Below are 72,089 nucleotides of genomic sequence, written 5' to 3'. Positions count from 1 at the left end.
CAACTACCACCACATCATCAACCCTACTACCACTACTACAACCACCATCATATCATCATCCCTACCACCACTACTACTACAACCACCACCAAACCATCATCCCTACCACCACTACTACTACAACCACCACAACACCATCATCCCTACCACCACTACTACTACAACCACCACCAAACACCATCATCCCTACCACCACTACTACTACAACCACCACAACATCATCATCCCTACCACCACTACTACTACAACCACCACCACACACCATCATCCCTACCACCACAACTACTACAACCACCACAACATCATCCCTACCACCACTACTACTACAACCACCACCAAACCATCATCCCTACCACCACTACTATTACAACCACCACAACATCATCCCTACCACCACTACTACTACAACCACCACCAAACCATCATCCCTACTACCACTACTATTACAACCACCACAACATCATCCCTACCACCACCACTACTACAACCACCACCAAACCATCATCCCTACCACCACTACTATTACAACCACCACAACATCATCCCTACCACCACTACTACTACAACTACCACCACATCATCATTCCTACCACAGCTACTACAACCACCACCACACAATCATCCATACTACTACTAGAATCACTACCACATCATCCCTACCACTGCTATTACTACAACCACCACCACATCATCATCCCTTCCACTGTTATTACTACAACCACCATCATCCCTGCTACAACCACCAAATGTTGTAATTACACTTTCAACTTTTGAAATTCCACCGAGTCGTGTTAGAAATTGCCGCGAGACAAATTTTGGATCGCATCTCAGTAAATTTGAGTGAAATTCAAATTTATAGGTTATGGTCGCATGGATGGGTCATGATCTTCACGATGAAAAATTTCCTCCTTTTTTGTGACCAGTCATTCTCACTCCTGAATGATACAGTTGAAAACCTTTCCTGGGATAGAGAGAAGAGTGATTTCTCTATACTTATTACAATTACTGAGGTCCCCTTTATTTGGTAGCTTGACGAGATGTCCTTCTTTCCAATCCTTTAGGAATATCCTGTCATTCCCGATTCTCTCAAGCAGGGGGCGAAGGGTCTCAGCATCAACTTTTAGAGCCTCCATTGGAATCCGGTCTGGTCCAGCAGATTTCCCCCTTTTCATCTTGTTAATGGCACCCACAATCTCTGCTCTATCGATTGTGAATCACAGCTAATGGTAGCTTATTCCTTGCAGGCAAAATTTCAGGTGGGTTGTCTGGTGGTGGTCTGTTCAGAAGGCAGTTGAAATATTCGCTCCATCGCTTAGATTGAGCCTCTTTTTCAAAAATAGTTTTCCCATCTTTATCTTTGACTGGTACGTCTGGTTTCTCATGTTCTCAAGCAAGTGTCTTGGTAGTTTGATAAAGGATTCTCATGTGTCCTCCTGTCGCTGCTGCTTCTAATTTCTCTGCAAGTCTGTTCATGAATGCTTCCTTGTCTTTTTTCACAGATCTTTTGACTTCCTTGAATGACTCGATACTGCTTTTGTGCATCCAGTCTTGAACTTGAAGCCCTTGTTTGACTTGTTGTTCCTTCCTTGTTCTCCTCTTTTCAGTCAGCTTCAAGGTGTTTGGACTTATCCATTCTTGATGTTCCGATTTCTTTACACCCAATACCTCGTGACAAATTGTTATGTAGACTTCCTTGATCTTTGTCAAGTGTGACTCTACGTCTATGTCCTCCTCGAGATCAGCTAGAGGTTGGAAATTATTACTCAATTGCAGTTTGAACTCCTCATTCTTTTCCCCATCTCGTGCATTCACCTGGAATTTTCTTCTTGTGTGTGATCTAATCCCTTGCTTTCTGAGTCGGAGCTCAAGCTTGGCCAATAGCAGGTGGTGGTCTGATCCAACATCTGCCCCTCTCCGTACTGTCACATCCTCGAATGAACGTCTGAATCTTTGAGAGATACAAAAATTATCGATTTGATTCCCTGTCACACCATCTGGTGAGACCCAAGTTGCCTTGCTGGGTGAGGTTCCTTACCTCCCATAGTGGGCAGAGAGGCACTTATTGTGTCTTTCATCCCCTTATATGTTTTCCAACATGCTTTCTGTCTTTGTCTTGGAATGAGATTACATACTTGTATTTGTCCAGGCCCTGGCCGGATACCCTAGCTGGGAGGGAAACAGTCAAATGTATAGTTAGAGTTTTGGGAGATGATATTTTTTTCCTTGTAAATCATCTCTCTGTTATACCCTGTATTGTTTTTGTTTACATATTATATATGATTTGTAAAAATCTTAGTTGGGACCTGTGATTGTGTCTGGCTGAGACCTTTAGGTGATCTCAAACTAAGTACTTTGATAATGTGTTCTTGGAATCAACATGTTTCCTATTTGATCCAATTCCCCTTTGTCCTACCTTTTCTTGGGTGCTTTAATTGTAATTCTAAAACAAATGTGGAGTTTTTATATAGCGCAAAATCCACTAAATGTGCTCAAAGCACTTTACAGGGGATCCCTGGGCTAATAGCAACACTTAACATGTAAGATGTGTCATAACGCCTGTTAGGCGATATTGCAATTTTTTCGGACAGAGACAACGCTGTTAACGGTCAGGTACTCATTTTACACATGAGTACGGTAAGAGAATGTGAGTAAATAGTCTTTTCCAAGGACACAAATATGCGCCGAGCGAGGCTCGAACCCAGGACCTTCCGATCTGAAAGCGAGTGTCATACAAGACCGCATAGCCGCATCTAGAACTTTTTACTATCCCATTTTCTTCCTTTTTACTGGCGCTGATATGACCTTAATGTGTTGCAAGCGCCGTAAAACCCGTAAAAACAACAACAAAAAACCCCAAACAAAACAAGTTGCCTTGTGTATCCTCTTATGGGGAAACGCTGATCCTCCAATCACCAAACTATTGAATGCACAGAAATTCGCAAGTCATTCATCTCTCCTATGCCATGGTGGCCCATGATACCTTCATAACCTATGTACGTTATCCTGTCCCACTTAAGCACATAGCAGTAGTGCGGGGCGGTCCTTGGCAAGCTTAAGGACCACGGTCCTACGGTCCCTGGGAAATGAAAACCGCAAGGACCGGTCCTTTTCGACATTGAACATTCCTGAGAGACTGTCGGAAGTTCGAACCGTTTTGACCTTTGAGACCGTGGGATCGTTCATTCTTGAACCGTTAAAGACCGCTACACGATGAAAACCGTGGTCTACAGGAGTAAAACACACGGAGTAGTCACACTCATTTCAAATTGTAACCTAATTAGAGAAGAGGGGTGATGCCTTCTTTATTTGCTCACCGTACTTCATTGTTACTTTGATAATTTAATAAAATTTGAAATTTATCCCCATTAACGGAGATAATGGCATCGCCCAAGGCGTTGATCGAGTTGTTCGTGGCGTTGATACACACACGCAACTCCTACCCCCCCCCCCCCCCCCCCCCCCACACACCCCACATTAGAGGGCAGCGAGCATTGAAGAGTAAGAGAGAGACGTGAAGTTATAATAAGAGGGGGTGGATGCGGTAATAAGTTAATAAGTAATAAGTGGTGTCCATGGTGACTTTTCGCCAGATCTAACAAACCCAGCTACCCATTCACTGCTGAGTAGACAGGGACTCAGAAAAAACTCGACTGCACCCGGGATCGATCTCTGGCCCTTTGCGTACAAAGAGAGTGCTCTATCAACTGAGCTATCGGGGTGCCCAAATATTCTATTGGACTTTTTTAAAATACAGACGTTATAACTGGGTTTTTTGGAAGGAAGAAACTAATGAAACTCATATTATTTGATTAGTTAAAACACCAAACGAAATTTTAATATTATTGTATTATTTTAAATGACAACAATGCGATAGAAAGGAGTGGTGACAAGAGATGGACAAAAGAAAACAAAAAATCGGACTTGCTACTTGCTAGGTTCGACACACACACACACACACACACAAACACAAACATCTTTAGTAGTCACATGCATTTCAAACAATAACCCATTAGAGAAGAGGGGTCATGCCTTCATCATAGATCATTGTCATTGCGATCATTATGGTGTAGTAAATTTTGAAATTTACCCCGTATAATGGAATCGTCCAAGGCGTGTGCACACGAAAGGGCGGTTTGCGGAGTGGAGGGAGGTGGTCGTCTGCCTCTATGGTCGTCTGTGTCGTTTAGTGTATGGCAAAGGGGGGTGGGTGTGATTAATTAAGTGGGATGGGTGGTGATTGGTGGAAGATAGGCAACCGAGCCAACGAATCGCTGGGGAGGTAGTATGGCGCGAGACCGTTGAAAGGTGATAAGAAGTGAGGACCGCCGCCGGTCTTCCACTATCGGACCGATCCTCTGTTCACAGCTAAAAGACCGTGGGACCGGTCCTCAGCGCGGCACTAATTAGCAGTGACATCTCCCATCATTATGTTGATGTCCTTCCTTGACAACTTATCAATGACTTGTAGCAGACTATAAAATGTATCTTTGCTCTCATCTGTTGCTTCATTTGTTGGGGCATAGATCTGTACAATTTTAACAATGTTCATGTTGATATTCTTACTCCATGTTGTAAAGGACGCCATGGTGAATCTTTCGCCGCGTTCCCTTCCTGTCAGTGATTTTTGGACTAACTTGCTTAGAATTATTCCTACTCCCTGTGTATGAATTCCATCCCCTCTTCCTAAATATAAAATCTTCTCCCCAGACTTAAGGCGTTTCTGTCCGGATTGTATCCAGTGGGTGACGCGTACTCCAAGTATATGCATCTTGTAGCTTATCATCTGTCACAACTTGAGAGCTTTTTCCTGCTCCATACATGGTGCGAACGCTCCACACGTAATTCGAGGCTGCTTGTTTGGCGAAGACGTCATCCGGTCAGCAGAGTCCTTTCAACTTTGTCTGTTGTCCTTCATAAATTCTGTAATTGCGGAAACTCTTCGGTCGCCCAAGATTTTATTTTTTTAAAAAGGATTTGATTTGTCCGTCTGTCTCTGTAACAATTTGCGTTTTACGGAGGGGGTATTAACCCTTCGACAAACCCCAACATGGAGGACCAGGTGACTCAAAAAGGGGGAGTCACACACCATTGGTCGCCTTTTACGACATGCTGGTTTGTCAGCAGCAGCTTCAAGTGGTGCACACACTATTATGTTATGACGATCGACCCAATCAGCAAAGTCTTTAAAGCACTCGTGCACCGTCGCGAACCCACCCAGATGCTTCGTCACAACACACCGTTCAACTAGATGCTCTGCGGTTTCGGGTTCCATCCCACATCGGGTACATTACATGGTGGGCAGGTGGAAAGTCCCCACTGATGATGCGATTTTGCCGTGAGGCAGGTCCTCGACCGAAGCCGATTTGCTACCACCCAGTGTCTCCTCTGACTTGTGGCGAGGCCTGGTAACTTCTCACCAAGTATGTCCCCGCCACCCCGAGGGATTGAATTTGTCCAAACCGACTACCATCTCGCATATGCATCTCTGTTCGTAGTCAGGGAAGCTGCGTACAAGGGTTGCCGGGACTTATTTCAGATCGAAACGGGGGCGCCGTCCATTATGCGCTTCACAGGGGTATCCCCATTCCCTCTCTCTTTGATCTTTTGAGCCAGTTTTCCTGGCTCGGCGTTGAGCTATTCATACATCCTCTCTGTTGAACGACCCCGGGAGAGTCAGCGTGTGCAACTTTGAATATCCTCATGTGGCACATTCTGAGTACTGCTTATGCTGATCTGCTATTTACTTACCCCCCCCCCCCCCCCCTCCCTTTTTTTTTTTTCTTAAACACCTTTGACTTAAACCTAAATGTGGTATACACACTGATAAAGGAGCACTCAAATATTGTGTCTACAAAAAATGTTGATTTTTAACCCCCTCCTTGTCATCACCTGCGCTCCCTCAGTTGACGTAATCAAAACCTGTTTATTATGCATAACGAACAGAACATTAATCAAACGGCAAATAATTACACAATGCTATTCAAGCTCATTGACATTGATCAACAAGAGAAAGAAAAATTGAACCGAAAGAAAATTTTGAGGTTAATTTGTTGTTTTGTGGTCTACTGTATATAATGCTCGCCTTCAGATTCGGTCAAGAGTTCAAGCCCTGCTCTGAGTTGAGTCCTTTACTCTCATTTAATCACAGTACTCAGGTGTTCAATGAGTACCTGGCCGTCAACAGCGTTGTCTCTGTCGGGAAAAAAAATGTTATGTCGCTTAACAGGAGTCCTGTCTCATCCTACATGTGAAGTGTTGCTGTTGGCTATGGATCCCTTGTACAGAGCTTTGAGCACGTTTAGCGAATGTTGCACTATAATATATAAATGCTAAAAAAATCAAAGCTTTTTCTCGGATAAAACTGATGTCAAGGGATATGATGATATAATATTATTATGTCATCATTTGGCCTCCATGTCACCACTTGTCAATATTGACGAGACCCCCCTCTCTCTCTCCCCCTGACTGAAGACGTCATGTTTGAACACTTTCATATCTTGGCAACAAAACTCTCAAACTTCTTTGTCTACTACTACTACTACTACCACCACCAACATCACCACCACCACAACTACTTCTTCTTCTTCTCCTCCTCCTCCTCCTTCTTCTTCTTCTTCTTCTTCTTCTTCTTCTTCTTCTTCTTCTTCTTCTTCTTCTTCTTCTCCTTCTTCTTCTACTTCTACTACTACTACTACAACTACAGTGTACTACTACTACTACTACTACTACTACTGCTACTTTATACTTCTACAAATACTACTTCTTACCAACACCAACACCATTACAAGTACTACTACTTCTACCACTATAGTTGGCCAATTAACATGTAGGGTCGTTTCTGTCTCGGTGGACACGGGTAAAAGGAAAGACCGGACCGGATTTTCCCTACTGCACCTCCTCTAAGTTTGGTGAGAAGTTGCCAGGCTTTGATACCAGGGAGGAGACACTGTGTGACTGCGAATCGGCTTCGGTCGAGGAGCTGCCTCCCGGCCAGTGCGCTTCATCGGCGGGGTCTTACTACCTGTCCAACATGTACTCGCTGTGGGCAAGAACCTGAGACGGCAGAGCATCTAGTCGAACGGTGTGTTGTGACGATGCTACCCGGCGGGTTTGCGACGGTGCACGAATGCAGACCGGACTTTGCTGATTGGGTCGATCGTCATAACATAGTAGTGTGAAAACCATAAGAGGCTGCTGCCTACTGTACACAAAAAGAATTGGTCGTTTCTGTGGACACGCGGGCCATCCGATGCTGCTACCTGGGTACAAACATAGAGTCGTGCGTCACCACTACACAACAGCGATACCAGAAAGTTTGTGTGTGTGTGTGTGGGGGGGGGGGGGGGGGGGGGGGGGGTAATGGCAGAAAATAGCACCATAAATTTATTATGACCTGAACTGTCAAAACATGAGATTATAACTTTTATTTATCAAAGCAAATGGCAGCTATTTGGTTTTGACTTTGGGATTTATTTTATTTATTTTGTCCATATTGTCGGGAATATGTATGTATTTTGGTTTCATGGGCGTGCAGTTTATTGTTTATTTGATCTCTGCTCTTTGATTTTTATTCAAGTTCAAGAAACGAAAATAAAAATTGGCGCCTAGGTGGGGTTCCCACCTCTCATAGTGGACAGGGAGGTACTTGCTGTCTCTTCTATACTCTTGTATTTTTTCCAGTTGCTTTCTATCTTTGTCTAGGAATGAGATTACTTAGTTTTGTCCTGAACCTGGCCGGAGTCCTTGGCTGGGAGGGAAACAGTCTAATGTATAGTTATAGTTTTGGGAGATGATATTTTTTTCATTGTAAACAATCTCTCTGTTATGCACTGTATTATTTTTCCCTTTTACATATGTATGATTTGTAAACAATTGAGTGTGTTTCTCTATGCGGGGACCTGTGCTTGTGTCTGGATGAGACATTTAGTGATCTCAAACTAAGTATGTACACTGATAGTGTGCTCTTGGAATCTACATCTGTTCCTTATCTGAAAACAATTCCCCTTTGTCTCCCTTATTCTTGGATGCTTTAATTATAATTCAGGAACTTTTTACCATCTCATTTTCTTCCTTTTTACTGCAAGAGCCGTAAAATCCTTAAAAACAAACACAAAGTGGCGGGGGGTCGGGAACTGTATTCACCTAATCACCTTCTCAGATTGCTCGCAGTGGATCTTTATTGTTGTGACGTACTTTGTCTCACTTAGTTCATGTGCTACCTGGATGCGAGATGTTGAACATCAACATCTGAAATACATTCACTAATTTCTCACACAAAACCAGTCACAGAGATAGTAATAGAAAGTGTTAATAGCAAGATAGAGAAATATATGACAATATACCGTAATTACTTTCCTCTAAATGTACTTCCAAAACACCACATATTGGAAACCCATTGCATACCTTTTATGAAGAAATATACTTTTGGTCTAGGTCTTTTAGGAGAACAAGGAGGTGAATTGTTACATTCAACAATTTCAAAAATTGAAAAGAAACACAAACAATGAGAATAGAATCATCTCAATTAAAAACAATAATAAAAATTAACCTCCTGCAGGTTTCTCCTGATATCATGTCGCATGTGCCCCCCCCCCCCCCCCCCCCCCCCCCAAAAAAAAAAAAAAGAAAGTTAGAGAGAAATGAAAATTTGATGAATCAAACAAAATAATACTTAAACATCTTAAAACATTTGACATATTACGTGGTTAAACTTCCTCTAAAAATAGAGCTGTTATTTGTATATTTTGAGTTATATGTTGCTTTCTCAATCCCCTCCCCTTTTTTTCTCTTTTCTCTCTATCCCTTTCTCCCTCCAACTATCCTCCGTTCAATAGCTACATCCTCCACCACAAATCTTTTTGTTCTTTCTCATACCTAAACACAGATAAAGTGCTGGGTATCTGCTTTTTAAAGGAAGTGAATATATAATATTAAAGTATGTTTGATGGCATTCTAAATATATTCTGTAATCTGGAGTTGTAATACAAGAGAGATTGCATATTGAATCCTCAAGGACGTCGAATGTTGAATGGGAGGGTTCAAATATCAGACGGAATAGTAAAATAACCAAATTTCCGGCACATGTGAAATTTTGTGAGTAATTAGAAATAGTCTTTGACTTTTAATTAGTGAATTTTTTTTTTCACTTTGGTCGTTTACATTTTTAGATAATTAAGAGTTTATTATGCATGTTTGAGTGAATTGTTAATGCTTAGTGTGAAAATTATATACATCTTATTATTAATAAAATTATATCAGAATAAAGATCATCTCCTCCTTTTTCTAAGTAATCACTTTGTATTTATAAATAACATTTTTAAAATAGTTAAAAACAGGTTTAAAAACCATAACAAAGGTTGATAATTTCAATAGCCACAAAAGGCTCTGACTGAATAGCAGAAATCGGTGAAGCGTGACAGTATGCATTGTGAGTGTGAGAGCAGGGGTAAAGCGGGCTGAACTGAAAGATCGCTTTTGGAACACTGTGGAACATACACGCTTGCACATTGTTTCTACACATGTATACAAAAGAAATGAGTGTACATACATACATATAGATAGTTCGAAGATGACGTCACTCATGTCTTTGTTATTGTTTTTTTTTTTGTCATCCGCGTTTATGAGTAATGCTCACTGAACTGTATTAACCTGACTATAATCGTTCATGGATACACACAGTTTTGTGTGTTGGTCCGTTATACTTCCGGATGGCAATGTTATGAGCTTCTTAGCCAAGCGCATACTATCTATACATGCAGACATACATACAAACCAGCATACCATCGTATATGCATGCCTACATACATACAGAAGTTGGAATTTTTCGCTCAGCGGATGCCTCTTTTCGTTGATAATGTTAAAAGCTTTCTTCTCAACTGCATTAATATAAGTTGTGTCAAAGCTTCTAAGGTCGATGTTAATTATTTTTGAAGCCTCTCTGAGGGTTCTATGTAGTTTGGATTTTTCTTTTGTTCCACAGCTTCCATACCACGTTGTGATGCCAAACGAAACGATACTCAATATTAATGACTTGAAGATTTGTATCATGGTCTTTCTGTTCACATTGAAAGACCTTGATTTTTACATTTTTTGATGACATTGTTGGTGTGCGATTCAAATCTAGACTGTTATCTATAGTTACACCAAGGTATTTAAACGTTTCAACAATTTCAACCGCCTGGTTGTTAATTTTTGTTATTTGTCTTGCTCTTTTTCCTATTTTTCTCTGATCAAACAGTTGTTCCTTTGTTTTTGTTACATTGAGCTCAAGACAGTTATCGACACAGCATTTGCTGAATTTACTAACTTGCTCAGTGTATTTAAATTCGGAGACGGAATCATTGAGCAGGCCGAGTATAGCGGTGTCATCAGCATACTTGATGAGTTGGCAGTTATCAAAGCTAGCCACACAATCGTTTGTATAGAGGATGTAAGGTAGAGGTGAGCTTACACACCCTTGTGGGCATCCGTTTGAAAGAGTTTTTACTGATGATATATTTGAGCCTACTTTGACATGATAGGGGCGATGGATGAGAAAGTTGTTATACCAGTTGATGAGGTAATGGGGAAGGTTTAGAGCATGCAGTTTACTGATTAATATGTTGGTTTTCATGGCATTAAAGGCAGACGAAAAATAGACGTATAGGATTCGGCAGTAGTTGGCGGGTGAAACATCCAAGTGATTTGATATTGAATGCATCACTGTGAGGAGTGCGTCTTCCACACTAAGATTTTGTTGGTAGGCAAACTGATATGGATCAAGTATGTGTTGGTCATATATAAATTGCAACAGCTCTCTTTTCAGAATTTTTTCCAGACATTTCATAATAATTGATGTTAAAGCAACAGGTCTATAACTATAATCATTCAGCTGAGTTAGTTGATTCTTTTTGGGTACTGGAATCATAGTCGATGTTTTCCATATAATTGGGATTTTCTGTTCATTTATTGAACGTAGGAAAATAGGCAAGAAAGGGACAGCGAGTAGGTTGTTACAATTTGAAATGAGTTCCCCACTAAGTCCATCTGGACCTGGTGCTTTTTTCTTTTTACATAACTTTAGAACATTGATGACCGCCTCTTCTTCGATTTCTGGCGAAGGAGACGTATTTTTTGTTATGATATTAATTTTTGAAAGTACGTTGTCAATGGTGTCGAATCGACAGTAAAACTTATTTAATTCCTCGATACTCATATGTCCGTCATTGTTAAAATCTGTCTTTTTGTTGTTAACGCCACCCATTTCTTTAACCATCCTCCACGCCTGGGATGCATTTGAATTTTTAAGGTTTGTTTCCATTTTATCTTTATATTTACGTTTTTCTTCATAAATTACCCTCTTTAATTGTTTTTCTGCCTCGTGATGCTTGTGTTTGTCCCCTCTCATATGAGCGATTTTCTTCATATTTATAAATAACTTAACTTGTTTGTTCACCCAAGGTTTGTTGTTGTTAAATATTTTAATCCTTTTCGTGTCCACACACAAATCATAATAGACATGAATATAAGACGTGACAACATCAACCCACTCGTCCCGTGACATATTATCAGACATGAGTTCATCCCAAGATAGAATTCGCTTGGCCAAGGAGTTCACAACATTGCCATCCGGAAGTATAACGGACCAACACACAAACTCTGTGTAACCATGAACTCTTATAGTCTGGTTAATACAGTTTAGTGAGAACAACTCACAAACGCGGATGGCAAAAACAATAACAAAGGCCTGAGTGACGTCATCTTCGAACTATCTATTGTGCAGTCAAAACAACATTGGAGTATGTTTATATTTTCTGTTGACCAAAGACGAGTTTCTTTCACAATCGCTTTATGTTGTCTTAATTTTGTTTTGTAGGTTGGAATCAACAACACACTCTTGTGATCTGAATTTCCTATTTTCACTTTTTGAACGCTTCTGTATGCATTTTTAATATCTTTATAGATAGTATGCAGATGACGTCACTCAGGCCTTTGTTATTGTTTTTGCCATCCGCGTTTGTGAGTTGTTCTCACTAAACTGTTTTAACAAGACTATAAAAGTTCATGGTTACACAGAGTTTGTGTGTTGGTCCGTTATACTTCCGGATGGCAATGTTGTGAACTCCTAGGCCAAGCGCATTCTATCTATATAGATAGAATGCGCTTGGCCTAGGAGTTCACAACATTGCCATCCGGAAGTGTGTTTATAGCCTTGTTAATACAGTTCAGTGAGAACAACTCACAAACGCGGATGGCAAAAACAATAACAAAGGCCTGAGTGACGTCATCTGTATACTATCTATAGCACAGATCTAGGGTTTTATCTCGTCTGGTAGGAACAGAGACGTGTTGATAAAAAGAATTTATAGATAGTTCGATGATGACATCACTCAGGTTTTTGTTATTGTTTTTTTTTTGCCATCCGCGTTTATGAGTAATGCTCACTGAACTGTATTAACCTGACTATAAACGTTCATGGATACACACATTTTTGTGTATTGGTCCGTTATACTTCCGGATGGCAATGTTATGAGCTTTTTATCCAAGCGCATACTATCTATAAAAGGGCAGTGATTGAAATCACCAAGAATTATTACGGGGGCATCAGGATGTTTTCTTCAAAAATTAAATGATTCCTCCTCAATTACCTGTAAAGCTGTGTTAGCATTCGCATCAGGAGGGACGTACACAGCAACAAGTAGTAGTTGTCGTAGTAGTAGTAGTAGTAGTAGTAGTAGTAGTAGTAGTAGTAGTAGTAGTAGTAGTAGTAGTAGTAGTAGTAGGAGTAGTAGTAGTAGCATTAGTAGTAGTAGTAGTAGTAGTAGTAGTAGAAGTAGTTGTTGTTGTACCGATTGTTGTTGTTTTAGTAGTAGTAGTAGTAGTAGTAGTAGTAGTAGTAGTAGTAGTAGTAGTAGTAGTAGTAGTAGTAGTAGTAATAGTAGTAGTAGTGGTAGTGGTATTGTTTGTGTCGGTGGTAGTTGTAGAAACACTAGTAGTAACAGCAGTAATGATGATGATGATGACAGCATTTATCATTATATGATAAAGGAGGAAACAAATTAACATGCCAGATGTAATGGCTTCAAGTGAAAAAGAATGCAAAAGAAGAAAATGTTACTAGATATAGATAGTTCGAAGATGACGTCACTCAGGTCTTTGTTATTGTTTTTTTGCCATCCACGTTTATGAGTAATGCTCACTGAACTGTATTAACCTGACTATAAACGTTCATGGATACACACAGTTTTGTCTGTTGGTCCGTTATACTTCCGGATGGCAATGTTATGAGCTTCTTAGCCAAGCGCATACTATCTATACTAAGAAAAATCTTCCCTTATTTTAAAAAAAAATCAGACTTGTCCCTAGATAGTTCGAAGATGACGTCACTCAGGTCTTTGTTGATGTTTTTTGCCATCCGCGTGTATGAGTAATGCTCACTGAACTGTATTAACCCGACTATAGATAGAATGCGCTTGGCCAAGGAGTTCACAACATTGCCATCCGGAAGTATAACGGACCAACACACAAACTCTGTGTAACCATGAACTTTTGTAGTCTGGTTAATACAGTTTAGTGAGAATAACTCACAAACGCGGATGGCAAAAACAATAACAAAGGCCTGAGTGACGTCATCTGCATACTATCTATAAACGTTCATGGATACACACAGTTTTGTGTGTTGGTCCGTTATACTTCCGAATGGCAATGTTATGAGCTTCTTAGCCAACCGCATACTATCCAGAGAGATATAAGATCTAAACGTCTCGTGTGTGCATGACAAAATCGTATTTTGTTCACAATACATAATACCCAGCTTTCTTTAGCCGTGCTTGATAAAATATCACACAATCAACAAAACGTAGGTCTTCAAAGCCGGAGCTCATAGCGGTTTCTATAGTGTGAAACGGACAATAGCGAATGTTTGTTATCCTTTGGTTAGGACGTTAGTCTATCGCAAAGTACTTTCGCCAGATCTAACAAACCCAGCTACCCAATCAATGCTGGGTCGACAAAAGGGTCAGAAAAAATCTCGACTGCACCCGGGATCGATCTTGGTCCCTTTGTGTGTGTGTGTGAACCGAGTGCTCTACCAACTGAGTTATCCGGACCTCTTCAATCAACTAACCTTAGAACTTTTTGTAGGAATACATCTTTTAAAAACCTGACGTAGCAATGACTATCCCGCACAAATCTTTGGGCCTCTTTTTCGCTCACGAAGTGCCCGAATTCGCGTCAAAATATGGGACGAAGCCGTTTCGTATATGCTATTTTTAAAAATTAATTACGACGCTGTTTATCGATGAATATGACTGAAAGTTGGCACACAGTTTAAAAAAAAGGTCATTTTAGATTATGTCAAGCGACAAAACTCGTGCGATAACCAGAAAACCGTTAAAAATAGATTTTTACTCTTTGGAGTAAAATATTTCTAAAATTACCGGGCGTGGAGGTTTTGTCGCTGACAAGGTAATACATGAACATTTCTTCTTTTTGGTTGTAAAATTTCATATGAATATGACGAGTACTTTTCCCGTATTTTACAAAACACCATCTTAATTTGCTCTTCAAGTTTCAATCTTTTAATTCACTTATTACGCAAGATACAACCAAAGGTCGAAAAAAAAATGCCGAAAAAGCGTCCCATATTTTCGCGTTTTTTTCCTCTTTGCGGGTCATCCAAATAAATGACGCCTTTGAAACTGCATAACTTGTTTATTTATGAATGGATTTTCAAAATTCAAAAACATTTTTACTCAGTGGAGATAAGGCTTTGATTTTAGACCAAAAAATTTCCTCAAAAAGAGAAAAAAAACATTTTTCATAGTCATTGCTACCTGACGTCTGAAGAGATTCACCCATAATTTTCTAATTCATTGATCTCATGAAGTTTACGTGATACTGCTAAAGGTTAACATTAACAGCGTGCTTTGTAAAAATTGTATAATTTCAAAGCGCTTTATAAGGGGTCCCAAGCCAACAGCAATACATAACGTGCAGGACGAAACATGGCGTCTGTTAGGCGATATTTTTTTCGGACAGAGCAACGCTGTTGACGGCCTGGTACTCATTTTACACCTGAGTACGGTGAGAGAATGTCAGTAAAGAGCCTTTTCTAAGGACTCAACTATGCGCCGAGCGAGGATCGAATCCAGGACCTTCCGATCAGAAAGCGAATGTCATAACACAAGACCACATAACCGCACATTAGTGAAAATGATTTAAAACAACCCCCCCCCCCCCCAAAAAAAATACAAAAACAAAAACAAAAACAAAACAAAACAACAACAACAAAATCTGATCCCGTATCACAGAGACCACAAATTCATAGAAATAAGATAATGTATCCTAATGTACAACGTCTGTTCTTTGGGGAGATGTTCCAAGACAACAGGTAAAAGTAGCTGTCTTGAAAGATCCATCATGTTCTACGTCATATTTAGAAAACTCTACGTAGAGTTCTCGTTGGGAACGTAACTCTTGTTTTGGTGTCATAAAACAATCATTTGTGTTACACGTATCTCCATTTTCTTCGTTCAGGTCGGGTAATTGTGTGTGTTATCTTTCATTCGGAAAGGATTCAATTTGTTTCTTTCGAAAAACAAGGTAAGTAAAATGTATATTATTTCAAGTTAATACGTGCTTTCTACAAAATGCTTATTTGTATTAAATTCATAAGAACTGGAGATTAAGAACAATTATTAGAACCAAAGACAGCATACTGTCATGTATATTTCTTTATTATGGAATAGAGAGAGAGAGAGAGAGAGAGAGAGAGAGAGAGAGAGAGAGAAGAGAGAGAGAGAGAGAGAGAGAGAGAGAGAGAGAGAGAGAGAGAGAGAGTTCATTTTCGCAACAGCTATGATATTGCTACCACTTACATAATAATAAAAGAAAACAAAATCAAGTAATGATAATGAATGGGGTGTTAAAGTATGAAAAGGAGAAAATGTAAACCTGTGCTGCCTGTGATAGTGAGTGGCAATGTTAGATCTATTTACAACAAAATTGAAGAGTTGCAGGTCGCTACTAACTATTTGTGTGAATTTAGAAACTCGTCTGCAATATGTGTTACAGAGACGTGGCTACACAGTGACATTCCTGACAATAATAATGATAATAATAACAATGATGATGATGATGATGATGATGATGATGATGATGATGATGATGATGATGATGATGATTGTATTGTGGTATTAAAGGTCGAGGTTAACTTTTTTGTTTAAGAAATGTTTATGTTATAATTCTCCACACCACTCGAGCGTTTTACATAAGTCGTCAGTTCCTGCCCTTCGTAATGGGCATGATCTATATTCAATTTCCATGTGCTCGAGGTCATTGGTCACATTGCAAAGTGTGTTCAAAGTGACCCACATAGTGAAAAGTGTTCACAGTTTTTTTAATATCTAACATTGCGATTGGTTATTTTGTTCAGCTTGACATATTATGAGTATGTTTATAACTTTTGTAAACAAAGCAACGTGTTTAAGAAATATCCAATAGTTGGACAGCAACAAATCATGTGATTGATGACCTGGTTGGACGAAAACATGAATATAGATCGCTCCCATAAAATTAAATTATATAGAGGTTGGCAAATCCTTATGGTAACCCCGTTACACATTACATGAAAATATTAAACAGCAATGATTAGTGGCTCGTATAGATAGTATGCAGATGACGTCACTCAGGCCTTTGTTATTGATTTTGCCATCCGCGTTTGTGAGTTGTTCTCACTAAACTGTATTAACCAGACTATACAAGTGCATGGTTACACAGAGTTTGTGTGTTGGTCCGTATACTTCCGGATGGCAATGTTGTGAACTCCTTGGCCAAGCGCATTCTATCTATAGCTGTCTCAGGATATAACCTTCACAATACAATAAGTAATGAATAAAACAAGTTACAGTCCCATTTTCATTGACAATAAAAGTAAGTCGGATTTATTCTGTTTTAAATAGTACGGTATGTTTTTTTTCATGTCTATTTTACATCATGGGGCACTAACAAAAACCACAATATTTTATTATTTTTGCGAGTTTTAACTTGTGGCAGCCGAGGTCTTGGTTGTAGGGGTGCCGTTTTATGCAAAAATGTGAGGTTGGACCGCTTTTCCTTTGTCCATACTAGGATGGGATTGAAATCTGGTTTGATATAATGGTGCCGTTTGATAAAAAGATGTGAAGTTCGACTGCTCTTCCTATGCTCATACTAGAAAGGGATTGAAATCTGGTTTGATATAATAAATAATTACACCAGTGATAGACTTGTGTACGGCTTATAACATGCTCACCATATACACTCTGAAGTTCTTTATGAATTTCGGTAGGATTCAGACATTTGGCGTTCAAAAAACGTATGACAGCTCTGATTTCCTCCTTTGACCAAGTTTCAAGGTGGGCCGCCATCTTTAAAATCGTCTAGAAATTCATTGTGCAAAGTGATGCACTTCATATTTTCTGGGAATATCCGTAAGGAAATAAGGAATATCATGTCGTTTACAGAATTAAAAAATCTCCACTGGTTGCTGAGCAATGGGCATTTTTGTTGATAGCATAAAAAACGCGGATTTTACAGGCATTTTTCGGTTAATTGTGAAAGAGCCCTCGTATAAGCAGGTCGTCAGATTGCTCCGTGTTAAACTTCCTTGGCCTATCTGCGGGAATTGCGTGTCCTCAGACAATGGTAAATAGGGTCTAATGTCAGACATTTTCAAAATAGTACAGATGGCTAAGCCAGTCTAATAATATTTAATAAAATAGTCTAACACTTGAACGGTATAAGTATAGTCTCATGAATATTTTAAGTAACATAATTATAATGCTGTCGCCCTGATAGCATGACGTAAACAAATGATAGGTACTGCAGCTATATAAACAAAAATAGATAAACAATGGTATTTTTACGTATGATCAAATTACATGTAACCAAGTTATGATGATACCACACATATCAGCATCATAGGTATATAGAGGTAAAAGTATGAAGAAAAGTTGTTATACAGTATGTACGAGTAGATCAGAAAGAGATTTAAGAGAATTAAAACAATGTAATCCACTCACCCCTTATTAATGAAAATCACACCACTGAACAGAATAAAAACACATAATAAATAATAGCTGAAAACGTGTTAATTTTTTTAACATGTATTTTTTTGTTTGTAGCATTGACAGGAGCATTTATATATCGTAATATCCACGAAACGTGCTCAACGCGCTCTATCATGGGCTCCCTGCCAACAGCAACATCATTTAACAAGTAAGACGAGACATGACACCTGTGAGGTGATTTTTTTCTGATACAGACAACGCTGTTAACGGCCAGGTACTCATTTTACACCCGAGTACAATGTGAGAATATAAGTAAAGAGCCTTTTCCAGGGACTCAATTATGCGCCTCTCAGGGCGGGACTCGAACCCTGGACCTTCCAATCTGAAGGCCACTCGACCTCATAGCTGCACAATAATAATGTGTTATTAATTTTTCTGAGGTCACAGAGTTGATAGACCGAGACAGTTGAGAAGATGGATGGAAAATTGATGTTGCAGACAGTGGATTACATCGTGATCGTGGTCATGTTGCTCATTCCCCTTGGCATAGGAATCTTTTTTGCCATCAAGGATGCCAAAAGAAAAACGAGAGTCGAATACCTTTTGGGTGGTAGGCGCATGTCCTTGTGGCCTGTTGCCTTGTCTATATTTGTCACATACCAGGTAAGGTGATTCTGTTGTGTACCACAACAACAAAAATGTCAAAAAAAAAAATTTTTTTAAATGGGGGGAGGGGGGGGGGGGGGGGGAGAGAGAAAAAAATAAAATTAAAATGAAAGAAAGAAAATATTTTACAGATGATAATATAGAAAATAATTTGAATAGAATACTTTTTTAAAAATTCAAATATCGGTCGATCAAGAAAATCAACTTATCTACTTTTTGAGTCACCAGATATTGTCTCAATTCTAAAATTTGTTGACAGGTTTAGATTCTGCGGCGTTTATAATATATAAAGAAAAAAAAAAAAAGAAAAAGAAAACCACTTAAGGAAGCTGTAAAAAATAAAAGAGGACAGACGCAAAGTAAAGTTTGGAATTTAAAGATTTTAAATGTGACATTTCGGTATGTATGTCTGTTTTTCTTGCTTCCCAATTACCAGGCACTAAGATACCATCATTGTGTGACAAATGCTGGAGTCTTTAAAGTTTAACCCATTTAAGTTTATTTCAAAGCAGTACCTCCTTTGTAAAGTCAGTCTGCAATAGAAGTATGATAAGAGTAATAAAGAAAATCCGAGGTTACCCTTTTCATGTCACAAACGAAACTCGTATTTATTTAGCATTCCAGAAAACTGTTCCATCATATAACATCATATTCCGGGGTGGAGAAAACCATTTAACGATTATTGATTTACCTTTGACACCGTTTAGAACAGATCAGGTAGCAGCAATGCCAAAGACTAAATTATTGTCTCTGATGTACAATATAGAACCAACTTTCAGTCACTGTCTCTAACCCGGCACCCATTCATTGACACGGCTGACCAGAAAGAATGGCAATAAGCATTAGATACAGGCATCAATAAACGCTAACATTAAATCTTCTATCTGAAAAGCATGCCTCAAATTCGCATAGACTAAATGAGTGGGTATACTGACCTGCTTAAAACTCATTCAAATACATGTATATAATACTCGTAATTTCCCTTGAAAAGCTAAATTAAAGAAGTCGAGGAAAAATAAAATTGAAGGGTGAAGAGGAGGAGGGAGAGAAAGGGTAAGAGGAGAAGGAAGCAAACGAGCAGATCAAAATGTCATACCTGTACATAACGTTGGAATCAAGAAGAGAATAAGACATTAAAAGTAGGAAAAATACTTGAGCTCTGACAATGAGCGCGTTTCTTTCATGTTGTTAAAAAATATATTTATTAGAATGGGCGAGTGAAAAGTAAAGGCATTGAACAGTTACATAGCGGAATAAATGAATCACTGTCAGGTGTGCATCGAGTTTTGTGAAACTGTTGAAATCGTGGAAATGCGTACACTTACCTTTTAAAATGTTTTTCGGGTCAATTTTAATTTCCAGTCGGCCATATCTTTGATGGGATTCCCAAGCGAGGTTTACCAACATGGACCTATGATATTCGGCATGTACCCTGGGGTTGTCGCTATATACCTCCTGTCCTACTGTGTACTTGTGCCTTTGTTGTACCCCCTCCAGTTAACCAGCATTTATGAGTACATGGAACTGAGGTATAAATCAAAGGGAGTCCGATTGATGGCTACCGCAATGGGGATCGTTCAAACCTTTTTTTACATGACGGTTGCTCTCTTGGCACCTGGACTCGCTCTTGAGGTATTAATATGCATAACACTTTAGAGCGGGTATTGTAATAGAAAAAGAAATAATGGAGGTGAATTGTGTAGCTCACTTTATGTCACACCCCTAAATCTGTTAGATATGGAAAAATGTGTAAATATAATAATTATAGTGCGTATTCCTATTGTTGTTGCGGTTGTTACTCTCCTTCTCATTTTCCTAATCCTCTCCTTCCTCTTCCTCCTCTTCCTCCTCCTCCTACTCATACTCCTACTCCTTATCCTCCTCCTCCTCCTCCTCTTCTTCTTCTTCTTCTTCTTCTTCTTCTTCTTCTTCTTCTTCTTCTTCTTCTTCTTCTTCTTCTTCTTCTTCTTCTCATTATTATTATTATTATTATTATTATTATTATTATTATTATTATTATTATTATTATTATTATTATTATTATTATTATTATTATTATCATTATTATTATTATTGTTATTATTATTATTATTATTATTATTATTATTATTATTATTATTATTATTATTATTATTTATTATTTATTATTATTATTATTATTATTATTATTATTATTATTATTATTCTCCTTCTTTAAATAAACCAACTGACTCAATCAGATTAGGTTTAACTGTCAATGTCTATCCAAAAGGAAAAGGGGGGAAAAAAGATAGGAAGAAAGAAAGAAAAAAAAATGGCACTTTCTTTATAGTCTGTAATGCATGTTTCAACATTGCTCAGAAGCGTGGTACAAGCAAGTGGGTTGTTTTAAATGCGGAATGTATTTCAGATTTCTCTATTTCATTTTCTTATATTATTTTTGTGTCTTTTTCTCACCAGGCAGCAGCAGGTATTCCTTTTTGGATGTCCGTGGTGATAGTGGGAGTAACAGGCACCATCTACACGGCGGCTGGCGGCATCAAAAGCGTCATCTGGACGGATGTCTTCCAAACTGCCATCTCGTTCATCGGTGTATATGGAGTCATAATCAAATGTGCGCCATTAAATTGGAAAAAGTATTTGCAAAAATGTGTAGGCCCCCGATGACAGTTTTATAAATAACAGTATAATTAAACGAAATATTTATGATACAAAATCCTTCATCAGCCAACAAAAACATATAATTTCTCAAAACCATGCGCGGCCTCTTTTCATTAATGACAGTACAGTAGATAACTCTCATACAATTTAATAAAAACGAATATTAGCTATAAAAATACAAGCTATGGAATCGGGGGGGGGGGGGGGGGGGGGGGGGGGGGGGGTGGTCGAGCGAAATTTTGGATCAGGCTGGAAAACTGTGGAGATAAAAATATTTCTCCTCTTGTCATGATTAAACTCCCGAGGCCAATTCCTCGTGTTATAATTGCAATTTACGAGAAATTACTTCTTTTTTTTTCTTCCAGTATGATTTATTTCGTCTATGATTAAAAAGTCTTCACTTTAAAAACATTATAGCGACTGTAATCTGAAGAACACCTTAGATTAAAAAGTTAAGTACCAATACCAATACAACACAGTCATGAATCTAAAAAAAACTATTGAGGTTCTAGGAAAGACCCGTCAAAAGATGCTCCTTAGACAGTCGGTAGCGGACCTTTACTTTACTATCTATTTTATTATCAGTCTTAAGGCAACCAATCGAAATATTGATTTTTGATAATTGTGTATCTATTTCATTTTCATTGGTCGGCAAATCAAATGTTTAACTAATATCTAATAAGTCTTCTAAGACGACCTTGTTTGTTGTTCCAGCTATACACGTACACGTCAGTTTCAAATTCGATGTGCCAACTACCCTATGTATGTTACTCTTTCCAGCTACCTATGATATGGGAGGGATACGAAAAGCCTTTGAGATTAACAAGGAAGGAGGAAGAATGCGGTTTGACTCCATCAGTCCTGATCCTAGAGTAAGACATACATGGTGGAATACAATAATCGGAGGTGCTTTTATGTGGTAAGATTCTTTTTTCGGGTGTGTTGCGTCTGAGAGTAAGTCAAATGTAAAGGGGTTTTGGAGGTATGTTAATAGTAACAAACGGTATTGGGAAACTGACCACCCCAAACGGCTGTAAAACGGATAATGATAAAGTAAAGGCAGATGCTTTTAATACATTTTTTAAAGTATTTGCACAAGAAAATGTTGATAATATGCCCATATATTAAGAACTGAGTTATTAACTCTTGTTTAAATGATATTGTGGTGAATAAGCTTTGAGGTTGATGTTTAAAATAGATGAATGAAACTTGATACAAATAAAAGTATGGGACCTGACGGTGTACACCCACGTATATTAAAGGACTTTGCAAAGGAAATAACTTTTCCTGTCTGCTATATATATAACAAATCTCGTTCTAGTGGTGTACTTCCTGATGACTGAATGATCGATGTGATCCATCGAACTACAGACCAATAGGTCTAACATGTATTCATTGTAAAATCTTAGAGAGTATAGTTAAAGAGAAACTTGTTATATTTCTTGAAATGAATCAATTGATAAATAATTAATGAAAAGTGCAATATTGATGTTATATATTTGGATGTCAGGAAAGCTTTCGATGCTGTGCCACACAAAAGGTTATTTTTGAAACTTAAAGATTATGGAATTATTGGTAATATTTATAACTAGATGGTATCTTTTTTAACTGGCTGTACACAATGGATTGTCGTAGGTGAAAGTTGTTCTGATTTCATATACGCAACTAGTGGTGTCCCTCAGGGTAGTGTACTTGGTCCTTTACTATTTATTATCTATTAAATGATCTAATTCAATAAATTCTAAATGCATTTTTTTTGCTAATGACACCAAGACTTATGCACCAACATTAGATATAAAGATATATTACAAAATGATATGAATTCACTATACAATTGGTCTTAAAATTGGCAGCTTTACGTTGATGTTACTAAATGTAGAGTGCTGCACATTGGTAGGTCTAACCCTTTATTCTCCAATTACATAGGTGGCAATAATATGACTGGCATGCCAACTGCATGCTCAGAAAGGGACCTGGGGATCATTGTTGATAATAAATTGTGTTTTGATGAACATGTATGTGATTGTATAAAAAGAGCGAACCAGCTTGTGGGAGTTACGTACAGAAGCTTTAGCTATCTTGATTTTAAAACGTTTGCAACTTTATAAGTCTGTCATAAGACCTTATCCATTGTATGGAAATAGTATTCGGAGTCCCTTATTTAAACGACAGTCTGTTAACATTTAGAACGTACAAAGACGCGCTATGAGACTTTTTCCTGACATTCGACATCTATCCTATTTCGAAAGATAAAAGTATCTAAATTTGCCTCCACTAAAGTATCATAGAATAAGAAGTGATCTTATCCATATATATAGACTCGTGCATGGTTCTTACAATATGGATTATAATGATTTTTTAAAAATTATTCGCATGTTACAAACACTAAGGGAGATAATTTGTTGAAAGATGTAATTCGTCTATAAGGAAAAATAGCCTAGTTCGAACTGTGACAATTTGGAATAATCTGAAGTTGAGACAAAAAATTCTTATTCGATTAATACTTTTAAGAATGCCATTGATAAAGAACTTACCAACATATTATTTGATTTTGATGAATAATGTAACATGACATTGGATATTATTGCATTTTGTATATCAATTATTTGGAACTCTCGAATGCACAAAGTTGGACAAGCCAAATGAATGTAAATAGAGTTAATTAGACTACGAATATTGAATACGACACTTATTTATGTTTTAGTTTTAGATATTTAATATTCAATACTATCAATTAACATTGAATGTTGTTTATGTGATACGATTGATGTTACCAGCACAAAAATAACCGTTTTAGTCAACGTTCTTACTACGCCAAGTCCGAGAGAAAAGCCTACCTAGACAGAGCAAAGCAAGTGACTAAAAATCGTTTGTTATAAACGTTTATAGACTTTTCTCTCATTGAAAGAAAAGAAGCTGAATCACGCGAAACCCACGAATTAAATTGAATAAGTGGTGTTGGAAATATCGATGGAAGTGGTTTAATGATGTGATAATGTAGAAGTGCGTATAGACACTTATTATGTTCAAAATTGTCTTCTTGAGCATTCAAAGACATATTGCCCATTCATTCTTCATACTGATATGATTTGATAATGTTACAGGTTGACTCCAATCTTCAATCAGTCCACAGTACAACGCATTTCCTCAATGAAGTCTTTACGAGATGCGCGCTTGACCATGGCTATAAATATCCCTGTTAATTTATTCTATGGTGCCACTATCATCATAATGGGATGGTGCTTGTACGCCTATCTTTACCACATCCGATGTGATCCTATTCAAGTAAGAACGAAATCATAATTTGATTCACTCGTCTGTTTTGATTTTTGTTTGTGTTGTTCTTGTTTTGTTTTTTTGTTTTTTCTTTTAAATTATTATTTTTTGGTTATTTGTTATTTTATTTTCTCAATTTCATTTTACTCACTTGTTTCTGATGTACAAATAAGTCTCGTTCAAGGGCGGTTGCTGATGATCAATTCAGGACGGCAAAAACGAGAAAACTCAACTTTTATCTCTCTCCACCCCACACACACACCCTAACCAACCAGAACGTTACAGAAATCGAGATAAATTCCGTCGTTTGTGTGTATTAATGAACGCTTGTGTATGTATGTGTGGGGCATATAATAATAAGTAATATATAGCGAATTACCACGCAGTCACCATGCTCAATGTGCTTCACAATCTTTCATTTATACCAAAAGTAAAAAGGTTCACTCGCATATTCTATTCTGATCGGCATACTTGACCAATCACCCGCACCCCCCTTTCAAAATAAACACAACATAGATAACCAATGATTAATTATCAACGGATTGCGTGTCATTAATATACATATCCTTTACAACATCTCTTACACAAACAACACTTAGAAATATCTTTTTAAAAAGAAGCCACAAATATTCCAAGAGCGGCATTGTGTCATTATAATTACTTCCAACAAAGATTTAATAGCTGTTGAAAGATATGTGTGTGTGTTTGTGTGTGTGTGTGTGTGTGTGTATGTGTGTTAGCATGTGTGTTTGAGTCTGTGTGCGTGTCTGTATGTGTGTGTGTATGTGTGCGTATATGAATGTGTCGATAAATTTTGAAGATATGTACTTGTACTCACGGAAAATTAAATTTGCATCTTAGTTGTTAAGTCCATTTATCGTTCTAGGCAAAAATACAATTCATTGTCTATCACTAGTTATAGGTGAATTCAATCAAATCATTAGCCGCTTCAATGGAAGTACTACTACTACTACTACTACTACTACTACTACTACTACTACTACTACTACTACTACTACTATTACTACTACTACTACTACTACTACTACTACTACTACTACTACTACTACTACTACTACTACTTCTTGGCAACATTGTGTTAGAAATTGATCCTTTTTTCCCCGGCAACATTAATAAAAATTGGCTACATTTTTATGGTAACATAAATAATTGCTGCTATTTCTCTTGATCAACATAAGACATATGGCTAACAAAATATCGGTAAAATTACTTAGCTCGGCAAGGACCACGTTTTTAAGTAAATACCGAAAAAAAGTTTGTAACGGGTGTAGTATGATAAAAAATAGATTTTTCAAAGCACAAAGTTAAGACCCAATTTTGTATGATCGAATATATTTTCCACCAAGATTTAATATTTTGTATTATTATAGTTTATGTAAAAGTTAAAGAGATATCTAATTAACATTATTTGCGGCTATGTGGCATAGTGGTATGACACTCGCCTTTGGATTGGAAGCTCCTGTGTTCGAGTCCCGAGCGGTGCATAGTTAAGGCCCTGGGGCAAGCTCTTCACTCACAGTCTCTTACCGTACTCATGTAAAATGAGTACCTGGCCGTTAACAGCGTTATCTCTATCAGGAAATTGTAATATCGTATAACAGGCGTCATGTCTCTTCCTACACGTTAAGTATTGCTGTTGGCTTGAGACACCTTGTAAAGCGCGTTGAGTGCTTTCAGTGGATATTGCGCTATTTAAAAGTTCAATTTTTAAAAAAAATCTTTTCACATTATAAGAACACCAAGTTCCCAAATAAACCACAATCTTACCTCTTGGTCTGTGCGCCATGATATACGTCAAAAATGCCAATAAGGAGTCGGCGGAGGGCACTAATTATGAAAAAGAATTAAAGAATGAAAAATAATTTCAAGCTTTAAAATATAATGTTATTGGGGTGAGAGAAACAACGTTTAGAATTAAACACACGGTTCGATAAAACTTAAAGATCGCTGAGAAACGATTTAACTAACCGTGCGATTTCACCAGAAGCGACCGCCAATGATCATATTACATAACAACAGTCAAATAGATTCGACGCGGACTTCATGGAAAGCATCCACGTCATACATACAGGTAAGGAGAGATTGTTTACGACAGCGGGTAATCCCGATCGAGTTGTGCACATCTTCATATTCAGACAGTAGGTGTTCAAGCCTTGAATCAAGGTCTAGGTCGATAAAACAACTTCCTGCCTTCCTGCTATGACTTTCTGTCTCTATTCTATTGTAAAAACCAAGGCGGCACATAGCTTTTGTGCTCATCTCTCACTTTGTATTAGCCACTGTGTTGCGTGCATAGTGATGGTTGGAACACACGACCGGGAGGGAATGCACATAAATCAGTGAGGGAGAGATTATAACAAAGCACGCAGCTTGGCGAAAAGGAATAGGCCTAAGTAATGCTAATATATATATATATATATATATATATATATATATATATATATATATATATATATATATATATATATATATATATATATATATTATATATATATATATATATTTTTTTTTTTTTTTTTTTTTTTTTTTTTTTTTTTTGCAGTTCGATCAGAAAATGAAATGATTTAGAAACAACGGATATCATGCCGTCTTGATTTCTTTCTTTCTTTTTTTTTCTAAAAAGGAATAATATAATATTGTAAAGTAAAATAAAATAGAGGAGGGGGGGGGGGGAAGCAGAAGAAAGAAAGAAAGAAAGGAAAAAGAAGAGAGAGAGAGAGAGAGAGAGAGAGAGAGAGAGAGAGAGAGAGAGAGAGAGAGAGAGAATATGTTGCATCCAAGTTGGTCAGAGGGCATTGTGGCTCAACTGTATGGTCTTCATCTCGTAATTAAAAGGTAGATAGGCTACGTACTGAAAAGAAAATTAGTGAAAAATAAATATAGATTTATTTCAGCACTTTAAACTATATACTGGGAATAGTATTGCGCTATTAATTTTTTTCCCCGACACTGATAATTCTATTACCAATCAGCTATTCATTTCTCACCTCAATATGATGAGAAAGCGTTAGTAAAGAGCCTTTTCCTCGAACCCAACGTGCGCCCTTAGTACCCAACTTTTGCGCCGTAGCAAGGTAACCGGAGCCTACAGCCGAGTGTCATGAAAGCGTTTGACCACAAAGTCATCCTTAAACTTGGGCTTTGATTAACATTATTGTTTTTCAAATTCTATTTTCAGGCAGGCTTGTTAACCAACTACAACCAGTTACCGCCGTTCTATGTGATCCATGCCATGCACGCGGTACCAGGAATGACCGGCCTCTACATGAGTGCCATATTCAGTGCTGCTCTTAGCACCTTGTCATCTGGTAAGGGTTATCAAATATACACGTTGATGATGGTTAGTGCCATCATCACCATTATTATTATTATTATTATTATTATTATTATTATTATTATTATTATTATTATTATTATTATTATTGTTATTATTATTATTATTATTATTATTATTATTATTATTATTATTATTATTATTATTATTATTATTATTATTATTATTATTATTGTTATTATTATTATTATTATTATTATTATTATTATTATTATTATTATTATTATTATATTATTAATTATTATTATTATATTATTATTATTATTATTATTGTTATTATTATTATTATTATCATTATATATTATTATTATTATTATTATTATTATTATTATTATTATTAATATTATTATCATTATTATTATTATCATTATGATGGTGATGACGACAATGATGATGATGATGATGATGATGATGATGATGATGATGATGATGATGATGATGATGATGATGATTATGATGATGATGATGATGATGATGATGATGATGATGATGATGATGATGATGATGATGATGATGATGACACAGTGAAAAAGTATATATGAATAAAGAGCATAGCTTGCAGTGAAGAACTTATTTTAATCATCAAAAATTATATCCTCTTTTATTCCTCTTTTTTATATCCTTGCCTCCTTTTTGTATTAGATACTTGTTATCATCAACCCACTTCTATTAGTTTGACATTGCTTTCTACTGTATGGTATTATGTAAAGTGGGCCTCACTCTTCTTTTTTTTTTTTTTTCTCAGGAATAAATGCTCTGGCAACAAACACAGTGGAGGACATTCTTCAGAAGCCATTGAAATCCGTGTCTGAGAAAACCGCTCTGGCCATCACCAAAGTCGTCGTGGTGATATTCGGCATTGCAATCATAGCAATGGCTTATGTCGCCAGATCAGCCCAGGGTCCTGTCACTCAGATGTCTACATCAGTCGTCTCATTATTCGGGAGTTCCGTGGTTGGCATGATTTTACTCGGTTGCACAGTTCCGTGGGGAAACAAATACGGCGCGGTGTGTGGAGCTTTGGTGTCTCTGGCTATAAACTTATGGTTGGGAATAGGAGCGAAACTTTATGGAAGGAAAACACTATCATTGACTCCAGTCCCATCAGATCAATGCTTTAACTCAACGATGGAAGAGATTGAGTCTCATTTTGAGTCGTCAACTCGTAATTCTACGCAGTATTACACTGTTTTAAACAAAAGAGAAGACGAGTTAAACCATTTTCCCGATGAGTTTTCCCCGTATGACTTGTCTTACCAATGGTATGGTTTCATTGGTGTTTTTCTTTGTTACGTCATTGGCTTGATCGTAAGCAGACTCATAATTGGTAAAATCAAAACACAGACTGATTCCAAGCTGATTATTGGATGTTTGCGGCGATTCTGGAATATGAAGAACCCGGATATTGTGTCCAGCTCAGTAGATTCAGATTTGAGTTTACACGAAATTTGAAAGGACAACTTTTCGTCATCTATTATTATTTTTTGAAGGAATAATTGACCTCAATTTGTAGAAAACTTGGTTGTTAAACGTTTAAAACATCCCGTATGAAGTCGACAGGGCCTTCACATGGAAATATTATTGAAGAAATTAGCGGCGGGATGGGGGTTTTGCTTTAATAAATAAAGATACGGTAAATAAACAAATCAATGTTTCATCTAATCACATTAATTGAGCTTCCACCTAATAGTCATGCGACCTCTTGTTGCTATGCCTGGCAAGCTATAGGGAAGAAAAGTCGTGACGTCACACCTTCGGCTTTTCTGGTTCCAAAGTCATTGGAAGTGTTATGTAACCAGTCCTTTGGAGAACTAATAATGAATAGGTTACATATCGAATCATAAGGTGGCATAACTATTTTAGCAGCAGGATGTATAGATAGATTCTAAGGGTTGAAGGACGTAAAAAGAGCGAGAATGGATAATCTGAATTGACGACCAGCATATATTTCGACTAGAAAATAAGACACCATCACCTTGAAACCAGAAGATCACTTACACAAGGGTGTATTCAGTTTTATAGTTCCAATGTGATTGGACATCACACTTTTCTTCCCTATTGACTTGAATGCCTTTAGTAGTTTTTTGTTTTGTTTTGTTTTTGTTTTTTGTTTTTTGTTTTTTTTTAAATTAACTATTATCTTATTGCATGAGTCTCGGGCTATTCAATCAACAGGCAGTGCATACACGTTTGAAAAGTGCGTCTGTTATCGAATATTTAATTAAAGCTCGTCGAATAAACATTTCCGTGGTTTTAATTTTGGCTAAAAAATTTAAGATAAAGTCTGTTTTGTCCCTGATCTCAACAGATAACCGTGAACCGGCGACCCAGAGCTACAATTTCAGTACTAACCTATCACCCTAAGCAAACAGCCTACAGAACCTGAGCACCACTCATCATTGTAACACAAGCATATGTTAGTGCCAGTGGCGGTTCTAGCCTATTTACAGTGGTTGGGCAAAGATGATCCGGTCATATATATATATATATATATATATATATATATATAATATATATATATATATATATATATATATATATTATATATATATATATATATTATTATTTTTTTTTTTTTTTTTTAATTATAATTTTTTTTTCACCTTTAAAAAAAATATTTCAACCACAAATAATCACATTCACAATGAAATGACAATACCAGTAGATTTTAATTATTCCAAACGTAATCAAAAAATAATCACGAAAGAGAATACAACTAAAAACTAAAGCGACGAGACATAATGCGACAACACCTTGACAATAGAAGTCCCATTTCGTTCACTCCAAAAATTAAAGAGATGCTTTAATCCCTCAACGGCGAGATTAATATTTCTGTTACATTACTGGTTTTCAGTAGTATGTAGTAACCTTAAAGTTTTCATCGAGAAGCAACAACAGCGATATGACTCGAGTTTCATTCAGAGCTGAAATTGCATCATTTTTACTGCTGTCTTGGTGGTTAGAATGATTGTGCCGGTGGTGGTAGTGGTTGGAATAGTGGTAGCGGTGGTGGTGGTGGTGGAGGAGGAGGAGGAAGACGAGGCGGTGAGGGAGGATGTAATTATGATAGTGGTTTTGGTGGTGCTGTTGGTTAGAATGATAGTTGTGGAGACGATTGTTGTACTTGTTGTTAATATTGTTGTTGTTGTTGTTGTTGTTGTTGTTGTTGTTGTTGTTGTTGTTGTTGTTAATGATGATGATGATGATGATGATGATGACAACCACGATGTCGTCGACAATGATGGTTACCACCATACGATATTACAAAGTTTATTTAATCTTAGGCTTTCGCCAATAATTCACACAATACAATTAAGACAAAAGAATGTTATCAATCTCTCCTCATGCATTCGTTATACTATCACAATAACGACCGTGTTATCTTTACTCCTTCCCAATGCTATCTATACAAGAGTGCTATGTTCCTTCCCCAACCAACCCTAGCTTCCCGCCTCTTCGTCGCGAACTATCTTATGTATGTATTAGCTTCAGGACGGGCAAGTACGGAATCTGCCCACCCTTCCTTTAAACGTCTTTATTTCCTCTATAACTTAGAATTCAACTCTCTCCTTACTCAGAAGAGTATTTCTCGTATACTAATTCAATTGTTGAGAAAATCAAAATGGTGGTTGTATTAATATTTATTTAGTCGTGACTTTTGAATGAAATGTTTTGTTTTATTAGAGGAAATACAATAGAAAATTACATTGTTTTGCAAAATTATTTAGTCTGGCAATAAAAATACAGCGGTAATTACTTTAAGAATAATAAAAAAAAGAACTAACAAATTAATTTGTTAAAAAACAAAAACAAAAAAACAACAAAAAACAAATAAGAAAACAATTTAAATAAATGAGTTTTGAGAAGTACTTAAAGAAAACGAGAAAAAAAAAAAAGAAATAATTTAAATGGATAAACAAATATATAAAAACAACACAAATTAATACTAAATTGATATAATATTAGTAAGTTAATAAATTTAATTCAATACTGGAACCTTCCAAAGTCATTACATCAATGGTACCAGCACAAGTAAGGCAATAAATAAGAAAAAGTTCATTTGCCAAAAGCTCTATTCAGTGTTCACTGGTTATTAAGGTGGGCTCATTTGAATTAGCCCGACCTAGTACTAGAGAGGCCAGACAGCAAAAATCGGAGTTAGTTCACGTCAGGCGACGTGACGATGAGATGACGATGTGGGCGGAGTGGAGTGGTTGGGGAGGGGAGGGGGGGGGGGGGTTGATAAAAAGAACAGGAGCGTATCCTGGTTTATGCATTACGGGGTGCATGGTCATTCGCAATCTATCAAAAATACACACAAATTGATTTCAGTACGAAGTATCAAGTTTAAGTAGTAACTTTTGAAATTATCTAATTTAGATTAGATTATTTCGGACCTGGTAATACAGCTTATAACTTGAAAAAAACAGGCTGGTATTTGCCCACCCTGCCCATTATTACCAGCCGTCCCTGGTTAGTGCATAGTGTCAGGTATTACAATGCAATTCCTTCAGCATTGTGTCAAAATATTGTGACGAATTAAGCATATATATAGCGCAACATCCACTAAACGAGCTCAAAGCGCTTTACAAGGGACCCATAGCCAACAGCAACGCTTAACATGGAGGGACGAAACATGACGCCTGTTAGGCAATATTACAATGGGTTTTTTTTTTTTTTTTTCAGACAGACACACCGCTGTTAACGGCCATGTTTTCGGTTTACACCCGAGTACTAAGAGAAAGAAAGAGAGAGAGAGAGAGAGAGAGAGAGAGAGAGAGAGAGAGAGAGAGAGAGAGAGAGAGAGAGAGAGAGTAAAGAGCCTTTTCCAAGAACTTAACGCATGGTGCCCAGAGCGGGACTCGAACCCAGAATCTTGCGATCCGAAGGTGAATGTCTTCCACTAGACCACATAGCCGCGAAGTCCTAGGTTTGAGAGTTTTTACCAAGAGAGTAATTTTAATCGATCGATATTTGAAGAACGAATTTTCTGGCCAAATGGGGGGGGGGGGGGGGGGGGGGGGGGTTGTCGTTGTTTTCCCCCCATTTTTTTTTTGAGTACAGCAATGTTGTTGTAATGGACAATATTTTGCATCAGTTTGAGACCTATGGTGTGATGGTAGAACGTCTGACCGGTAATCAGAAGGTCTGAGGTTCGATCCCCAGTCGAGGTCGACTGATTTTTTGGGATGGTTTTTTTCTTGTATTTTTCTTTCTTGCTTTGTCTGGTACCTTTCAAACACACTTGTTCAGTTCTTTAACCTGATTACTACAATTTAGTGAGAACTACTCATAAAAATGGCTGGATAAAAAAGTTAAAAGTGTTCACAGCTCTAACATTACGATTGGTCATTTGCTTCAGCTTGACACATGGGTATGTTTATAACATTTGTAAACAAAGCGGGGTGTTTACATTTTGTTAAGAAATATCCAATAGATGGACAGCAACAAATAATGTGATTCATGACCTGGTTGGACGAAAACATGAATATCGATCGCTCCTATCGTTTCGTCTATCACTATCGCATTCAAATTTCGTAACGTCACTTACCATATTATTTTAAGCCCGTATGCAAAAAATCACGGCACCACGTTCCGTCACCGTGGAGGAATATACCATCTGTGCGCGCGGGACTTGGAAAGGACTATGCGACCATACTCTTATTTATATAGATAGAATGCGCTTGGCCAAGGAGTTCACAACATTGCCATCCGGAAGTATAACGGACCAACACACAAACTCTGTGTAACCATGAACTTTTATAGTCTGGTTAATACAGTTTAGTGAGAACAACTCACAAACGCGGATGTCAAAAACAATAACAAAGGCCTGAGTGACGTCATCTGCATACTATCTATATATTTAGTGAGGCCTAATCACTCAATTCACGGTCCAAAATCAATGACAAAGAGCTGAGAGAAGTCGACTTCTATAGAAGGAACGAACTTGACGTTACTCAGTTCTTTGTTCTTATTTTTAGACAGCCTGATTAGTTCCCACCAGATCGCATAAACATTACCCAAAAGTTACACACAGTTTTGTGTGTTACTATGTTTACTTTGGCAGGCGGATGTTGTGAGTATTTTACCTAAGCGCTTCCTCGCTTTCTGTTTAAAATTGCTTTCTTGCCTTAATCTAAAAAATAAAATAAAATAAATTTAAAACTGTTATAGAGTCATTGTAAAATTGACATACATCGCAAAAACCTCGACGTCCAAGGATAACAAATGTTAACGAACTGGCTATTTTGCATAATATTCGATTTTTAAACGGCATAAATCACAAAAATCTCGACGTCCTGCAGACAGACATACTTTCTCTTATATTAACTCACTCAACCCTAACAACGACTATATCCGGATTACTTTTACCCCATGCCTATTTATTACATTTTTATGAGACAAATTATAGGCTTTGTATCAAAGCTGTTATTCTTAATTTTTACATGTTAATGGTATTTGAATAAAACTATCTATGTACATGCTCATTTTTAATACTTTTTTTTTTCAATTTTGAAATGTAGCAAAAAAAAAAACCCTCTAGGATTGAGTGAGTTAATTATGTGCGAGGAAAAGACGCAGGCAGTAGGCAGGTTATAGTTAAGATCAGAGAGGATTGTCAAGCAGCTGAAAGCTTGTTCTGTGCACAGAAAAAAGGTGATTCTGTGCCAGAGAGAGAGAGAGAGAGAGAGAGAGAGAGAGAGAGAGAGAGAGAGAGAGAGAGAGAGAGAGAGAGAGAGAGAGAGAGAGAGAGAGAGAGAGAGAGAGAGAGAGAGATTCCAGGTGGTACAACCCTTTTATCATTTTTGGTATTACCAAGTATTACGTCCATGGTTTGGCCCTCGATTGAGGACTATGGGTTAGGCCAAGGTTTTCTCAGAACACGTCTGTTTGGGCAGATCCCTTTCCTTTTAAAGGGAAACAACTCTATATATAATTAAGATATTATTTTGTAACAGGTTTATCAAATTTTTATTCAACTGACAAAATTAAAAATAATTTTTAAAAATAGCTAAATGTATAATTTGAATATAAATTTGAATTATTGGAAAATAATCCATAAAACTGCCTAATAATAGACTACTCTACAAATATTAAAACTTTTAATATTATAGGTTTCAGATTGGTATATATTTATTTTAGAACACTATACAAGTAATGATTAGAAAAAAAATCATATTTAAAAACCTAACAATTGCTTAAAGATTCTTTGACGTGGACTCTTTCGTCCATCGGTCATTATAGCAAAGCACATATACACCTAGCTTATGCAGGTCTGACATCCGAACCGAACCCACTTAGGTTATGGGTCTACATTGTGGCAATGGACAATACTTTGCAGCATTTTTTTTTTAGATTATCATTAGACAACACTGAGCCCATAAGGAAACGGGCTAGCAGACCTGCAAATAAGTGCACGTCGATACATAACCTAATTAGGAAGAGGGTAGTAGGCTAGTACCTAGCCTAGGTGATTCTTACTTTATTTCCCACGGGATTTCATGATTTCATTTCACTTTGAATTTAATCCAATGTTTTGTGTATGTGAGTGTGTGTGTGTGTGTGTGTGCGCGCGCACGCGCGCGCGCATAAAAAAAGAATAGTTCAAACAATGAAAAAATATAATCTCCCAAAACTATAACTACACATTTGACTGTTTCCCTCCCAGCCAAGGACTCCGGTCAGGGCAAGGACAATACCAAGTCGTAATCTCATTCCAATACAAGGACAGAGAGCAAGTTAGAAAACATAGGTAGAGGGAGAATAGAGGACACAGTACGTGATCTTCCTTTCCACTATGGGAGGACAATCAGATGATCCAGATGTATTTATGAGAATCACTTATTCTCCGAAAATGCACCATAAAATAGAGACAAATCGTGTATCCTTGTGAAGAATAATATATCCCCAGTCGAGGCATACTGATTTTTGGGGTGTTTTTTTCCTTGTATTTTTCTTTCTCTTTGGCACTGTTTCATACCTACTATTTTACAATCTCATTGTCATTTAAATGCGTCTGGATCAGGGCACACACAGCTGTTAGCCTTGGTCTGAATTTAAATGGAATTTACACATTTTCTTGCTATTTCATTTAAGAGTGGATATTATAATCACATTGAAGAAATTGAATCTCGTGTAAGGAATATTAATTTATCTATCAAAAGATAAATTTAAATGAGTTGAAAAATACTATTGGAAAGATGCGACAATTAATAACACATATTTTTTCTTGTTAAAAGGGTTTACCATGGGAAAGATGAAACAATGTCAACCTCATTTTTTTTCTAGCTAAAATATTTTAAATTCTGTGAAAATCAGGGGATTTTGACATTTAAATAAAAGCTAAACTACAATCCGGCTAAGAATTCTGTGTGTGCTTTTTTGTGAGAGGTAGGCTTTTTTTTTACTGTAAGTGTAAGCGAATGAAACAATGATTGTGCAGAAAAGAAAAAAAAAACATTAGTAACGGTACAGTGAAAAAATGTATACTTGTTAACGTAAAAAAAAATAAATAAATAAAAAGGCGTTCCTTTTTTTTCCCTTTTCTGGTTACGTCCCCTGACACGCACTGTGTAACTCGCTTGTTTTTAGAAATTAATGTGGTCAGATTCATAGCAACAACAGCGTCAACATGGCGGCGACAATCTCGTGTTTATTATTTCAGGATTGCAGAATATATTTTTACAGTAAATGCCTATTCCATTAAGCTGATCGAAAGAGTATGAATCTGGAAAGAAATAGGAGGTTTGTAATATAAAATTATAAAAAAGTTTATTGTGAATGTATTGTCTTCACATTGTTTTGAATTTGTTTAATTCTAATTCAAAAAGTAAAAGAGAAGATGGAGGACAAATTTGATTTTGTAATTGTTTATGAAGTCAACATGGCCCAAATAGCACTGTTCATCTCTAATTAATCAACTCAGTTCAAGTTCAATTCAAAGATGCAAAAGACATAACGTGTCCATCACGGTAAATCTAAATTTATCAAACTATCAATGACAATGTGACAAAGTTTGAGTTTGATAAAAATTTCAAACTCAAAACATCTTATTTTGACTTGACCAATTCAGGTGGATGCACCTTGAAAAGACCCGCATAAAATTTGATACCTTATTTGTTTCCCTACGACTAACGGTTCCAGAATTATTTAGAATAGAATAGAATAGAAGGTATCGACGTCGCTTGATTAGGCCACTGGCCTGTCGCAGAGTCTTTCCAGTCACTGAATGTCTTGTTCACAACTGATCTAATGCATTTCCTACCTGATCTTGTGATCAGGGGCTAGCCTACACTACACTTTCTCTACTGATCTTTTGATCATAGCTATTTTGGGTGGGAGGCACTTCTACACTATGCACATAAATTTCCATCACAACATCTAATCTATTCTTGAAAGCATTGACACTCGGCGCTTCAACGACATTTGCTGGCAATGCGTTCCAACGTTCAATTACTCTGTGTAAAAAAGTTCTGTCGAAGGGTGGTTTTAACTCTGGGTTTCAGAAGTTTATATGAGTGGCCCTGGTGACTGATTTTTTGTCTACTGTGAACAGCCTATCCTGAGTCGCGTACAAGCAATGTGTGAACTTATAGGTCTCAATCATATCACCTCTCAAACGCCGATAGACCATACTTGGCAGTCCTACTCTTTTCAGGCGCTGTTCATAACTCAAGTCCTTGAGTCCACCAATGACCTTTGTTGCTCGCCTAAGCACACTCTCTATAAGCTTCTTATCCTTTTCAAGATAAGGTGCCCATACACAGTTTCCGAACTCCAAATGTGGTCGGACCAAAGCTGCAAACATTAACTTCATAGTGTCACAGTCAAGATAGTCAAAAGATCTCCTTATCAGTCCAAGCATTCTGTTAGCTTTGTTGACCTGCCTTTCCAAATGCTGTGAAAACTTGAACTCTGGGTCCATATGAACTCCCAGATCTTTCTCCAATGTTGTCTCTTGTAAATCAATTATCTCCTCACTCCCATGTTTTCTCATTTTGTAGGTTGCTTTCTGGTTTTTATTGCCTAAATGGAGCACTTTGCATTTGTCGGCATTAAACTTTAGCTGCCAAGTATCAGCCCAATCGACCAAACTATCAAGATCACTCTGAAGTCTCTTTATATCAACCTCACTGTCAGCCTCACCATACACTTTCGTATCATCTGCATACATAGAACACAAGCCTGATACAGTCTCTGGTAAATCATTGATGAATGCTACGAAAAGTGATGGTCCAAGCACACTGCCTTGTGTCACCCCACTCCTTACACACGCCCAATCAGACAACTGTCCGTTAACACAAACTCGTTGTCGCCTGCCCGTAAGAAAATTAACAATCCATGCAAGTACTGCACCTTGAACTCCAAGTGCCCTCAGTTTGACCTTTAGGCGCTCATGCGGGACAGAGTCAAATGCCTTTGAAAAATCTAGGTAAATGGCGTCTACGGAAGACCCACTGTCTAATAGAGATGTCCAGTCTTCTAGGGTAGCTAACAAGTTGGTTACACATGAACGCCCAGACACAAAGCCATGTTGGCAACCTGATAACAGTTCATTTGAGGTCAGATGGTCAATCAGACTGTCTCTAACAATTCCTTCCATAACTTTGCATATCACACTTGTAAGGCTGACAGGCCGATAATTTCCTGATGAACTCTTTTCTCCTTTCTTAAACAGGGGTGTGACCTGCACTTCTTTCCAGTCTGAAGGAATTTATATTTCTCTCTTGAAACTTTTAGTCAATTTGACAGAGAGAATCTGTGATACTGCTGCCTCAAAACCAGCATCTCGCGGCGATCGGGAAGGCTGTAGCTATTCAGACTCGAGTCTGAATAGTCTCCCTTGCCAAGTCGGACTCAAATTCCAATGCGCAAGTGCAATCAACCGATTATTCACATTCGGTCTGAATAGTCTTCTGTTACAGTGTAGTTTTTGCTTGTTGTTTGTTTATTTTTTAAAAAATCTTTTATTTATTGATAATTGCATAAAATTAATTCAAATCAAAATTATGATTGTAGTAACTATCAACAGGTAGTCTAAATTCGCTTTATTTGATGAGAAAGACAAAATCATGAATCAATAGAAAGTTCAGATAGAAATAAAAAAGAAAAGAGTTAAAACTCTTCAAAAGTAACAAAAGTCTGTCAAAGTAACTGTGGTATAAATGAAAAGCTTTTCTAACAACATAATACGATGTCCAAATAAAATCATGACAAAAATAAATAATTATAAAATCAAATATTCTGATAGTGTGAGACAGGCAACAATCCTTCTACAGTCCAAAGTTGGGGTATGAGCTGAGTCAGTGTGATGTGGGCGAGCTCTTTGTCTAGTTCTTTATCACTCCCGCCTACCGCCAAGATTGTGTCGTCCTCCCCTCTGTATGCACACGAACATTAGAGCTTGAGTCCGAATAGCCATGGGAGACTTTTCAGACTTGAGTCCAAATTGCCACTTCGGATCGGGAAAGTTTGGGTATTGCAGTGAACACGGCCCACCTATTGTTTCAGTAACTTTGTTTCAATTAAAAAATAAATGGCAAGAGTTGGGTATCATTTTAAAGGTCATAAAATAAGCTTTACTTTCGTATAAAATCATTTTCATGTTTGGTAAGTATGGACAAAATTTAGGGTTAACTGAAAATGGCAAAAAAATATGATATTTGTCCTAAAAGGTGGGGTTGAAGGTGAGTAAATAATGTCCCCATTGTCTTGAACTGTAGATATCGTCTGCAAATATTTCAGGCTTTGATGGATAAACTATTGACTAAGTGATGAAAATGAGTAAGCATAATGGTATGGTATGGGTGGCTTTTGAAAAAACAAGTACTCTTAAATCTATTCGTCTTCTTTCATCTAACACTTTTGTTGTTTGTACCAGTGTATTCATGAGCTGAGTCTCACATGATTCACTGTTCTGACAACCATATTGGTAGTCATCTAGTATATGTTGAGGTCAAAATGATCCATGATGCTATGAAATAGAATAATATGGTCAAATATTGTGGAAGTAACCTGTATTATTGAAATTGGACTATTCTCAGAGTATACGTATCATTTTCCTTTCTTGTAGATTGCAGTATTCCTAGCATGTTTCCAATCATCTGTTGAAGATTTCTTGAAAAGGATGCAAAGGTATGGAGCTATTTTATTAGCACATTATTTTTTGGATTCCTGTAGCAATCAAATCAGGTCCGTTGCTTTTGGAGGAATGAGCTCTATTAGTTGTCTGAAAACACCTTCTCTAATGATTGTGATTATTGGCATTTTGGGTATGTTTAGCTGTCCATGTATGGCAATGTTTCATCTTCTATTGTAATAACACTTTTCAAATTTCTTATTTAATACAGTACATTTTTCAATGATGTCTGTTGCCTCTGACCTCTCATCATATCTTTGTAATGCAGAGATGCTTGTCACATCTTTCCGTTCTGATCGTATATTTCCAGAAACAATTGGTGATAGCCCCATTATTCTCCATGCTCTCATCAAGGTTTAGCATGACATTAAGATAATTTTGATGTGATTTCTTAGCTATTTGTCTTTTATTATTTGTTTATTTATAACTACTGAAATTCATAAAAGTGAATTTTAATTTCATTAAATACAATTCATCTTTTGACCCAACAATTCCAAAATTATACAAAACTATGTTTTGTCCGTTTTGTACAGTATAATGTTTTTCTAATAGAAAAACAGCCAACAACATTTGGTCGTCTTTATGGAACCTGGAGCAGAATTATAGAACAATGGATCTTGTTTTAAAGTGATTTTTCTGTGTTTCTCTCTTTTAAGTAAAACGCTACATATAATTTTCCAAGCAAATGAAGACAAGCAATAGGAAACAGGGTATGATGCATGACATGGTATGAAAATTATTTAATTTATTTTATTAATAATTGGAGAGAAAATTAACAAACAAAAACAAAATTTTCAAAGGGTCCCCTTGCTACTGCTGGCGATCAACCTCATACCACTATTCCTTCACCTTTCAAACCACCAGGCCATCTGATTGATGAGAGGATGCTTCAGATTTAATGCCTATACTTTTTATTAAAGAATTATTCCATACATTATGTACCATTGTAAACACAGTTTCCTTAATGGCACAGTCACATTATATAGCACACAAACATGAGGGCACATATACGATATAAAACCATTCCATTTAGTCATCCATCATGTGATGAAATGGAAAAGACTGTATCTGCATCACTTGCAACCACTTGATGTCAAGTTAATGCACACTTTTAATTTAGTGTAGTTTTGTGTAGGTTTTTATCTATTTGAACTCATGATATACCATGTAGAATTGATATTCGATATTCATTTTGTACAATGCTATTGTTTTTTTGTTTGTTTGTTTTTTTTTGTGTGTTTCAAGAAGAAATTTTTAAAAATATTTTCACAGATAACATTCACAGAGTAGATGTTCTTGCCAAGAAAATAAAGTCTATTGGAAAACCTAAACCAGAAACTTTGTTTACAAAAATGGCAATAAATCTGAAATCAGTGATGGTTGACCGCACAATGTTGTTTCCTTGTGCGGCCGGGGTTCAGATGCCTCAGATTGGGGCTGAGGATTCTAAGATAAAACCTGTTCCTGGGTCAAAGGTTGCCAAAATATTACCAATGAAATTGGTGTCTCAAGACACAACTCCAGTGAATGACAAATATGTAAAAATGGTCAGTACCGGATTATCCTTTGCAAAAGAAGTTGTTGAGGATAGATGTCTTGACATGTTGCCATATGACACCAAATATTTCAGTGGCGTTTTCAAACCTGGAGATTTAGTATCATTACCTCCCCGAACAAGTAGTGTTATTGGAAGGCATGACAAAAGAGGTACTGATGCCAGGCATATGCCTTGTTATCTGAAAAAGACAATTAAACCAAAGCAACTTGTTCCTCTACGTAAACAAGCAAAGGAAAAAGCACTTCTTCTCCATAGACAAGCCTTAGAAGCTCAAAAGTATGAGGAAACTAAAGGAAAATCAAGAGATATCGAAGATGACAGAAGTTCATTTTTTATGACACAACCTGATGTAACAGAGAGTAAAAGCCGTCTCCCAACACACAAAACTGTACGTCAAGTTCTTCATAAGTCTGAATACAAAGATACTGAAGCTGTCAAAAAGGATCAAACAGTTAAAAACGAGGAGAAAGTACAATTAGTATCTTCGCCTATTAAAGGAAAGCTTGTTTTGTCAGAAATTGGCGATGATGTAGAAGATGGGAAAACAGCAAAAGAGAATGTTGTGAACTCAAAAACACCTGAATATGACTGGGACGATCATTTAATGTCCAGATTGAGTAAACTAACTGCAAACTGGATTGTTCATCAGAAAATGGAAGTTGGTGAGAGAAGTAAGGAAAAGTTGACAAAGACCCTTGAGTCATGGTATGGAGTTCCAATGCACACTGATCTGGTGCGGGAAGAGACCAGTGATGAGGATGAGGAAAATGCAAAGAAAAAGGAAAAGAAACCAAAATCAAAATGGAAGAAAAAGGAAGCTGCGTAAGTATTAAATATTGCAATTATCATTATTAAAAAACAAACAACAAACATATAACCCATAGAAGCCAAATTTATCTTTATTTCTGTAATGTGAGAAGATTAAAAACAGGGGCTTGCTGTATTTTTGAGAAGAGAATTGTCAATTGCAGTCTTTTTCTTCAAATCTGAATTAGTGTGATTTCTTTAAAAAAAAAAACAAACAATAATGGCTAATCGTAGTCTGTTGTATAACTTGGAACAATTGTATTTATTTTTTTAATATTTATTTTTGTAGGTTCTGTCAGACAAGCAAATATAAAGACTTTATGATACGAAATTGAACACCACAGAAAGTAAATAGTCCTTCAGAGCCAATAGGCCCATGGAACTAGAATTTATCTTGGTTTCTATAGCGTGAAACGGACAGTAGCAGTTGCTTGTTATCCTTTGGATAGGAGCTAGTCCATCGCAAAGTACATTCTGCCAAAGCTGCCCGGAAAAAAGAGAAATGCAACAGTCTTCTGAGGAAGCTGGCAGGATCAACTTGGGATGCTAACCAAGCACTCCTGAGGACGTCCGTCTTGGCACTATGCTATTCCGCCGTGGAGTATTGTACTCCCGTGTGGGGTAGAAGCAGGAATGTTGAGAAGGAAGATGTTAAGCTTCACAAGTCGATGCACATAGTGTCAGGAACGCTGTCAACAACGCCCAGAGAATGGGGGCCGATAATGGCAGCAATCCAGCCCCCCGGTGTCCGGAGGGATATGATTACAAAGAGCTGACTTAATAAGATCAAAGAGAGAGGGAATGGAGATACTTCTGTCAAGCACATAATGGACGGTGCCCCCGTTTCGAGCCGAAATAAGTCCTGGCAACCCTTGTTTGCAGATTCTCTATGGACAGATATGCATATACAAGATGGAAGTCGGTTTGGACGATTTCAATCCCTCGAGGGGGTGGGGACATACACTCCTCAAAACTAGGTGAGAAGTTGCCAGGTTCTCCACCAGTAAGAGGAGTCACTGGGTGGTAGCAAATCGCCTTCGGTTGAGAACCTGCCTAACGGCAAAATCCCTTCATCACTGGGGACTTTCCACCTGTCCAACATGTACCTGATGTGGGAACGAACCCGAAACTGCAGAGCATCTTGTTGAATGGTGTGTTGTGATGAAGCTTCCGGGCAGGTTTGCAATGGTGCATGAGTGCGCTACAGAATTTGAAGATTGGGTCGATCGTCATAACATAGTTGTGTGAGCACCATTAGAAGCTGCTGCCAAATCTAACAGACTCAGCTATCCATTCACTGCTAGATGGACAGAGGGGTCAGAAAAAATCTTGACTGTACCCAGGATCAATCTTGGTCTCTTTGCCTGTGAAGCAAGTGCTCTACCAACTGAGCTAATGGGACCCCCAACATAGGAAGTAATGAATTGTTATTGTTTGATACCAATAAAAGTTTTGTTTTGTATTATGCAAAAATAAAAATAAATGAAAGCAAACAACTGCTGGTTTTACATTTGGATGTGAAACAAGATGCATTCCCAGATAATGTGGAGTAGTTTGGGTTTTTTTTTAATTCCAAGGAAAATACGCCTGCAGGCTTTAAGTTTATTTTGATCTCTTGTTCTAGCATTCTATTCTTCACAATTTTTTTGCATTTTATCATGATGACAACTCTCACATTTATTTATAAATTTATAGATCAGTTGCCTCTACTTTTGTATTTTCTAATCTTTACCAACCAAATCATTTTTTTGCAATAAAAAATGTTTTAGGTTATTAGAACGAGTTTACAATGTGACACCCCCTCCAGTGGAAGCTTTAGACCCTTACTCAGATGACAGTAAAGCGCCATTCTACAGACAGCCAGCGGGAATCAGGAAGAAGAAGAAAAATGAAGAGAAAGAAGAAGCAGGTATACCTATTAATTATGACGTCAAAAAATGAAAAATAAAAAGTTTTGATTTGCTACTCAGTTGTGACAGAAATAACTAAATATAGTCACATATACAATTATCCAGCCATGGTTTTGATGTAACAAGAATATTTTGTGTGCTAAGTATTACAAGTTTTTTATCTTTTCTTTTTTGTGCTGTGAAGATTGTTTTGCACAGTTTGAAAATGAGAATTTATTTTGTTCATGATTATCAGTTTCACAAAGATACAACCTTTGCCATACGTAATATTTAAGATAATTTCGGCAGTCAAACAGTTGATAAGCATTCTTCTAAAGCATCTATTTATTAAAAATTCTTGGGTATTCCAAATATTATTTAACGAACAAAAATATTTAAACCTAATTTGACTGGGATTATTTCTTTTATTTTTTTACCATCGTGAAAAAAGTTGTCTTTTAAACAATTTATATTTACACAAAAGCTGCAATAAGAAAAAAGGGTTAAGTTTGATGGTTCCATCGAGGCCTTCCCAGATGAGGGTAAACACAGCCATAACTCTTGAACCTTTTGAAATTAAGGGAAATCAAAAATTTATTTCTTAAACGCTGATGCCAAAACCTTCAGCTCTATTGATAAACGCACTTTAATTCTGCATGGATACAAAGAAAGATTTTGTCATTTCTGAATGACAAAAGGAAGAAAAACTAGATTGTTTAATGGGAAGGAAATTGTCCATCTAAAATCAGCTCAGAAACTTTTATGGAGCTGTTTTAAGCTTGAAGCAGGTAACCTTTTAGTGTAACATAATTCAGCCATGGTAATTTAATGCGCACAACTAGCGACTTGTAGGTTATTCACTGCCTTCACACTCACAAGAGAATGTCGCACTTGTTGAAAATCTAATTTGGAAGGGCAGGCAACTCAAAGTTTGTGAACTTTTCATTAAAACGGGGATTTTCAAATAAGCTGTAGACAGAATCATCAACTAATTAGATTTTTGAAAACTTTCAGCCCAATGGGTTTCAAAAGGACTAAATGAAAATCATTAGGTGCAGCCTGAGTGATCTAGGCGGTCATTTTTCAACGTGACAATACCACTCCTCGTAAGGAAAAAATCACAATTAAACCACATTCTCCTCATAGTCTGGATCTGACCCTCTTAGATATTTATCTGTTTTGACCTCTGAAGCAACATTTGGCAAGAAAACAAAGTTCAACAGCGATAATGAACTGATTTTTTTAAGATAAAGTACGGACTGAAAAGTCTTGACATAAATTTTTAAGGAAGTCATATTTGCTTTCCTGTTCCTGTTAAAAAATGCCTGATCAAAATGGGGATTATATGGAGAGATACAAAAATAACGTGTAAGTTTATCATGTAAGTTTAATTAAATTCACTATAAAACTTTGGAAGTTATGACCTGATTTCTGGGACAACCTTCCAATATTCATGGACTGTGAGGGTATTCGTGTTAAGCAAGTACAGTATATTGTAAATTTATGGGACATACTTTGCGCTTTAACTCGATAATTCATGACATGTCATCTCAGATATCTTATATTCATTATGTTATAATTTAGATGGTGTTCATTATGTTTCAGCTCATGGACCATCAATGATCAAACAGAGAAATGACGTTGATCAGTGTAATTAAAAGGATTTCATCACTTAATATTGTCATAATTTTGGTCATCCTTATTTCAAAATCTAACTAAAAGTTGCACCCATTATGATTTGTTTAGCTTTTATCATTCATTTATTTCATGTTTTTATTTTTAGTTTGTTTAATTTGTTTCTTATTCATAGTTTTTGGGGGATTTTTTTAAAGTTAAAAAGAAAAAAAATAAAATAGTTTTTTGTGTGTGGGGTATTCCTTTAAACATGATAAGTTTACAATTCTATTACCGACATGAGGAATTAGACATTTATGCATGCTCCAATAAGCATTAATTCATGTTAGGAATAGGATTCTATCTTTGCTTTTACTAGAGGAGTGAAATAAATGTTCAATCCTTCCATTTACTGGTGGCCCTTTCCATATGTTGTGGCCTTTCTGTGGCTTGAGTAACATTTTGAAATCTCTCTTTTCTGTAAAACAAAAACAAAAATATGTATATAGATCAAATTTCCTTAAGGGGAATTGTTTGTATTGTGTCTATTTCAAGATAAGAACACTGCATCAGTTACCTTGCAGTGCTGCAATGTGAGCAAAGGGGTCCAAGTTTCTTGTTCAATGAAAATCTGAGATTGCCATTAGTGGGGCTCAAACATGGGTCCTCGGGTGTATGCCTTATTCGCTTGACCACTACTCCTTCCTCTTTCTTTCAACAGATTCATACCATTATTTCTTAAACATGTTCAAAAAACCTCTAACCACCCATTGTTATGATGGTAACCAAGGTTTGGTTTTTATGGGAACTGTATGTAACTGTACGGCTTTCTTGCCGTATTTTGAATTCAGTGCTAAATGAAGAAAGAAAAAAACAATCTGCTACAAGGAGATGATCATTTGAACTTGATTTGATGACCTTATGGGAATGTATTGATTTCAGACTTTAATTTCAGTTGTTTCATCATTTGTTTGTTTAGACTCACTTACTTTTTGAGCTTTTTAAAAATATTCCTTACCTTGCTTTGCTTGTCTTTTTTCTAGTTAATTTATTTATTTTATTTTATTTTTTAATTTCGATTTTTTTTTCTTTCATAATTATTAGTTACAACGTGTAGTATAATTTTTACATATTTTCGACAAATATTTCTTTTGTTTATTTATTTGTCTCTCACGTCATGCATTATTAGTTCTTCTTACCTCATTTGTGACCCACCACCTGAATTCGATATTGTGTCAGGCTGAAATAGATGATTAAAACAAACTTTAAAATTGAAATGGTAAAAGATATGGCATGCTAATTTCAAGCTTTTAAAGAATTTATATTCTTTCTTCTTTAAAAAAAAAAAGAATGTTGGCAAAATTCTCACATTTCCAGCTATAAATTCAATACTTATCATCTAAATTGTCCTGATGTAATACTATTCTGAGGCGATTGGTCATATTTTAAAGAACGGAGAAGGTTTATTCATTAATCAGTTTAAGTTAATCACTAATTATTTTAACGCTGTCCTTCATAACCATAAGGACGCGCAGAGCCAGAGTTTATCCTGGTTTCTATAGCTTTAAATGGGCTATAACGATTGTTTGATACCTTTTGGACAGAATGCTAGTCTTTCACAAATACTTTTAGCCAAATCTTATAAAACCAGCTACCTTATTACAGCTCGGTGGGCAAGGGGGTCAGATTAAAATCTTGACTATACCTAAGATGCATACAGGTCCGTTTGCTTTTGAGACGAGTGCTCTGCCATCTGAGTTATAGGGACCCTCTAGTTTTGAAGATAAGCTGTTATTTGTTTTCGTTTTATCTTTGTGATTTAAGATCATATATATATATATATATATATATATATATATATATATATATATATATATATATATATATATATATATATATATATATATATATATACGATATATATATATATATATATTATATATATATATATATATATATATATATATATATATATATATATATATATATATATATATTATCCCCACCCCATACCTAGTGGAGACCTACTGTCTCATTTCGGTATTCCTATGTCAGGGTGATATTATATTAATGCTGAAAACTGAATTTAATGTAAAAGATTTGAAACAGGCTAAGTTTGTGTTTTACTGAATGGAATAAGTACAGTTTCATGAACTGCGTAACCTTAAGAATTCTAACAATTTCAACGTTAGTTTCCCTTTTTGGCATCCACATCACTCCGACATGATACCATTTGATGCGATTGGTCACATATTTTCATTTTCAATAAATCAAAATACTAACTAACAAAAGCAGATTACAAACGATAGTATTTCTAATCTTTTGTTTTTACATATTAGAATGCAATTTATGTGTACCAAGCGACAGGATTTAAGTTTTTGTAGCATGTTTCAATGTGCATTTCTTTACAATGACTCCTCTTAAAAGAAACAAAAAAATCCCAAAAAACTTGAGCATTTAGATAGTGCAATATCCATTTAACATGTTCAAAGCGCTTTACAAGACCTTTAAAAAGACCATATGGATTCCAATTTCCATTACACACTATAAAAAGTCATCCGTCAAATTTCTTTTATAAATGAATATTCTTTAAAACTTCAGTCACTGCTTTTATTTTTTGCTTTTTTTTTTTGTTTCAAGCTGCTCGTTTGTGTCAAATAGAGTGAGACGCATCTAGGTCTGACATCCAAATGCAATTAGTTTAACATTGTTGTAATGGACAATATTTTGCATCATTTATTTTTAGATTTCCATTACAACAACGAGCCCACAATAAATTGGGTTATCTGACATGCAAATAAGTAAAGTGTATAAAGTAATTGTCCAAAATACAATTTCTGGTTTCAAGAATAATGATTTTGCACTCTATGTATTAAAGACATTACATCACTGACCAAGCATTTTGAATATCACTGTAACAATTTGATTCGTTTAAGGAGCAAGTACAATTTGGATGCTACATAACAGCAATAAATGTATATATTGTATTTTTTGTATTATAAAGGTCTCTGCTCATTAGAATACTTAAGAGAAATGATCCTCTGAGCTTATTTAAAATTGAAATGAAGTAAAAGATTATATAAATCTACTGTCTTTGAAAGTAAATGATGATAATAAAAAATTTGCACATTTATGTAGCACATTTCAATTGTTTCACCATGCTCAATGCGCTTCATAATTCTTCTTTAATTCTCCCAGCTGACAAATATGTAAGCAAGTATCCACATCAAACACCTGTTAAACATCTTTTTGTGCAATTACTCTTACATTATTCAACACTGACTATGCCTGGGTATATATTTATACCCGCGCCAGTTTAATATTTCATAGTTATATTATATATACGTATATCTATACATTTTGTAAAACATCAGTTCTGTGATTTAAAAAAAAAGGATATTTAACGAAATGCAGTGGTTCTATAAAAAAAAAGAATGCATGGTTACCAAAAGATCCATTGACCGGTGATCAATTTATATCATGCTAAGATTTTTAACTTATTATGTAAATGATGGTAAACATTTTGTTTCATGGCTATGATAAAAGACGAAACATGTATTTCAATAAATAGCGAATTACGCCTAACCAATCACTTCAAATTATTTATTTTTCTTTTTGATATTTTTTTCATCATTATCCTTGTAGTTTAAATTCTATAATTGTTCTTTTCAGAAATACATTTAATTCCACATAAATTCTTCACTGAATTGCAGAATGTTGCCTACTTTTTTCTATTAGTGTTTGTCATCTTGAACTGTTACATTAAATGTTAAATTTACAACAATTATTGTGGTTGGAAATTTAGATATTTTGTTAATTGTAATTTAGCCATTTTCCATTAATTTCCTCCAAAGGTGCAATTAATGCCACGGCCCATAACATTGAAGTTAAAATGCGTCCAGACACACCACCACTGACTGTGAGAGACTATTTACCTGCTGGAGTTGGAGATAAAGTCTACTCAACTGACAACCGCTTTCAACAGGAATGGCTCACTGGTATATGTTTCATTATTTAAATTTTCTCTTCTTATTCCACTCATTTGCTTTTGAAGTGTCTGACATCCCATTAAGTATATGATGCATCCATGCCCTATTTATTGCGGGTATTTGCACCATTCAGAATGACATGTTCTCTCTTTGGCAAAACCTTTTCGTTTAGTTCAAGCAGTAATGATAGATTCTACCATCTTTGGTTCAAGTACTTGATTCATTTATTGAACATTTTCTAACAGAGATCAATCAAAAATTGTCTCGCGGTTGTAATTTTATTAATGAAAAGGAAAGAAGGGTGTAAGATACTGAGTTTCTGTAAGATACTGAGTTTAGCCTCTATAACTGATGATCCTTTTATAAACATAGATTATTAGGCAATATGATGGACTTGTTCAGAAAGTAAACCATGCTGAATAAAGTTAGATTTTTTAATTTAAAAAAAATGAAATTTAATCAATCGTCTCTTTAACTCTTTTAAAAGAAGAAATTTCTTTCAAAACAATAAATTGCATGAATCATCTGATTATAACTGCAGATGTAATTATTTTAACAGCAATGTTTCTTAGGGCTTTTTGAGGCCCGAGTCTATTTATTTTTTAATGCTTATCGTGGTGAAAAACCGAGTCTATTTGTTTTTAAATGCTTATCGTGGTGAAAATTTAAAAAAGTGATCTCAGTTTTAAAAAGATATAATCCCACCTATAATGGGTTAATCCATGATAGCCATCATTTAGGGGGTATTAAAATAACATTTTGAATTTTGAACCTGGAAAAAAAATCTTTTTACCTTTTTATAATCTTTGACTTTAATATATCCATATAATAACAATCGAGATTTTCATCAAACATTTTCTTGTTTTCATTAAAACAATAATGTTAAATCATTTTATCAAATCACAGGCAGCTCTCAGATTTTCCATCATGATGACGGACTTATCAAAATGGATTCTAGCAACAAGTACCGCAAAAACTTACAGCGAGAAATGCCACAACAACCAGAGCTATGGTATGAATCTGATGAAAGACACGAAACAAAAAATGCCAAAATGTCATTCAAGCCCCATAAAGGCCACAAAAGGTGGATTGGACTACCAGATACCATTGAGGTATTGTGTGTTTGTGTGTGTGTGTGTGTGTGTGTGTGTGTGTGTGTGTGTGTGCGTTGTGTGTGAATTGTTTTGATTTTAATGTTTGAAAGTAGGCTTATCGTTTCTGTTTGTGTGTGTGTGTGTGTGTGTGTGTGTGTGTGTGTGTGTGTGCGCGCGGAGAGGGGGGGGGGGTGTTGTTTTTTTTTTTTAATTTGCAGAAGAAGAGGTTAAAAATAAATAAACAACATCTTAATAATGCTACTTCTGTTCATGAAATTATAAATCATCCAAAAAATGTCCTTTGTTATATTCTGTTTCTCTAAACAACCTTGTATATTTCATTTCTGAATGAAATTTGTCACAATGTTTGGACTCAAAAGAGAAAGTATACTATTAATAATTAAAAAGCATCACATACAAAAAAACCCCCAAAAATTAAGAAATTCTTTTTAACATTTCTAATACAAGTTTGCTAGGTTTTATGCTTTTATACACTATTAAAAGTGATGAACATTGATAGAGAGAAAATTAGATAGATAATATGCAAGTGCACGCCCGTGCGAGCGACAGATAGATGAATAGATGAGAGAGAGAGAGAGAGAGAGAGAGAGAGAGAGAGAGAGAGAGAGAGAGAGAGAGAGAGAGAGAGAGGGAGAGTGAGAGAGAGAGAATATGTGTCTCTCTGTGTGTGTGTGTATGTTTGCATGTTTTGTGCGTGTATGTAATAACAAGAAAAGCATTTTTTTTTCACATGATAATCAGGAGCACTACGGCATGATGAAGGACGTCACAGCAGGCTTTGATCCAGTATTCTTCAAGGAACCAGACCCCAAACAGAAAAGAAAGATAAAACAAAATAAAATCCTTGGATCTATTGGTAAATGGAATCATAATATTTTAGAGTTGTTTGTCAAGGTTGAGAAAATCTGTCTAAGATTTTCTTAACTTTAAAAGTCAGTGGAAATGAATTACATTTTTTTCTCTGCTGCATTTGACAGCTGTACAAACAAAAATGTACCACCTTCGTATTTTTCGGTTAATGTATCGTGCCTCATATTCAATAATTTTTTGCTTTATCGACATAGAAGAATTATATTTCCTATTTCAAATTTTTCAAAAAATGAGTACTAAAGAAAAGTAAAAATGATAGCAACAACAATAACAACAACAACACCAACAGCAAAAAAAATAAGATAAACACACACACAAAAACCCCCAACAAAACAACAATAAAAAATATAATGATAATAAATCAAATTAAAAACGAAAAGTAAAAAAAGAATAAAATAATTTAAAAAAAAATATTGCTCTCGAAATGAGATCTAATTTAAACAGGATGCTATTTTTATACTTTACAACTTAATGTCCATTCATTTATTCATCCATCCATTTATTCATTCATTCATAAAAAGCTTCTATCTTTGCCACAAATGCTCCCTTTGAATAAAGTGAATGTTTTGTTTTTTTATGAAAAAGAAAACATCCTCAAGTGTTTGTTATTATTATTATGATTGTTGTTGTTGTTATTATTATTATTATTATTATTATTATTATTATTATTATTATTATTATTATTATTATTATTATTATTGTTATTGTTATTATTATTATTATTATTATTATTATTATTATTATTATTATTATTATTATTATTATTATTATTATTATTGTTATTATTTTTTATTATTATTATTATTATTATTATTATTATTATTATTATTATTATTATTATTATTATTATTATTATTATTATTATTATTATTATTATTATTATTACTATTATTATTATTATTATCATTATTATTATTATTATTGTTATTATTATTATGATAATTATTATTATTATTATTATTATTATTATTATTATTATTATTATTATTATTATTATTATTATTATTATTATTATTAGTATTATTGTTTTTTGTTTCAGTGCATGACTGGCGAAACAAATGGTTTCTCAACGGCCAGTTTGCAGATGCCACACCAGACGACCTGATACGTGACATGGCGGACATTCAGCCACATGTCAGACTCAAGGCTGTTGGGACTGTAGCCAAGGTCAGCTACCATAAAAAGAAAATAACTCCAACTTAATGTGAATAAAATAGATAAGACTAATGACGTTGCAGACAAAAGTCAAATCTTATAATACCTTAATCTATGATGAGGCCATTCCATAATACAGTGCAACACGCATTTGACGAACTATGCGGGACAGCTGGAAAAGTTTGTGGAATCCGTGTTTCAACGAATAGGTGAACACTGCTGTAAGACGAAAGACAAAAACTGTGATGTAATCTACTGTACAAGTATTGATGCTGTGTGTTTGGTTAAAATACCAATAACATCTGACAGCCAGATTTAACATATTAACACACAAAACTATGTGTAACCTTAAACGTCTCTAGTCTGATTGATGCAATTTAGTGAGAAGTACTCATAAAAATGGCTGGCTAAAAACAAAAACAAAGGGTTGAGTGATGCCAATTTTGTTCTTTCTGTATGATCTGAATGTTGTCTTATCAGTAATGTCATGGGTTCGAGCTCTCATCACCGTGAAATTTTTATTCTCAATTGTCTTCTGGCACTTTTCTACTCACTTCATTTTCTGTTATTATCAAGATAAGTTCCTACTCCTCTCACTGTTCTGAATTGATATTCAACCCCAATATCGGAGCTTACTCAATGCCTCAATTGTCTCTATGTTATATGTTTGTGTTGAGAATAGAGCTTTAGCATTACTGCTGGCTTGTAAACAAACTTCACGGAGCTTGTATGTCTTGAACCCATGCCCTCTAAAAGTCGGGAGAGGGACTCATGATAGACATTACGTTTGAAAGCACTTTTGTTTTTAGTGGTGGATGGCGTCGACTGCATAGCTTCTCTCTCACGGCCAGGCGGAGTTGTCGTATCAGTAAGGTTGCAGGTTCGAGCCCCCATCACTGCGAAATTTTTATTCTCAATTGTCATCTGGCACTTTTCTACTCACTTCATTTTCTGATCTCAATGTTTGTGCATCCTGGTCTCTAGATTCATACCTTTTTTGGCAAAATAATGAATTAAATTCAATCCTGAGTTATTCGCTTAGAAATACAAAATAAACACCACCAAAACAGCACGCATGATAACACGGTTAGGATGTGGGGGAAGCAGTAAGAATGGAGGGGGGAAGGCATTTGTCTACATGTGCATAAAACCCTTGTAAAACTATAGCCTGAGTCCATGTCTATCCAGTGCTTGTCACAGGCGATTGAAAAATAAGCATGGCTTTGTCAGGTGTCGCAATGCAATTCCTTCATTGTCAACATACAGTATTGTGATAAATACTCACACATTGTGGGTCTGATTGTTTGGGTCAGACAAGCACTTAAGATGGCTAGGCATGAGATTAATCTAAAATGTATGTCACATTACAAGACAGTGATCACAAGTTTAAAAAGATGAAAACTGAATTGTAAATGGTTTTCAATGAAATAAATTATTCCATTGGTCAAGCTCTTCAATACAACTCACAGTAATAATTTTTTTTCTTCAGATCGTCGTCTTGTTTTATGACTTGAATATTTTTTAAAGGTCAGTTTCAGACTAATTTCATGAAGGCTAAGACACAAAGCAACTTGCTCTGCTCTGCTCTTCTGCCTAGTTGACATTCTTTTATTATTTTGAAAACTTTCAATTTCATGTAAGTAAGGTCTAGGACTTCTTTGTTTGTTTTGTGCTCGGTGTAAGATATGCACTCCATTCCCTGTAAGAACCACATTTCAAATGTTAATCTCTTTTTTCTTGCTTAATTCCTTTTTTAATGTTCAACTTTCACAGCCATAGAGGAGGGTTGACCAGACATATCATTTCAGGACATTCATTTTTGTTTTGCCAGAAATGGTCTTGCTTCTAATTCTAAGTATGTGATCCATTTCTGTGAATGTATATTTAATCTGAGCAATCCTTGACTTGACTTCCTTGTTGTTTCTTCCATCTTCTGTTATAATGGAGCCAAGGTATGTGAAATTCTTTACACATTTTAGTCCTCTCCATTGACATTAATTCCACAGTTCACATTTTACGAGTCCTTCTTTATTACCATGCACTCAGTTTTGTTGACATTTATTACCATCCCAAGTGCTTTGCTATCAGTGACTGATATTCCATCAAGGTTTGTATTGTTTCTCAGATGATGTCATATTGCATTGATGTTGACGCTTCTTATTTTTAGACCTTCTGTATTTCCAATTTCTCATTATTACTTCTTGATAGAAATTGAACAGATCAGGTGAAGCTACACAACCCTTTCTTACATCTCTCTCTTTATGGCCACAGGGTCAGAGATTGAACTTCCTGTGCGAATGGATGCTGTTTGGTTGTAATACAGATTGTAAAAGTCTTAGGTCTTTATCATCAATACCTATTGATTCTAGTTGTTGCAATATAGTCCTATATTTGACTTTGTCAAATGCTTTTTCATAGTCAATGGAGCATATGAATAGGAATGATTTGACCTTTTAAATCGATGAATCAATGAGTTTCGATAACTCTCTCACTCAATACTCTCAGGACAAATATAGTGTTTCTAGTACCATTATCAGGTTGGAATCCATATTGTTCTTCAGCAATCTCTTGATGTATTGTTTTCCTCATTCTGTTGACACATATGCGTAAAAGTAGTTAGGTAATATTGCTCATGAGGCTTATTTTTCGGAATATCTCACACAAGTTTTTGAATCTATTTGAAACTACTCTAAAGACAATCTAAATATATTGAATAGTGATTATTCTGTAATTTGAATGTAAAATACCAATGGCCTTCCGAATTCAAGTGGATGAGTATATTTGTTCATTCAGTAAATGATTGTCTAGAAGATGATGAATGAAATCTGTATTGCTTTTTTTTCGTTTCTGTCTAAGGCTGCAGAATACAAACCTCCCACAGATTCCAGTATAGCTCTCGACAGTTCTGTGTATGACCCTATCAATGACTTACCAGAACAAATCTTTGTGGCTTTAGAGTGCTTATTGGATGATAACAATGATCAAGTGAGGAAAGCCGCCGCCATCACACTTTACTCTTTGGATAGACCATCTGACAAGGTATTCATACTATTGATATATGCTAATATTTGTTCTATAATCCATAACTTTTTTTAGAAGTCTGCATCATTGGTTTGGTCACAAATAATGGTCTCTAAGATAGAGGTGATAACGTGATTTTTTATAATGGATGCAATTCAGATACATGATCATTTTTCATTACATGTGAACAATGTGGTCAATGCTCTTTTAATGTGAACAAAGTGCAAAAATTATAATTTAATTAAAATTATCAAATTTATGTTGTTTTAACATTATTTTATTGAGGAGAAAGAGTGTAGTTTTGAATACTAAAAAACTCAAATTTCGCAATATAAGATTCTTAAATTTCTGTATTTTAAATTTTTAATGAGGTCCCTATGCCACTGTTCAACATTTAAACTGCGCATTTGGACTGAGTTCAAAATTTCAAAGACAGAACTTCAAGAATCATATCATTATATCTCTCCAATGATCTCATCTATATTATTTCTTTTCAATATATTATATTCTGTGCAAGCTGTTTATAAATGTTTGTCTCCAATCTCGCCAATGTTGGTAGATCATCTGTCAAGCATTCTTCTTGGATAAATTGGCGTAATTTGTCCAGCATGTCAAGGTTTTCTGTGTTTGTCAGGGGTGGTGTGTCACACTCTGATGACTCATCTTCATCTTCATTATCCAGGCGTTGTATTTGTGTGGCTGAATGGAGTCCAGTAGCTCCTGAGATATCAGTTCACCGCTGATGGGTATATTATTGTCCATTGTAAGGAATTGATCAAATCAGTACTTTTTGTTTTTAAAAAAAAATTTTTTCTACAGTCAATATGGAATCAAGGAGTAGCGATTAAGCGGAGAAAGTGTGCAATTAAGCGGAGTGATTATATATCAAAAATTCCGTTTTTCGGGAATGTATAACATATAAACGGAGTGTGCGATTAACCGATGTGCAATTAAGCAGAGTGCACTGTAGTATGTGAGGTGAAATCAATCATTTTTTGAGTGGCTTTACATATGGCTATTGAAATCTTTTTTTTAGGATTGTATGATATATATGTGTGTGTGTGTGTGTATGTGTGTGTCTGTGTCTTTGTTTGTTTGAAATTCATAGACCATTAAATTGTAGAGCGCCTCTGAGCACCTCAGTGGAAGTTTACTTACTTTTACTTGAGCTTCTTCGGGTCTTGAAGCACATAGGGCATCCACCAGACATCTTCATGTCTTGCTGTCGGCTGCTTTTGTGATGGCTGTATTCCAGGACAGTCCTGCTTCCTGTATTTCTTTTTCAGTGGAAGTTTAGCACTATACAAATGAATTATTATTATTATTATTATTATTATTATTATTATTATTATTATTATTATTATTATTATTATTATTATTATTATTATTATTATTATTATTATTATTATTATTATTATTATTATCATTATTATTATTATTATTATTATTTTATTATTATTTTTTTTTATTGTAAAAAAAAATTATTATTATCATCATCATCATCATCATCATCATCATCATCATCATCATCATCATCATCATCATCATCATCATCATCATTATCATCCTCGTCATCATCATCATCATCATCATCATCATTATCATTATCAACATCATTATTATCATTATTTTTTTTAATTATTATTATTATTATTATTATTATTATTATTATTATTATTATTATTATTATTATTATTATTATTATTATTATCATTGTTATTATTATTATTATTAAATTAAAGAGAGCAGAGTTTAAAGTAAATACAGCCATCAAAATGTTTTACCCAATGTTAAGAAGAATTTTTGAGAATGATAAGCTTTATGAACGTGTTTTAGTAGTAGTCCATGCGCAGTGTTAACCCCATATCTTTTTATTTTTGGTCCTGCCAAACCAATTAATCATTTTTTGTTTTAAATGAAATTTTGAAATGCATCTACAAAAATCGTTATTTAAAATCGATCTTCTTCGTAACATAAAGCACGGTTATACAGCCCATCTTTATGATTTTCATCATGTGATATATGCATCATTCTGTTCCCCCATTTGTTACCACTTCATGACATATGAAACCGTATTACATGGCTATAGTTTAGAATTCTCTTGATTGTGCTTTTAGTCATCCTCTTTGTAAGCATAAGAGCACTGTTCTCATCTAGATGAGATTTTGTTTTCACTTGTGTCACATGAGCTAATTTGTTAAACGTCTTTACCCAAAGCTAAAAGGCTGGAACAGTAAGAATTATTAGTCGGCACTCATTATCACTTATCTTTTCAGTGACCCCAATGATTGCGGCTTAGCTTTTATAAAGCTTAAAGTTTGAAATGAACATTACCTTTATTACTTTTCACTCATGCACTTTGTGCCAGATGGCTTGTAAGGGTCCTTTACAATTGACGTCACAAACATGCTTGGCATTCATTGGAATATTAAATTCCTTGTAAATTATTTTTATTTCGTGTTGTAACAACGTTATACCCCTATGTTATTCCCTTACTCCCTTAGGCCAAAGTTCGTCTGAGAGAAATGTTGAATGCTGAGAATGCTGTGGACCGATGGGCAGGAGCCCAGTGTTTGGCTCATTATGGGGAATGTGACTCAGATGTGGTAGCTGAGATCATCAAGCAAATCTTGGATTCGGAATCAGCCATCAAACATGAGCAAGGAATGGCCCTACTTGCTAAAATCAGCAATAGCAGTGTAAGATATTGATGTTTGCCTCGAATATTTTTACATGTTTATTTTGTTTTTCATTGTTTTATTGGTAACGAGGAGAGGGAGAGAGGATGTGATTGTTTGTTTTATTTGAGAGAGGCGGGGGTGAATGCATGGTATGCTTGTGCAAGTTTCATATCGTTACTGTCAAAATAGAAATTTGATGGCCAATGATATAACTAGTCAAAGACTTTCATTAGATTTTTTTCTAGACCTTTGTACAAATGTGATTTGGCATTTTGCTTTTAGTTAGCCTCAACATTCTCAAAATTCTATTAATGTGGTGACAAGTGATTCCTATATCATATTTCAGAACTTAATCTATGTAATATATTTATATTTATATATTACTAGAAACAATATTGTAGAAGGTGAACAAAATTATACTTAAAATATTTTATAAATAGGTCCCTTTATCAAAAAGTTGAGCACTATTATTTCACGGTTTTTGTTTTTATGATTATATATCATAGAAAGCTGTACTCTTAGGATCTATCAGGGGGGGGGGGGGGGGGGCGGAGGATGAAATAATGCAGATGCGAGTCACAAGACAGTACTGCAAAAAAAGTTAATAGGGATTAAGTATCTAGCTCAAAAACAAAATGCTAACAGTAGGACTCAAACAGCAGTTTCAATGTCTTATCCTATCATCCCTATAGCGATCCCAAAAGTACAATTGCTAGAGAGCTTGACATTTCAGCAAAATGACTGATATCAATTCAAGATTAAATTGAAGTTTTCCCTGACCCTTTGTCCACCAAAAAACTGTTTAGGGGAGACTAGTATCCTGCCAAAAGAATAACAATCAATTGCTACTGTCAATACTACAGAAACTTTGATAAATCATAGCTCCATAGGTGGTCTTGTGTTTATCTATGGAGTACCGAATTAACAACATGGTTAAAGTTATGAATTTTGGAACTCCGAAAAATTGCAAAAAGTGAAGAAATGTAATTTTATCCTGAGTCTTTGAAAACTGTTGTATGTGCTCTTGTATTGTCTCGTCTTGATTATTGTAATCCTCTCCTTGCTGGCCTCTCAGTTAAGAAACTTAACAGATTGCAGCGAGTTCAAAACAATGCACGTCTAGTCTTAGGAAAAACGTATTTTGATAGTCCAACCGAAATGCTAATATGCCTCTGTTGGCTCCTTGTAAAGGCTTGAATGGAATATAAAATATCTCTTTTGGTTGAAAATCTGTTATAGACAAGTCTGTCCCTTCATACATTAAGGATACTATTTCATTTTATAAACAGGACCCTTAAATCTGAAAACACAAACTCACTGTCTGTCCAAAAAACTTAACTGAAATCTTTTGGCGATAGAGCTTTTTGCACATAATTTGGCCCAAAAAACTGGGAATTTACTTCCTGATCCAGTTAAATCCTCTAGTAGTCTTAACGTCTTTAAGAAAAACTCTGAAAACATACCTTTTTAATAAATTTCTCATATATTAGTCATTTATTATTCAATAACTCATATACCTTAAATTTAATTCTACTGGATCGTGTTAGAATATAGAGAATGTGTGAATAGTACATATTATGTCCACTGCAGTTTAATGCTTTTGAATGTAGTTCGAATGTAATCCCAATGGTTATAACCTTTAATTAAGCGCTTTGATGGCTCAACATACAGCGCTATATAAAACTCATTTTTAATATTATAATAACAATTGTGTTAATAATAATAATAATAATAATAATAATAATAATAATAATAATAATAATAATAATAATAATAATAATAATAATAATAATAATAATAATAATAATTTTTATTATTATTATTATTATTATTATTATTATTATTATTATTATTATTATTATTATTATTATTATTATTATGATTATTATTATTATTATTATTATTATTATTATTATTGTTATTATTATCATTATTATTATTATTATTATTATTATTATTATTATTATTATTATTATTATTATTATTATTATTATTATTATTATTATGATGATGATGATGATGATGATTATTATTATTATTATTATTATTATTATTATTGTTATTATTATCATTATTATTATTATTATTATTATTATTATTATTATTATTATTATTATTATTATTATTATTATTATTATTATTATTATTATTATTATTGTTATTATTATCATTATTATTATTATTATTATTATTATTATTATTATTATTGTTATCACTATCATTATCATCATCATCAGCACCATCATCATCATCATCATCATCATCATCATCATCATCATCATCATAATCATCATTTATATTATTATTATTATTATTATTATTATTATTATTATTATTAGTAGTAGTAGTAGCAGTAGTAGTAGTAGTAGTAGTAGTAGTAGTAGTAGTAGTAGTAGTAGTAGTAGTAGTACTATTAGTATTAGTAGTAGTAGTAGTAGTAGTAGTAGTAGTAGTAGTAGTAGTAGTGGTAGTAGTAGTAGTAGTAGTAGTAGTAGTAGTAGTAGTAGTAGTAGTAGTATCATAGGTCTCATGGTTCAAAAGGATCACTTTTACTACATCCCACACAATATTAAATAATGTACGATTGTTGATTTCAGACTCTGGTTCATTGTATGGTGGCAGAGCAACTAAACAGCAGCAGCTGGAGATATAGAGTTATTGCCTGCAAGATTCTTCCCACTTTATTTGGCTCCATCAACAGGGTTAGTTTACTTGTTAACCTTTTGAAATGAATGGAAACGAATAGATAAATAAATAAATAAATAAGTAGATAAACAAGCAAATATGAACCTTTATTTAGGGCACCCCTTTTTAAGTATAGAGAAGTGAGCTTTCATGACTATAGAGTCCAACTGTAATAAAATAAAATTAATAAATTGATCAAATTGCTTTTTCATCCCCAATGAAATGTTTTTCTGTAGGATTTATTCCGATGGAACACTGGAATATCCCGCAGTGCACAGTCGCAAAGTGAAGTGAAGTAAAGCAAGATGTCACACAACGCAGTTGGCAATTAAACTCATTACCTTCTTGGTAGAAAGCAAAGCCCATACTGCTCTGCCACACTGTCCCCAAGGACATCTAACACTACTATATTCTTTAAGAGTCTTTCCTGTTGTATGCAATAAGATTTACTAGGACAAATGAATGACTCTGGTGATTGATATCTATATTGAGTAAGTGATTTGTTGGAAGATTTGCAGTGATGGACCTACTGCGCTTCATAAACTTGAACTTGAACCTTTTACATGGGCAGGTTGATTTTAATTCTGACCAAAGGGTAGAATGGAACCCTGATAAATTCAACACCAGAAAAATTGGTTGACTTTAAACAAGATTGACTTTGTCCATTATCAATAGAACACTTTTAGATTTAAAAAAAAAGAAAAAACAAACAAAAACAAACAAAAAACCCAAAGCACCCCCCCAAAAAAAATAACCCAACAAATAATACCAAAAAAAAAAAAATAAATAAAAACAAAACAAAACAAAAACAAGCTGGGACCACCAAGAGGTGTTGACTTAAAGCAAATATATTTTTTTTCAATTGTTTCTATGATCTTATTACAATCAAGACAACCGATATTCTCAGCTTGTACGAGTATCTCCATCAGATATTTCTTTTACACTGTGATATTTTGAAACAATAACTTTTTTATTATATTAAACCAATCCTAATTGAAGAAAGGTCTAGTCATTTGTCTTCAAGTGAAATGTGTTTGGGACTTGACCTTGGAGTAAGTTGGTCTCAAGAGAAACATGTATCTCTAACTCTCTGCCTCTTAGTCTTAGTTTATTGGGGGTTTTTTTGTTGTTGTTTTTTTCCAGGACATCACCCAAAAGCTGTCAGAGTTGATGTGGCATGATTGGCACGTGGAGGTGAGGAAAGCAGCAGCCCAATGTCTGGGAAAGACGAGCCATGGACGAGATGTCCACGATGACATCAGGGACAGAATACTCAATGGCACTGAGAGAACCAAAATGGAGGCCATTAATAAGCTAGGACAATTAGGTGAGTAGACAGAGGAGCAGCTATGTGAATATAATCAACATCACGTGGGTAGCATGGCTCAGTGGTACGGTCTTTGCTTCAAACCCCCAAAAAAGTACCATGTTCAAACATCGGCTGCCTTGAGCAAGTCACCTTGCCCTAGCTTAATTTGCGGCGCTGCACTGTGGCTAACACTGGGCTATTCCAGACTTCCCTTGGAATAGACCCTAAAGTCAAAGTTACCCTATGAGATGAATAAAGGAATTTTATTTTATTTTATTAGCTAAGGCATTTCATAGCTCTGTAAATTTGATGTGAATGATTCCGTCCAAAATTGTATATTCACTCTAGGGGTTATCTTTATTCATTCCATGAATTCCCAAGGGATGAAGTCTAATGAAATTGCATAAAAGGAATTGGGTTTTTTCCCCCTATCCAATGGAGTTACAGTGATGAAATTGAATTTCAGGACTATATAACTTTTAAACCAATTTTTTACTTTTACAAATCTCTCTTTTTAACAAAATTATCTTTCATTAAGGTAACTGATGAGATAAAAAATAAGTATCTGAGAATATAATTTTTATCTTTTCAGGTATTATGACAGCCAAGCTGCTTCCTGCTTTCCTGAACTGTTTCAGTGACTCGTATGTATCAATTAGGTGTGAGGTGTGCATCACTTGTGGCAATCTCCAAATCAAGGAGGAACAAGTACTGGAGCGATTGGTCCATCTTGCAACCTTTGACCCTATTTGGAAAGTTAAAGCTTTGGCCATTCAAGGTAATCTTAGCTGTGTTTTGTTTGTTTGTTTTGATAGTTTGGGGGGGGGGGGGGGGGGGGTATGCTTGTTTATTTGGGGGAGGTTGCCTGTTACGTTGTCAGTGTTTTCTTCTTGTTTTGTTTTTTAACGATCTTTTTATAAACTCAATTTAATTTAACATTTATGATAGTGAAACTGCAGATTTTAAAAAAAGATTGATAGCATAAATCTTAAATTGTCATCAAACGTCACGGGTCTTATTGAAATCAAAATTAGATCTAATTTTTATGGCATGCCATTTAGCAGAAACTTTTTGTTATCTTCTAAATGTAATGCGGGTTTGTTGTTTAGTTGTATTTTCTCATCAAAGTTGAAATAGATGAATGAATGAATAAATAAGTAATTCATTATTGGAGAAACTTGATTTTAAAAAGTAAAATTCAAGAATGATTTATATCGATTTTAAAACATTATTCTTCCATAAATACAAGATAATGTAATTTAATGTATAAAGTGCAACTATGATATTAACATATACAAATGTCCTGAAATGTCATGCAAGTATAATTGTAAACTACTCAAAAGGAATAAAGGAATTCCATGTAATCAATATTGTATATTTTAGAATTATCTAAAAATAATTCAAGTAATCATTTTTATAGGTTGTTGATTTTGAAAGGCTGTAGCAGTGTACTTCTTATTACAATTTAAACCATAAAGGGAATAAAACACCAGCAATGTCTCTTGCTCGTTGTATGCAGGGGCAATGACTGGCAACTTCTCTGAAATGAAGTAACTTTATTGAACAGTGAGTTGACAAATAATTCCTGATTTTTGTAATATTTTGAAGGCAACATCTTGCAAATAAGGAGTCCAAGTAGTTGATGGTATTACAGTAGAACCTCACTATAACAGGTCCAGATATAACAGACACCCGGTTATGACAGGGGCTTTTTTGAAATGCCATAATACTTTGCATAATAGACTTAGACAATTCAGTTCTGTTAATTTTTTAATATGCAAGTTTCAATAGACAGTACATAATTGAGAAGATAGTCAACTTCAACACTCAAACAAATCTAACTAGAAGCTTTTGTTGTTTGATGATAGTAGGCTGGTGGGTTGTAGTATTTTCCAAAAATCTATTTTAAGTTTTTTGTTCTCCTTTATTCAATTCTAAACAAGTTTTGTCACACCTTTCCCCCTACATTCAGATCTTTACAATTTCCGTCTCACCAAGAGACGAAAAAATCAGCATCATTTTTGTAAGCTGAAAATTGCGGCTAGTATTCTAAATTTCGCGCTCAAGAAGAAATGTATATAAGTATAGATTGGTTAGAGTCATATCCGAATCTACAGAGAGAAAGATTGCTTCAGACATAGGTAAACACAGATGAAATATCCTGCATTGTATTCGTTTTCGTTCGTCCCAACAATAAAGGTTCCTTATCTCTTATTTAACAAGGAATGAAACAAAAAGAATTATATTACCAACGGTTGTTTAGCCAAATAAAGTGAGTGTTTTAGAGGATATTAACAACGCCGGTTAGCTGATTTAATTTTACTACATAAGTCATGAGTGTCAGATTTTACAACTGATTTTTATTCTTCTAGGCTATCATATCTCATTTCCACGATCCACCAGATGTTATCAATGAGAATCAGCTGGGTTTTTTTTCCATTTTAGCTTACCATTCAATTGTTTGTTTTATTCTACCAGCACTTGGAAAGATTGGTGAGGTTAATGAAGACATCAAAGAGTGTTTATTATGGGCCATGAGGTATGAAGAAAAACCTGGAGTGAGAGCTGAAGCTTGCCATTCTCTGATTGCTTTGGATATTGATGACGAGGATGTTATTGAAATTCTCCAGGAAAGACTTTTGGTAGAATCAAACCAGCTTGTACGAGAGTAAGTATTTACTTTGATTTTTATTCAGATTTATTGGCACTGAACCGCCCCTTATCGATAGTGAAACTCAATTTGGCTTGGCCATGTTGGTGAGTTTGTATAAAGAAAAAGTAGAAGATATTATGTGTCCGTCTCTTATTTTAATTTAACTAATGTGGATCGAGAATAACAATGAACCAGAAGTAAATACAACAGACAGTATTGCATTGTAAAATGCTTAAATTCATAAATAATTATAAATTATTGAAGCATACTATGTAATCTCGTTTTATGAGTATATTTATTGTTCAATCCACAATCCAGAGAAATGATAGAAGCCCTATCCTTATTTGGGTACAGCACATCAGAAGATATGGATACTGTAGCCCAAATCAAGGCAGAAGTGAGGAAGCTTTGCACACGGAACATTATAGCCTCTCAAATTATTGTCAACGAGAATGATGACATCAAGAGGGAACAGTTGAAGAGGATGGTTTGCCAAACTGAGAAAGATATCGAGGTAAGTCTGTGTGTGTGTGTGTGTGTGTGTGTGTATGTGTGTGTGTATGTGTGTGTGTGTGTATGTGTGTGCATGTGTGTGCGGCTATGTGGTCTTATGGTATGACACTCGCTTTTGGATCAGAAGGTTGAGTCCTTGGTAAAGGCTCTTTACTCACATTCTCTCACCATACTCAGGTGTAAAATGAGTACCAGGCTATGAACAGCGTTGTCTCTGTCCAAATATCGCCGAACAAGTGTCATGTCTCGTTCTACATTTTTATTTTATGTGTTGCTGTTGGTCATGGCCCCTTTGTAAAGCACGTTGAGCACGTTGGTGGATATTGCGCTATAATTAAGCTCATTTTTGTTTTGTTTTTTGTTGTTTTTTATCTTTTTTGTTTTTGTTTTTGTTTTATTTGGGGGAAGGAGAGGTGGTAATTAAAGATTATATTGGTTCTAGAAGGAAATAGGGGTCATTCCTAACCTGACTTACTTGATTATTGCCTCTTGGCTCTTGGCAAAGCATTGGTCCTCAACAGCACTTTTCCATCTTCTTCTGTCCTTGGCATAGACCTTTGTCTCACTCCAGGTAAGATGGGAGATGCACATATCTTGGTGAAGGCTTCTCATCCAGGTCTGTTTTGGACGACTCTGTTTCTTTGTGCCCTACGGGTTCCATTTGAGAGCCTGCTTGGTAATTTTTCAGGGCTCCTTTCGAAGGGTATGACCAACTCATTTCCACTTTCTGCACCTGACCTGGGCATCCATTTGCTCTTGGTTTGTTCTTGTCCAAAGGTCAGTGTCTGTCACCTTGTTAAACCACTTTAACTTGAGGATTCGTTGGAGACAGCAAAAGACAAAAGTTTGTATCTTAGTCTAAGCTGGTGTGGTCAAGGTTGTTCGCCAAGTCTCTGATCATCTGATCATCCAAGTCATAGAGAAGGACTGCTTTAACATTAGTGTTAAAGATGTTAAGTTTGGTCTTTTCTAACCTTACATACAATTAAATATACTTTTAAATATTTTAAAACTAGACTTTTAGCAAAACTTTAGTAGCCAATGATCACACAGGTTCTCGGTCTATTTCCATTTTCTAACATAATACACACTAATGGTTTAATTGCTGTATTTAATTTGTTTATCAAGCAATCCTTTGTTCTGTCCATTTATCTGTTAATGTCTCCATTATTCATGTTTACCCTTCCATACACCCATTCATTCATTTATTTTCAGTTATCACGCTCATGCAATTTTTAAAAAAATTCCCTAAATTTCTTTTTTAGACACTCAATGAAAGAAAACAAATCATCCTTCAAAGGATCCGATCCCAAGCCAGGAGTAGTAGAGCCAGTAACAAAGACAGTCTCACCTCCTCCCCTCCCCCTAGAACCTCCACCCCTCTTCTCCCCACCGTCAAGATTGGCGGATCACAGAGTAGTACCACTACCCCTGAACCTGTGAGCAGGGAGGGAACTGTGTTTACTCCAACAGCAGACAAAGAATTGGAGGCCATTTTGAATCAAGATGAAGACCTGGAAAGTGTAACAGAATCAACAAGTGGAAAATCTAGACCTGTGACGGATGGATCTATGGCTGAGACGCCAGGAGAAAATGTGAAGGTATCAAAGATTGATTTGGATGCGGAAGACGGGCAGGGCCAAGTGGTTTCAAAAATAACTGTGACCGAAGCTGAGGATGTTGATGAGGGAAATGATGGTGATGGAGAGGAAGAAAAAGATACTACAAGATTGGACACTGCTAAAAGTAGTGCTAAACAAATGCAGCTCAGTCTCCCAAGAAGTCAAGGTGGTTTGTTGTCTCCTATGGGATCAATTGCTGATCTGAAAGGATCCAGGTTGACAGCCATGAGTCACATTTCAGGTAAAAGGTCTATTATTAGTAGAGATAGTTTAAGAGAACGAGAAAAATTGAATGCAGAAGTCAATACAATCTATGCAGATTTGAATGCAAGGTATGCGGATATGATACAGCATCTTGTCAAGATTGACAAAGGATTGAACACAAAAGGCTCATCAGCGGAGTCCAGTACTGTGGAAAGTCTAAATGTGTCAAATGTTGGGTCTAGTCACATTGCACGACTTAGTCACCAAGAAATTATTGACACAATAAAGGAGTTGGAAAATATTCAATCAGCCAGACAAGAGAAAGGAGCAGAAATTGATTTTGATGGTGATTTATATAAAAATTGTAATGATCAGAACAATAATGAACATTTACAAGAATCTAAAGTAGAAACAGATGGAGGAGTTTCAGATGAAACTGCTAAATATGAAGATATAGATGGAGATGAGGATGGGAAATTTGCTTCAGAGCATGACGCAGAATGGAAGTCTTTTGTTGAGACATTGTCACATGAGAACACAGATGACAACGACGATGACACCACATACCCATATGCTGAGGATAACACGGCTGGCATTTCATTGCTGACTACTACTGATGAAAACACAGCTCGGGAAGACGACGATGATAATGAGGATGAGACTGATGAATGAATTTATGAACCATATTGTCATGGGTAAAAATAAAATTGTCATTTCAAATTGAATATAAATTATTTTATCTAATGTGTGATTTAATCATCCCACTCCAAAAACAAAATATAGAGAAAAAAAAAAAAAGAACAGGGATGGAATGCAATTTAATTAAATGAAGACTTAGATTCATTTGTTTCCATCCATTTGCTGAATCATACTGAAGGTATATACATTTAGCTACAAAATATAGTCCAGGAAACTAAATGAAATAGCTTCAAATAAATGTGCTGATGGCTTAGTAGATGAAAGCTTACACTAAACACGCCAGAAAATATACTGATCATAGGTTTGTAAAGAGTAATAAAAATGAATATAACAGCTTTAAAAAAAAAAAAATAAAATACCAAACATGGAACGTTTCGGGCTAAAACACCTTCTTTATTACTTTTTACAGTCCACAGCGTCTAGCATCTTATAATCACTATGATCAGAGGGTTACGGGTTTAAGTCCTTGTTCAGCACTATCAAGAAGAAATAGGGGAAATGCCCCAAGGGATACTGACCTTGGTGTGGTCCAGCCATTTAAAGTGTAAGAAGTAACTGAAACATTTTTTTTCAGAAGGTTTCTTCTCTGAAAACTCCAAACAAAATCTGTTTTCTGGTCTCTGGTTTAAAGGAAAAATTAGTTAATGCCACAAGCCAACTTATATCTAAAATACATCCAAAAAGTAATTAATCATCATTTTGTATAATTATAGATAAGACTTTAGTAATTTATTTCAACATTTATAATTCCACTTCGCCATTTTTCTTTTTAAAGTCAACAGATCATGATAATTTATTTCATGGATGTTTTTAAGCACCCTGGTAATATTGATGAAAAAGATTATAGAAATAATATAAGGATAATCAATAACTTATGCCTATATATCTATATGTCATTTTCACATTTGTTATTATTGATTAACAGTGTAGGTTGTCAAGAAATAGAATATTAGAATGCCAAAAGATTCTCTGTGATATATCATTTACACACTGAAGCCAAAATATTTGCATCTATTTTAAAAATGTAATTTGTTATTTTGTACTTTTTCTTGTTGTCTCTGCTGCTATCGTTTTTGTTATGATTATTGTTTTTGTTATTGTTGCTCCCGTTGTTGGTGTTGTTGTTGTCGGTTGTCGCTGTTTTAATGGTTTCTTGTTTCGAGTGGTTATTATTATTATTATTATTATTATTATTATTATTATTATTATTATTATTATTATTATTATTATTATTATTATTATTATTATTGTTATTGTTATTATTATTATTATTATTATTATTATTATTATTATTATTATTATTATTATTATTATTATTATTATTATTATTAGTATTATATATTATCATTATTATTATTTTTATCATTATCATTATCTTTATTATTATTATATTATTATTATTATTATTATTATTATTATTATTATTATTATTATTATTATTATTATTATGACTCTTGTTGTTGTTGTTGTTGTTATTGTTATTATTTTCATCACCAACATCGTCATTATTATCATTATTATTATTTGACTTTGAATTTTGTGTTTGTTTCAAAAATATCTTGATGAAATAAATAAATTTTCAAAATTCATACTCTTTCACTTCATCATTCATAAGGACAAGGACAAACAAAAGCGTGCAAATTCTACACATTCTTTTTCTTACAAATGGAAATTAGAGTTTCATTGTTTGTATTTTTTTATTTTTTTTAATCATTTTTTTGGGGGACAGGCGCCAAAGCAGCTACCGCAAAGAATAACTTATTAACAGTCATAACGCCCATTTTCATGGTTTGCCATGCTCAATGAACTTCACAACGCTTCATATATTTCCTCAGCAGATAATATGGATTTGAGGTTACATTTCTACATTTCAATTAGCATTTGGTGCCCTCTTTTTGAATTAGCACTCGGTTAGACTGTCAGGAACTTGTTAACATTTGAGTGTAGTGGAGAATAATCTACACACGTTGGTGTTCAAAATCAATTATCCAAAAATACAATTCCGAGGGCAGAGTTTTGCGATTATTGTCACCTTTCTTGTCACTGACCATGCTCAATATCACCTGACTTTTGTTAGAAAAAGAGACACTGTGGTGTTGAGCCACCGATTGAATACCGTATATAAGTGGTGCAAACTTTATAAAAATATTTATATAATAGAAATTTTAATATGATTTTCAATTTTGCATACATTCCACAAAATCATATATCTTTATGGATTCACGAACAAGCAATTCTCAATATCACAGTGGCAATCTGAACAAAATGCATCATCATGTGTTCTTTATTAATATCCAATTAATGACACGCACTGCGTATATCAATGCAATCCATGGTCCATGGCGTCGACATCATAGCGTCCCTCTCACGGCCAGGCGGAGTTGTCGTATCAGAAGTTGTGGGGTCGAACCCCCATCGTCTGGACTTTTCTAGTCACTTCATTTTTTTTTGGGGTTATTTTCAACATAAGTGCCTGCTCCACTTAAAATTAATATTCAACACCGGTGGCAGCGTGGTTCAGCGCTTCGGTCTTTGCTTCGTACCCGAAATGTACCGAGTTCGATCACCCACCTCTGCGCTGTGTAGCCCTGAGCAAGTCACCTCGCCCTAGCTCAATTTGCGGCGCTGCATTGCGGCTGACGCCTGGGTTATTCCAGTCTTTCCTTGGTATAGATCCTAGATGAAAATTTTCCCTATGGGATGAATAAAGGGAATTTTATTTTATTTATATTTTTTTTTTATCGGAGCCCACTCAATGTCTGTCTCATTCGTCTCTATGTTATATGTTTGTGTTGAGAATAGAGCTTTAGCATTACTACTGATGGCTTGTAAACAACTTTCGCGGAGTTTATGTGTCTTGAACCATTCCAGAAAGCGGGAGAGGGACTCATGATAGACACTGCGTGCGAAACCACTTTTTATTTTGGAGTGGTGAATGGCGTTGACTGCATAGCATCTCTCACGGCCAGTAAGGTCGTGGGTTCGAGCCCCCATCGCCGAGAAATTTCTATTCTCTATTGTCATCTGGCAATTTTGTACTCACTTCATTTTCTATTAATGCAAACCCTATGACCCCAGCGTTTGATGGGAGTTACGGATAGGATTGTTTATTCCTCTTATCTGTTGTCTCTTTTTTTTTGTGTGTGTGGTCGTTTTCTGTCGTTGTCCAGCAGCGAAGTGATTTGGCTTTACCGAGGTCCACGTTTGGATAATTTATGTCAGGGAATTAGGCGAATGAGATTGAGTGTGCTTTTCTCTACGTGATAATATTATGTTAACCCCTGTAAATCAAATCTGAGTAACTGTGTATGTATTAGTGCTCGTGATAAACTTTCTAAGTGCACCTCTTGTGCCAGGATATCATGCCCTTGTCTATGGGAGACTTTGGGTGTCCTTATGCTGAACACAAGAGTAGGTTGGTGCTGAGATCTATGTACTTGTAACTAATCCCATTTATATTTTCCTTTTCTTCGTGCACCTGAGACCAATGAATATACCTTGAATTCTCAAGTTGGAACTTTTATGACAAGTCGAGGGTCATTTCAATCAATCTGTCTTTGAAGTCAAAGTGTTTTTGGCCAAAATGGCAGGAGGGCTGGG

At 35.4% G+C, this 72,089-nt stretch overlaps 2 protein-coding genes across 8 annotated transcripts; both read left to right on the top strand.

Moving 5' to 3' along the window:
* The first annotated feature begins 15,344 nt into the window (after positions 1–15,344).
* Positions 15,345–29,612, top strand: LOC144964623 (sodium-coupled monocarboxylate transporter 1-like). Of its 5 annotated transcripts, XM_078899110.1 has the most exons (9): positions 15,345–15,582; positions 16,734–16,911; positions 18,470–18,692; positions 20,058–20,327; positions 21,135–21,288; positions 22,116–22,254; positions 24,440–24,620; positions 27,811–27,940; positions 28,712–29,612. In XM_078899110.1, exons 3-9 carry the CDS (start codon positions 18,504–18,506, stop codon positions 29,416–29,418), a joined length of 1,770 nt encoding a protein of 589 aa, XP_078755236.1. In that variant the 5' UTR covers positions 15,345–15,582; positions 16,734–16,911; positions 18,470–18,503; the 3' UTR covers positions 29,419–29,612. The 5 variants fall into 5 exon arrangements, with proteins under 5 accessions (XP_078755236.1, XP_078755233.1, XP_078755234.1 ...); XM_078899107.1 differs by lacking the exon at positions 16,734–16,911 and having other exon boundaries at positions 18,477–18,692; XM_078899108.1 differs by lacking the exon at positions 16,734–16,911.
* A 6,956-nt stretch (positions 29,613–36,568) lies between these two features.
* On the top strand, positions 36,569–68,845 carry LOC144964621 (uncharacterized). Of its 3 annotated transcripts, XM_078899105.1 has the most exons (17): positions 36,573–36,711; positions 40,040–40,101; positions 41,378–42,485; positions 44,240–44,379; positions 45,965–46,009; positions 49,828–49,971; positions 50,869–51,074; positions 51,819–51,933; positions 52,987–53,114; positions 55,959–56,141; positions 58,628–58,822; positions 61,402–61,506; positions 62,633–62,816; positions 63,391–63,576; positions 65,277–65,466; positions 65,770–65,965; positions 67,230–68,845. In XM_078899105.1, exons 3-17 carry the CDS (start codon positions 41,458–41,460, stop codon positions 68,460–68,462), a joined length of 4,278 nt encoding a protein of 1,425 aa, XP_078755231.1. In that variant the 5' UTR covers positions 36,573–36,711; positions 40,040–40,101; positions 41,378–41,457; the 3' UTR covers positions 68,463–68,845. The 3 variants fall into 3 exon arrangements, with proteins under 3 accessions (XP_078755230.1, XP_078755232.1, XP_078755231.1); XM_078899104.1 differs by lacking the exon at positions 40,040–40,101 and having other exon boundaries at positions 36,569–36,711; XM_078899106.1 differs by lacking the exons at positions 40,040–40,101; positions 45,965–46,009 and having other exon boundaries at positions 36,569–36,711.
* The last annotated feature ends 3,244 nt before the right edge of the window (positions 68,846–72,089 follow it).

This window comes from Berghia stephanieae, chromosome 2 (genome assembly GCF_034508935.2).
Source record: "Berghia stephanieae isolate SIO BIC M18660-M18661 chromosome 2, UCSD_Bste_1.3, whole genome shotgun sequence".
Lineage (NCBI taxonomy): Eukaryota > Metazoa > Mollusca > Gastropoda > Nudibranchia > Aeolidiidae > Berghia > Berghia stephanieae.
The sequence above is the reverse complement of the archived record's forward strand: the minus strand, read 5'-3'. Positions and strand labels throughout refer to the sequence as shown.

What these genes read in the sequence shown, in the direction of transcription:
- LOC144964621 (XM_078899104.1), top strand. Translation starts at nt 41,458, where the DNA reads ATGGCAATAAATCTGAAATCAGTGATGGTTGACCGCACAATGTTGTTT. An exon ending in TGGAAGAAAAAGGAAGCTGC is followed by an intron (nt 42,486 to 44,239) that starts GTAAGTATTAAA and finishes AAAATGTTTTAG; the next exon opens with GTTATTAGAACGAGTTTACA. An exon ending in TAATAAGCTAGGACAATTAG is followed by an intron (nt 62,817 to 63,390) that starts GTGAGTAGACAG and finishes TTATCTTTTCAG; the next exon opens with GTATTATGACAGCCAAGCTG.
- LOC144964623 (XM_078899107.1), top strand. Translation starts at nt 18,504, where the DNA reads ATGGATGGAAAATTGATGTTGCAGACAGTGGATTACATCGTGATCGTG. An exon ending in CTATATTTGTCACATACCAG is followed by an intron (nt 18,693 to 20,057) that starts GTAAGGTGATTC and finishes TTTAATTTCCAG; the next exon opens with TCGGCCATATCTTTGATGGG. An exon ending in ATATGGAGTCATAATCAAAT is followed by an intron (nt 21,289 to 22,115) that starts GTGCGCCATTAA and finishes TACTCTTTCCAG; the next exon opens with CTACCTATGATATGGGAGGG.